General features: G+C 38.7%; 2 protein-coding genes and 1 long non-coding RNA gene across 3 annotated transcripts; all 3 read left to right on the top strand.

Annotated features, from left to right (window-relative positions):
• The first annotated feature begins 17901 nt into the window (after positions 1-17901).
• LOC113018856 (uncharacterized) lies at positions 17902-18697 on the top strand. The gene is made up of 3 exons (XR_003271869.1): positions 17902-17922; positions 18023-18298; positions 18447-18697. It is a non-coding gene; the product is annotated as an uncharacterized LOC113018856 (long non-coding RNA).
• Positions 18698-29860: 11163 nt separating this feature from the next.
• Positions 29861-44862, top strand: LOC113013365 (immunoglobulin superfamily member 1-like; the record flags this gene model as incomplete). The annotated part of the gene is made up of 10 exons (XM_026154212.1): positions 29861-29931; positions 30272-30304; positions 33286-33549; positions 34623-34904; positions 35754-36017; positions 37552-37818; positions 38671-38967; positions 41564-41607; positions 43911-44148; positions 44834-44862. Coding segments are annotated over exons 1-10 (1755 nt in total), but the record flags the coding sequence as incomplete, so codon positions are not given.
• Positions 44863-51695: 6833 nt separating this feature from the next.
• Positions 51696-63504, top strand: LOC113013332 (Fc receptor-like protein 5). The gene is made up of 4 exons (XM_026154159.1): positions 51696-51723; positions 53451-53714; positions 61425-61724; positions 63154-63504. The coding sequence occupies exons 1-4, from the start codon at positions 51696-51698 to the stop codon at positions 63462-63464; spliced, it is 903 nt and encodes a 300-aa protein (XP_026009944.1). The 3' UTR covers positions 63465-63504.
• Positions 63505-72089: the final 8585 nt, after the last annotated feature.

Here is a 72089-nt window from a genome sequence, read left to right as displayed (position 1 = left end):
ATTGTACAGTGGAAACTATCGCTGTAAGGGCAGAATGAAAAGTTCACAGCATGAAACAACAGAGTGGAGTGATTCAGTCACACTGACAGTTTCTGACAGTAAGTCATGTTTGCTTTAAGCTGTTTGAACACTTTGTAAAATGTGTTTCTGTTCATAGACTGAGATTATTATTCTTTGTATAAACTGAGCTCACTGTTCAGAGACTGTACTACATGTTCACTGAGAGAAAATCTTTGTTGAACAGATAAACCCCGTCCTGTCCTCACTGTGTCTCCATCATGGCTGAGTCCTGGAGCCTCAGTAACTCTGAACTGTGAGGTTGAACATCCGTCTGCAGGATGGAGCTTCTACTGGTATAAAGCTGTTCCTGATCTATCAGAGAAATCCTACAGTTATGAGCTGCTACCTGGTGGCAGTGGGACTGCACAGGACTCCTACATCATTCATGGACAGACACACACAGCAGGATATGTGTGCAGAGCTGGAAGAGGAGACCCAGAGTATCACACTGATCACAGTCAACCAAAGTTTGTCTGGTCTGCAGGTCAGTTTGTTTCTCTCTGTCCTTTCAATGAGCTCATGTTAGCTCATCATTTTTATTCAACAACATTTAGACCATTAAAATCTCATCTCCATGACAACCATTGTTGTCTGTGTACATTAAAACTTCCCAAAAGAAGAACTGAACTGAATATTTTCCTTTCTCTCTGTGATCAAACCAAACTGAATTTCTTCGTTTCCTTTTCTTATTTTTCAGTTTTTATTTAATGTGATAACATGAAAAACAAAAGACATCTATGACATTTTAAATGTTTTGATATTTAAACTTATGTTACTGTTTGTACTGATTATTTTTACTTAGTGCACAGACAGGATTTACACAGTTAAGACTCTTTGTTTAGTGCTCAGGTAGGTGTTCAGATAAAAAAGTCAAATATAGTTAATGAAGAAACAAAGATGTCAGCAGGCAGGTTAACAGCTCTGACAAATACAAGAGAAACACTGACTACAGATGGACGCTAGAAGAAGACGTCACAAATAACAGCTGCTGTTATTGTTCATTTAAAATATACTTCAAAGGTTTTTAGTTTTGGTCCTGCTGCTGCAAAATATCTCACTGTAGAAGGAATCTGTGAAACAGACAATATCACAGAATTATGGCAGAAACATTACAGCAAATGACTGAAGTGTGTTCAGAGTGATCTGTATCAGGTGGATGATGCTGAGAGTGATGACTCAAAGCTCATGATGTCACATGACCTGTACCAAGCTCTACATGAGCTGCCAGCAGATAAAGCATGTGGGTTAGATCATCTTAAACATGTCAGTATTCGGCTCCTTTGTTTTCCATTGATTTGACTGTGTGTGTGATTCAGGGCTTGTTGTCAGACTCAGTGTTGTCTCACCAAACAAACACTTTATCATTTTGAACTATTAAATTTGATCTTCAAAACAAAAGCTTCAAACAAATATTTTCACTGTGATATTTTGAATCCTAACATCTGTGAGCTTTGTGTCTTCACTGAATGTTGTTTCCAGATGTTCATTCAGCAGCGTCTCTCACAGTGAGTCCTGACAGAGTGCAACACTTCACCTCTGACTCTGTCTCACTGACCTGTGAGGGAAACTTCACTGAGTGGAGAGTGAGGAAGTTCTCTGATGGCCGTCTGTACTCTTCTAATTGTTGGAGAATGACTGGATCCACATGTAACATCCACACATCAAAGTCAGATACTGGAGTGTACTGGTGTGAGTCTGGATCAGGAGAGTTCAGCAGTGCAGTCAACATCACTGTACAGAGTATGTTATTATACATTTACTTCTTGGATCTGAATGATTTAGACGTCACATGAACATTTGTCTCAGCTTTGCTCTATGTGAAGTAATTCTATGTGGCAACACAAACAAAAATGAGAATTTCAGACAGTTTCAGGCAACGAAGCATCAAAATATTCTTGGATGTTGGTCTAATTTCTCTTCATCCGTTCATAATCCAGTTTGTCATAATTTGCCAACAGTATTTTTTTTTCTCTGTCAGAATAAAACTCAACAAAGCTCAACATCTCTGTCGTCACATTAGATGAACCTTTAATGTCTCAATAGGGAGAAATTTGGGAAACACGTCATGCAAAATAACACAAACAGACAAACATTTACAATTTCTACCTTTAACCATTCAATAATGTCACCGTCAGTAATTTGACTCCTGCAGGAAACATCCCAACTATATTTCCAGTCCTCATAATCACTCAGAAAACCAGGTCTGCATGTAGATCATGAGACAAGACTCACAGCTTTTTCTAAAGGTTTGCACCAGCTGGTCTGACTGAAACAATATGTTTGTTTTTTTGTTTTCACAGATTATTATTATTATTATGATGATGTTCCTATCCTGGTGAGTCCTGTTCATCCTGTGACTGAGGGAGCTTCTGTTAGTCTGAGCTGCAGTTTGAGAACACAAAAAATACTTTCCAATGTGTTTTTCTATCACAATGACAAACTTATTCAAAATGATACCCGAGGGGAGCTGAAGATCTCTGCAGTGTCAAAGTCTGATGAAGGTTTCTACAAGTGTCAGTACTCAGGAAGAGAGTCAGCACAGAGCTGGATGTCAGTTAAAGGTGAGCAGGATCAAAACGTGATGGATTTTAATGGATTTCATGCTTGAGAAATAACATCATATTATCTCTTTTAATGTTTAAATCCATCTGGGTCTATTTAGTCAGAACTTTATAAAACTATTATGTAATATTTCTATATTGTCAGGTTTAATATTGTTGTGATTCAGGACTCAGGTGAAAACAGCAGAGGAAGTAATGAGTGAAAGTTTCTTTATCAAACAGGATAATTCATTTAACACAACAGATTGTGAGCTTCGACTTGGTCAACAGGAACAAAACATAAATGAACCTAAACTTAAGGAGTGAGTCCTACAAAAACATCTTAACTGAGGTGAGAGAGACAGGCCAGAGGAGCGGACATAACAGCGTGAGGGCGGCAGATCTGTGGGAGAGGAGAGAGCAGTTAGGGCAGGAAATCTGAGGGAATGTGACAAGACAGAGAGTGTTCATAAAGTGGCTGCAACAATGCCTTACTTGGAGTCCAGACTAGCTGGGTTTAGTGGATGAAGGCAGAGGTCTGTGGAAACTGCTGAACGATGGGCAGGCAGGCAAGTGAGGAAGAGGCTCCGAGGGGGGCAGCGGTGGTGGTGAATAGGGGGGCAATGATCCAAGGCGGCAGGAGTCTGACTGGAGGTGAATGATGGCATGAAAACGAATCTTGAAGCAGGAAGAAACTGAAACAAGGGGAAAATCTGTTAGCATACAAACCTTATTTTCCTACAAAGGATCCCAGCAGACCTGCCTGGTTACCTCACTGACGAGCTGCAGTCATGTTAACTATCCATTAACATTTGGCTTACAGCCACCGAGGTCTTCAAGGTCAACTTAATGACTAAAAAAAAATCCTTATAACATAGAAACTATGATTCTTACAAAGGTGTTGTGTCTTGTCAACATATAGAAAGTAATGTATAAAGATTTAAAATATCATGTTACGTTTGACCTCTGACCTCACTTTTACATTTCACATGTGCCCTTGTTGTCATGTTGAAAAAATCTGCCTTTGGACTTATTTTTACTGAACTACAAACTTCTCACAGTACAAATAAAACAAAATAAATACACAGAAAATACAATATTGTTTCCTTAAAAGTAAATATTGTCAACAGAGTGAGCTGCCGTAGCAGAGATTTGTGCTCTCAGAGTTCTTCTTTTACACTTTATTAATAATTAATTATTGTTTGTTGTCACAGTAACTGTGTCAGGAGCTGACAGCTCTTCATCTCCTGTGTGGTTGATGGTTGGACTGGTTTGTGGAGTCTCTCTCATTATTATTCTCCTGCTCTTGTTGTATCGCTGCAGACAGTCCAAGTGTAAGAGCCTCTTCTTTTCATGCTGTATTAGAGAGTTTATTTACTACATACACTTTAATTATTCACACATATACATGTATTCTGATCTCATGACACTAAATATCAGTGGAACAATTTATACATGACAAACATGTGTAATAACATTTGTCTCTTTCACAGATTCCTGCTTCACCAGGTTGGTAAAATACTTTTAATTATTATTTTAAAACCCCTGGTAGAACCTGGGACCATTTCGTGGCCTTTGCGTTTTTTAATTCCACGCCATTTCCACTGTGTTTAATGGAGTATAGCCAAATTTTCTAACATGTATTTTTTTCCCATTTTATTTTGAAATTTCAGTCGGAGTTTTTTAAATGAGCTTAAATGGCTGAATAAAAGGCATACATCCACTATCGAACCTCGTGGCCGATTTGTGCCCCATTGAAACCCTTTATAAACGCTATTTTTCACTGCAGGATTTATACCGTTAACATCTGGGTGATGGCTTAGGTTTCGTTTTTGTTTTGGAGAAGAGGCCTTAGAATTGTAATTTTTTTATTTGTCCACCGGGTGGTGCCCTTGCTCCACATTTGACCCGGGGCTGGAAAACAGCGGGCTGCTTAAAGAGACCTGCGGGAAATGACGCCTCTTTTCCGGCGTGCTGCAGCGGCTTCGCCCGCTGATCGGGCGGGACAATTTTCGGCCCCAGGACCGTTTGAGGTTGGATTTTTTTTTTTTAATCAACAGGAAATGACGTATTTGTTGTGACGTGGTACCGGATGTGTGTGTTGGAAAAAGGGGTCCGACGCAACATGCCCCGGTCATCGTCGCGAGTCAACCCGGGAGCATGCACCGATTCCGGGCTAGAGGAGAAGCATTTGCCGCCTGGAGACCATTTTCTGGTCCTGAAAAAAAAAATAAAAGGCGATCGAAATGACTGTTTGTGCCAATCTTTAGTCCATCTAAAGGCCTAATTATAATAACAATCAAATATTACTTCAAATGTTTTTTTGGGAAAATATTTAGTTTTTTAGTTTTTTTTTTAGTTTTTTTGTAATTTAAAGGGTTAAAACAACGAAAATATAATTAAAACTTTATATGAATATTTCAGGGAGAAGTAGTTTTAAAAGACTGACCAATTTAAAGTGAAAAAAAAATTAATATTTAATATTTTTATTGCACTTTTTGGGCGTGGTCGATAGTGTGCATTTTATGAAATGCGCTCCTGGAAAAAAAATAAAAGGCGATCGAAATGACTCTTGGTGCCAATCTTTAGTCCATCTAAAGGCCTAATTATAATAACAATTGAATATTACCTCAAATGTTTTTTTTGGAAAATATTCAAGTTTTTTGTTTTTTGGGGCTAAAAAAACAGGGCGCTCATGTAATAAAACTGGGATTTAAAGGGTTAAAACAATGAAAATATAATTAAAACTTGACATGGATATTTTAAGCAGAAGTAGTTTTAAAAGATTGACTAATTTAAAGTAGAAAAAAATATTGATATATAACATTTTTAGAGCACTTTTGGGGCGGGACCATTTTTGGTCCCGAGGTTCACGAAAGGATGGGATTTTGAGGTTCTACTTAAACAAACATCAGTTACTTTTGAGTTTATTGTGTTTATTTCCTGTTTTAGGTCGATCCAGTCTGAGAGTCACAGTCTGGGCTCCTCCACAAATCATGGAGTCAACCAGAATGAAACTCATGAGTACAACTCTCTTCAACATGGTCAGTATTTAAACCATTTAAATAATATTATCATTATTAATATTGACTTTTATATCTGTCCTCATTAACAGTAACAGTTTTTAGATTAACTTTGTGCTCAGCGGCACAAAATCCATAATGTTATTGTTTCATATCAGAACAGCACAAACAGTAACAACATTATGGGTTCATGGTCCAAAAATATCTCATGGTCTTGGTTTTGACTTAAACAGAATTATTTAAACTCTCCTTTAGGTTTTTATTAAAATTATTAATGTGACCCTGGTTCATCTTTTTTTAGGTACTAATAACCTCTATGAATCTGTTAGCCAAGTGGAAGACAACAGAAATGGTGCAGTATATGTGCAGAAAAGCACAGAGCAGTTACAGATGAAACTTGTTTTTGATTTAATAAAATTAATTCCATGTGAAATGTTTACAATCCTGTAACTAAAATATGAACATTTCAGGATCAGATGAACATCAAGATGTCACATACTCTCTTATTGAACTTAAAAACTTTGAAAAGAAGCGTAAGTACATAAAACATGTGCAATTAAATGTAAATGTAATGCAAAATAAAATAAATAAATATTTTAAAAAATCTAACAGTTAATTATTTTCTCATGATAAATATTCTGATCATCTTCACAGGGAAGCATCATGAACCAGAGCAGAGTGCTGTTTACTCTGAGGTGAAGACGGGAGCTGCAGGTACAGACACAACAGTCTCATTCAGTGTTTGTACTGAAATGTGTCATTTCATTATGTTGCAGCTAATTATAGGTCAACATGGAGTTTAGTTATTCACTTACCAAGCTTAGCTGCTACACATCAGCAGAGTTAATCTGCAGTCATTTAGGGTTTTGGTGGGTTAGTCATTAAATCAGGTGTATTTGTTTAACATGATACTGTGTTGTTGTGTTGTGTTCTACAGACACGCTGTAGAAGTCGAACAGATTTAATGAGTGATTCAGAAACACAGCAGGTCAGAATGTTTGCAAAGAACGAAGAAAACTCAAAACAAACTTCTTCCACAGTTTGAGTTCAGTCTCTTCCTCAGATCACAGGTTAATCTCTAATCTAAGGCCTTTGATCAAAGTCTTTAATCTGGGAGGCAAAAAAAATCCCCTTTCAGCTGGATTTACTGAATCACAGCATCCAGAGCTTCTGAACTAGACCAACGATCACAAACCAAACACCATCAAATAAAACACATAATCTGAGTGTGCTCGATCACTGGAGGCACAGCAGAGCACTGTTTAAGATGGTTGTTTGATACAGGAAAGTATTGGATGTGCCAATAGCATGGAAACATGTGTGTATGTGGAATAGATGTAGGGCATATAAAATATGAGTAAGGGATGAAAGAAGGGAGAGATGCAGACGGGCAGATAAGTATAAATGATGCTGTTTGGGAAGGTTCGAGGTTCTTTTTGTAGTTTGCTAAAGATGAGTAACATCAGCAACATCTGAAGAAAGCACTGTGGAGTCACAGTCAAAAGTTTCAGTTGTCCAATCACTGTGGACTTATGAAGTGAAATTATCATTTTTTTTGTCTCACAAAAGAGTTGGAAGACTTTGTACTTGTGATTAGTTATATTTGGATAAAATTCAGGTGACTGAATCAAGTGATTATTACTAGTTGATTAAGGTTTTGCTTTGCTTCTGCTAATTTGCTTAAATAAAATATCCTGTGTTCAAAATTCTAAATTGTTAACTTTTTTGTAACAGTAAAAGAAACCTGTGACGTATTACATCTCGTCAACGGTTCTTGTTACTCTTAGCACTTAAAGTAGTCTGTTCTTTTCTAAAGTAATAATCTAGTGAAACTACAAAGAGCGAGAATCATTAAGGGGAGCGTAGCATTAATGCTGTTAATGGCTGTGGCTGACAAATCTGCAGTTTAAATCCACCTCTACGTCCAACAGCTCTGTGTCATATATCTGCTGATCAAATGTATCCTGAACTCTGACTTCTCTCCTAGAGGACAGTCTGATGTATGCTGAGGTCAAACGCCCCAAAAAAGACAAAGCCAAGAAGAAAGCAGGTAAACAAAGTCTGCCATCACCTCCAGTGAATGTTGTTCAACATGTTTATCTGGTCTTAAAATCTTCTTTCCACTCACAGGAAAATCAAGTCCTGCAGCTGATGCAGCAGTTTATTCTGAAGTCACATTAGGAAGCTTTCCTGGTAATTATGCTGCCATGCAGGATGAGTTATTCTTCAAGTTATTAAATGGCAAACATCCTGAAACTTGGACATTTGTGTTCTTTGTGTTTGTCTTACAGGTCAGTGAGGAGAGCTGCAGCAGCAAAGCCAAAAAGAAGCATTTTATGAATCCACTGTTGCTCCTCAGCTGCCCAAATATCAGACACGCTCACTTTTTAGTGTTTATGAAGATGATATTGAATAATAATATGATATAGATTCTTTTAGCATAAAGCACACAGAGGTGTGTCCTGTTTCAGATTCATGCTCTTTATATGCAGCTGATATTTTTTATTCATTTTTAAGCTTTAATATAAAATTTTGAATGTATCCTGTTCCAATAGCAAGTGAGAAAAAAGTTTTGAAGTCTGTGATTTTTAATACCTGAAAGCAACAACTTAAAGTCAGCAGAGTCACATTAGTGCTGGTATGAACACCAACAAATACGTTTACTGTCTGAGTTTAAAGATCTGCATCATGCAAAAATGAATTATTTGTTATAAAAACATGAAAAAGCTGAGCTTGATTCATTTGATGTCAGATGCTGTGAATTTTATTTTTTATTTAATTTTATTTTAATATTGTTTGCTGTTCTCACTTTTTCTGGATTTAACGTTTTACTTTTTTTTAAGGTTATATATTTTAAATGTAGAGCACTGCGATCAGCTCTGTTGTTTTAAACATATATGAATAAATTTAACCTTGACTTCACTTTCTCTTATATTTTCATCAGAGTAAAGATTTAAGATTGTTTGTGCTTGATTAGATTTTCTGGTTTGGAAGTGGACCACAGAACTCTTCATGATTGGCTGTTTTAAAGTTTTTATTGAAGCTATATTGTGATGTTACCTTTTATTTTTTCAATAAGACGCGGTGCTCTCCATTTAGAAGTACTCATGTAGGTACACATTATTACTATTTCTTATTATTGAAGAAAGAATAAAGGCCTGGTCATCAAAACAAGTTGGTTAGGTCCCAGTAGACATTTGTGTCCAGAGCTCTGTGAGTTGATGATGCAGGCTTGAGTTTTAAAGATGTTGAGGCATCACTGGCTGCCTTTACATTTGTGCTCGTCCCACATGTGGCTTTCTAGAAGAACAAAACACAGCTGGGTCCAAAAATATCATCAATACAAACTGTGAGGTGCAGCTCTGCTTTCTTTGTCTGTTTGTTTTTAAAATATTATTACTCCTCAATCCAGAAGCAGTGTACACCTGGACAAGTCACAACTGTGTCATATGACTATCAGACAGAGACACACAAGCATTCAGGCTCACATTCACACCTACGACCACTTTAGAATTACCAGTTAATCTAACATGCAGGTCCTTGGGCTGTGGGAGGCAGCTGGAGTTCCCAGAGAGGGGCCACGCAGACCCGGGGAAAACCCAGTCAGGACCTTCTTGCTGTGAGGAGACAGTGCCAACCAGCACACTGCTGCCACCTGCTGGTTTCTTATTGCATTACTCTGGAACAGTAATCCCACGTGTGAAGTTTATCCACACACCTTTTTTGTCCACTAAATGTTACCTGTAAATAATCCCTCACCACTTGAGAGTAACGTCCTCTTTTCAGGTTAAATTGCTGTATAAGTAACATCCATTTCAACATCTTGTTATAATGTAATTATCAAGTCTAGTTGGCTGATTCATTATTTTAGCAGATCTGTAGTTTACAGTCCAAGTTTCATAATTGCTTCTTTTATGTGACCTCATTGTTATGTTGCTCTTTAGGCTGATGTCTTAATTTAATCTGTGATCTTTATTGTTTACAGCCATTGTGCTTTTTTACTGCTATACTGGCCCTTTGTTAACTGAGTCCATTAAAATAATGAGAATAAAACACAGATCAAAATGATGATTGTGGGCTAAAAAGAAAGGAGCCAGTTAAAGTGGTTCATCTGACCAGGACCAGGTGTCTCCTACTATAACCTTCATTCACTGCACATTTCCACAGTCTACTTCATTCTAAAGATTCTGCATGTTTTCCAGACATGTTTCTCCTGGTCATCAGGAAATCACAATATTCAAAGAGTCAGCAGCACATTCAGATCAGATGTCTTTTCTAATCACCTGCATGTCTGGACTTTGGGATGAGCTTGGATGGAGAAAACACTGAAAACATGAACATAACTTTTATGAGCTGATCATTCAACAGCTTAATAATGAATCTGCTGATGATCTGCTTTGACAGGACTGTGATCAATAAGTCGATGTTATAAGTCGAGACGAGTCAAAATGTTTCCAAATGAAAGAAGAATTATAAAAAAGACTTTGGAGCAGTTTAGCATGTGAGCAGTGTTACAACCCAGAAGACTTTACACTTATGTTTGTGGACGGAGATGATGAGTCCTCAGTTTACTGGCATCACTGAACCATCTGGGGTGTAGTGGGCTACAGATGCTGAGGACACTGTCAGAGTAACACTTGATATCCCTTTATTTAAAGTAGCCAATGAAGCACCACAGTACAGGAGTTTTACTTTGTTGTTGTTTTGTAGTACTTCATAATACACTATATAGTTGTTGGTGTTATTTCCCACCATTTACTGTGTAGCTTTGTGAATTTATGGCATTATTGTATTTAACTGTAGTGAAACCCTACACTCAGAGATCCTGGTCTAACTCCAAAGATCTCCTCTGGAACCACAACTGCTGACCAAACTTACAGATTTATACTTTGATTTTTTTACTTGTTTAAGGAAATACTGCACACTGCTGCTACAGGACCAAAACGCTGCATCACAATGGAGGCTGCTGGTACTTGCCTAACATGATAGCTCATGTACCCCAAGCTCACTGTAACTGCATCATGTCTGAATGTTAACAATACAGCAGTGCCCGACTCTTTAAACCTACAATCTCGACCTCAGCTGCTTCTACAGCTTTAAACACAGCACTTTCAGACTCTCAGGGCTCATATCAGTCAGTTTTTACCCTCAATGGGAACAAATCACTGTCAGTGCCTTTACTCTCTGCACCTCAGACTTACAGAAATCAAGAATATTCCCATTCAGTAGCATTTTCATATTCAACACATTTCTCATCTCATCTTTATGCTGTTTGTGCATCTTTAAATGCAACAAGAAATTTAAATCCACTGACTCTTTCAAATTTAGACACTATTTCATGAACACCAACACTCCCACTCTCGCTCTCAGACCCATCCCTCTCTGTGGTTTGGCTCTTTTGACCCTAGTTTTCTTCTTCAGTTTGATTCCCCGCTGTGCCATAATTAGCCTGTAAGGTGGTCCAAAGGAACATAATCCAAGATCATAAACATAAAATGCTTAGTTTGTTCTTATATCCATGTAATCAATCATTTTGTATAAAAGTAATTAAAAGTCAGTCATCTCTCCTTCCTCCAACTTCCTCATCTGCCATTCCCATTAAGTCAGGGCAGGTGGAGCTTATTGACTTGGTAGCTGTCTTGATGGGGCATTCCAGCTGAAACTTCCGACTTCAACATGAACATATCATTGTTCTTTGAGCCAAGTTTCCATTACAACAAACAGAAAGGCGCAGTTTTACTCCTTCGGGAACCTGACAATTGTCTGGAGCTCATCAAGTTTGTTGTGGAGTGATAACACAGGCGAAGATAAATGTGGAAAGAGGTATCTGTTGGTGGTCCTGTCTCATGACGACCGACAGTTTAGAGGTCCGATTCCCTAAAAGGATCTGATTGGATGATCTCTGCCGGAAGATTTGGAGACGAGTCCAAGGTTTCACCAAAAAAAGAGAAATTCGTGGCTATGAGTTTCAACATGTGGCCTAAAAGTATAAAAAGGGAAAGAAAGCCGACACGCTGAGGTGAGTGACTATTACTTCTGTCTCTAAAAAATAAACCACACTCACTGACTTTTACTGCAGCACAAACAAACATGTCTCTTAAAGAAACAGCAACAGTGCACAGAGATGCTCAACCTATCACAGCAAAATAACCTTTAACATTCGTTACACTATTATATGCTGTACAATTCAGACAGCCTAAATATTTCCGGTCTTTCTGATTCGCATTAATTGTAGCAGTTTGACAGATGCTTAAATGTTGTCCGTCGCAGATGTGACAGTGATCTGTGGTGTTTCAGAGCTGGATGAGTGTACTCTCATGTCCTGGACCCTGATATTGTGGTGGCTTATCAGTGACTTTCACTTTCAAAACACACAATAAGAGGGAGAAATCACGGGTGGATGACTCAGAGATATGGGTGCAGTGTTAGTCCATTCCAATAATGATACATGGATTTTGTTGAAATTGAACAGAATTAAAGCTGGTTTAAGGTTTTTAGTTACATTTCTGCACAGAGGAAGAAGCAACTCTCAGCTCTTCACAGTGTCGTCACTTGACTGTTTTAGTCTGTCAGACTTTCGTAAATACCTGCAGCCTCACAAAGCCCACAGGAAAAAAACAAAAACAAGATTGATGTGTATTTATGCACATGGCACAGGAACATGTTCTTCATTAACACACGGACTTGAGGCTAAATAAAATTTGATGTTCTTCTACACATCACCCAGGTCAGCTGTCACAGGTAGTTTTCAGGTTTATGTGGTGGAACAGCTTATAATAATGCAGCTCCTCTCCTGTGGAAACATCATCGTGCTAATTTGGCCGATAGCTTTCAGTCACAAAACTGACTTTGGTGAACCTGGACACGAGCTGCTCATTTTACATTTACGTTACAGTTTAGGTTTCTTGCATGACATATGAAATGTTACTTTTAACGTGACAGCACAATTTGAATTAAGTAAAATGTGAATATTTTATATTCTGTCTGGAGAAACAAAAACAAACAAACCAAAAGGCTTCAGTTGGTCCAACCAGCACCAGCAGTGTGACACATGAGGTGACGCTGGTGAGGTTGAGAGTTAATTCAGTCATATTGTAGGGACACCACAGTGTACTCTGACATATTATTCTTCACATAATTCAATGGTTTATTCTCTTCTATTTTTGCATAGTAGTGTTGTTTTTAGGTTTGCTGCATTTATTTAATTATTCCTGCCCTGTTTACTTTGCTGCTGTAACAAAGTGAATTTCCCATCTCTGGGAATAATAATAGTTTATCTTTTCCGGGCAGCTTACTTTTTGTGGATTTGTACAGTATATACGTTTCATTTATTTATTGAGGTTGACTGGAGGGCTGTAGTCAACATTTTTGCAATTTAAATATAGAAGTATCAATTTAATTGTTCAGGGAGGGGCTGCCATGTACTGTGACCAGTTGGGTGGGAAGAGAGAGAGGAGAAAGTAAACAACATAATGAGTGAAAAAGGTGAGTGGACAAGAAACACCCAGTGCATCATGGGAAGCCTGCAGTAGCCTACACTAAAGGAGGATTCTGGGTCATGTGATCCAGCCCTAACTATAAGCTTTATCAAAAATGAAGGTTTTAAGCCTTTAAGTACCCCCACTGTATATAGTGTGGATTGGTCTCATGGATTTATGGCTGACACACTCTTGCAATATTGTGTGGGAGTTGGGGACAGCGCCTTTGGATTGGCAGACTAGGGTGAGGGTTCTTCTCTTCAGGCAGGGAGACTAGAGAGTGTATTCCAACTTTAGAGGATCACAGCTCGCAGCCTGTCCTCAAAGATCTATGCCAGATTACTGGAGAGGAAGGTCCATCTGTTATTTGAGCATCAGATTCTGTAGGAACAATATTGTTTTCTTCCTGGTTGTTACATGTTGTAAATGTATTTAAATGTTTATTTTTTCAACAAGGTTCAAATCCTCTGGCTTATCTCCATCCAAGAGTGAAGTAAAGGACATACTGTAACATCCACCTCCTTATGGTTAGCGTAACACAGAGTGCTAATTATATCTATATGTGATTTTGCTAATGGTTAATCATGTGTTACAGGTACCAAGTGGCAGCACCTGTAGACAGCTATAAGTGTCCTGCAACCAGGAAAAAAAAGATCAGACAGGGAGACGTGGCATGTCGTTCCTGATTCCTCTACCATGAGTGTCTTTATAATTTAGTATCAAAAGTAGTGTAAAACAGTTTATTGTAGTTATAAAATATCAATATTGGAGAGTAACGGAATACATGTACCATAATACATGAATACATTACATATTTAAAATACAAAATAAGAGTAACTGTATTCTGTTACTGTTAACATTTTAAAAAAATGATTTAATATGAAGGCAATAGGCAGAGTGTTACAGGCATAGCCCTAACGAATATGTAGCCTCATGGGCAGTGTAGTCCGTGCTGCAGGGAGGATGGACTGCCGTACCCATTATGTGCCTGTGACCGCGAGGAGGGGAGAAAAAGGAGAGTCGAAAAGTACGAGTTGTCACTGTCCAGAAACGGGAGCTGGAAGCATGTAAATATAATAATAACCACTGCAGGCAAAAAGAGTGCCTGATGAGCCCAGTTGTAAGTAAGCTATTAAGACTCGACTGTATGTAACCCAGTGTTAATTTGGTTATCTGATATTGTGTGATATTCAGTATATATGTATATACCTATATTGAGTGTTATAAAATGTTCTTCAATGATTTTGAGTTTTTTTTTAATTGCTATTGGTTTGCGGCTGCTTTACGACAGTCGACTGTGGTAGTACATCCTAGCGGGAGGGGCTATGAGCTCAAGTGGCTTGTAGCTGTGCCAGAGAGCAAGCTTGGGTGAGCTAGCGGGGAATATCTCCTTCTGCAGTAGCCTTAAAAAAAAAGACTATTGTTCATTCTCCTGCCAGACGCCTCGCTGCTGTGCTGCCTTACTACTGTGCTGCCTTACTACTGTGCTGCCTTACTGCTGTGCTGCCTTACTGCTGTGCTGCCTTACTGCTGTGCTGCCTTACTGCTGTGCTGCCTTACTACTGTGCTGCCTTACTGCTGTGCTGCCTTACTACTGTGCTGCCTTACTACTGTGCTGCCTTACTACTGTGCTGCCTTACTGCTGTGCTGCCTTACTGCTGTGCTGCCTTACTGCTGTGCTGCCTTACTACTGTGCTGCCTTACTACTGTGCTGCCTTACTGCTGTGCTGCCTTACTGCTGTGCTGCCTTACTGCTGTGCTGCCTTACTACTGTGCTGCCTTACTACTGTGCTGCCTTACTGCTGTGCTGCCTTACTGCTGTGCTGCCTTACTACTGTGCTGCCTTACTACTGTGCTGCCTTACTGCTGTGCTGCCTTACTGCTGTGCTGCCTTACTGCTGTGCTGCCTTACTACTGTGCTGCCTTACTACTGTGCTGCCTTACTGCTGTGCTGCCTTACTACTGTGCTGCCTTACTACTGTGCTGCCTTACTACTGTGCTGCCTTACTACTGTGCTGCCTTACTACTGTGCTGCCTTACTACTGTGCTGCCTTACTACTGTGCTGCCTTACTACTGTGCTGCCTTACTGGTGCCATTAAAGGACAAGCAGCCGCCATCCCTTCATCCATCCGGACCTTGATTATTTGGACCGAAGTACTCACACACACGCCCGCACTCAGTGCCATACACTCTCTTTATTTTGCTGGCCAGCTAATACCATTGTTTTTTTGTTTTGTTTTGTTTGCATTCACAAAGACTATCCAAAGACATTTTAGTTATTGTCAAATAGACACTCTCTGATTACGGACTGAGGAGGTTGTGGTGTTACAACCCCAGGACTGAGAAAAAGGACTCTTTACATAATATATTCACTTGTCTCCTGGTTAGAAGTGACTATTGATGGAAATATTTTTCTTCTTCTTGTCTTTGTTTACATTGTATCCCAGAGAAGTTTTAAGTTGTTCAGGTTGAAACATTTGCACTTAAAGTCGGTTAAGTTTCCTTTGATATATCAGTGTCAAGCTGATGTTTAAGAGGGTATGTTAAGGACAGATGTGCTCCAGTCCATCAATCCTTTAAAGTGCTGGACACCGATGGTAAATTGCCATCAGACCCTAAATAAATTGTCCTCTGCTGTTATCCATATTGCTTCACTCATTCTTTGGTGAGTAGACGTATTGGTTACATGTACACCGTGTTCGTGTTTTCCTCCGAAACAATAAGTTCCGTGGGAGCAGCCTTTCAACGCCTCTCTCTGTCTCTCGCTGGCAAAGTTGACCCACACACCAAAGTAAAGCTATTTTTCGGCTACGAGCCCGACACAGAACCCGACGTATTAGTCAGAGGTCCCTTTACTACGGGTTCGGAGCCACGGACCTTCAGTAACAGTAATAAATCACAGCAATAGTACAATCACGTAGTTGTAAAAAGCATGATAACAAATTAAGTAATCCAAAGTATTCAGAATACGTTACAGAATACATTTCTGGGGCATGTATTCTGTAATCTGCAATGAAATACATTTTAAAAGTAACCTTCCCAACACTGCCAAGGATGTTGTGATCAGGAAGTCACACACACACACACACACACACACACACACACACACACACACACACACACACACAGTGCCTTGTCTTTTGTAACCAAGGGGGTTTTATGGTGGGAGGTGCTTCTTTGAAGGAGTTGGTCTGGAGACAGGTGAGGAGCATTTAGCTTCACAGCCTGGTTCTGACCAAGTCTTTCCTCGTTAGCGAGTAAAAGACCGGTTGAAGATGTTCTGTCTTGTTTTCGTTCTTCATGAGGAATAAGTCTCTAAACTAGCGGGGCCTGTGGAAGCACACACTCAACAGTAGCCACAGCTACACTGACAGAAGCGAGGCTGCCATATCGCGCCATCGGCCCCTCTGGCTGACACCAGAGATCTATTTTAACATCTAAATACACAGACACTATTTTACGTGCTTTAATTTCTTCATACCCAAATTGATGCAACAGGCTCTTTACTTGCCTTAACAAAAATCAGTTGAATCACTTCAGACAATACAGAAATCAGCTCCCAGCTTCAGCTTTTAACTCAAAGAAAGAGATGGAGAGACATCATTCCCATCCTTTAACTGGCCCCCAGGATCATTTAGAATTTAATTCAATTTTTTTGATTACTTTTAAAGAACTTGATCTCTTTGATTTTAGGCATCTCAAAAAGCAAAATATTAGAACTTCTTGAGTTTGTTGTGGATCCTTTAAAATTGTGTGATTCAAGGTTGACCTTGCACTCTTCAAGAGCCCATCTAATTCTGGAAGGAAAAAACAAAACAGAAGGTCAAACAAACAAAATTTATTCAAGTCTTTCATGAATTTATTGGAGCTTCAAAAATAACATATTTTGGTAAAAACAACAACAACAAAAAAAAAAAATAAGTTGCAGTTTCTCTTCATGTTGATTCAAGAAAAAAATCCTATGAAAATCTAAAGTTTTTTGATTTATTTTTCAGTTTATTCACACTGATATGCTTGTTCACCTCAAAGTTCATAAAGTGAAGCAGATGTATTCCAACGAATCTGTTATATTTTTAATATAAATAAAGGTAATTGTACAAAGTGAATACTGATACATTTTACTAAATGTTGTGTTACAGCTTGAACTTATAAATTGTTATGTTGTGACTTTTTTATGTTGCATCTTCAAACTGTTTGTCTGTGAATCAGCTGTTTTGCAGTCGCTCTACTCTCATGTTATAAACAGCAGATTTTATGTTTCTGTTTGTTTCCTAACTGGATCATTCTTATATGAACAGTTCACATTAAGCCCACTGTGACCCTGCAACACATCTAGCCTCAGATACACAGCGGTGAGACAGTCAGATGTGAGATTCAGGGAAGTGAAGGAGCTCAGTGGACGTAATATATGAGGCTTTGCAATTTTGCAAATGCAAATAAGTAAATATTAAAAACATACTGTTGATCAAAACAGTATTTCAGAGTATTTTGTTTAACAGTTTTTTACAGCTTCACCATTAAGGTTTCATGATATTTGATCATTTACATATTTCCACCCGGTCCTTTAAATTGTTCTGATTCAGTCATTTTTACTTTTATGTTCTTGTTCTAAACTAAACTGCAGCGAAACCAAAGGCTGAACTGAGAGCTGATAACACAGCTGTTCCAGTAGGGGGCAGTGTGACCCTGACCTGCTCTGGTTTTTCTATCAAATGGACAAATCAGTGTCTCAGGGGGAGGACTCTACAGCTGCAGAGGAAGAAGAAGTGAAGCAGTTTACTACACAGAGGACAGTCAGCCAGTTTGGATTGACACAACTGGTGAGCTCAAACTTGAACTTACCACAAAGCACTACATCTGATGGTAATTGAACCTTTTGTCATTCATGTGTTTTTATTGTACTTTCTTGAACATTAACAGCCTCAAACAGGCCTGTTGTGACTCTGTATCCAAACTGGTCTGAGATATACAGAGGAGAGACGATCACTGTCAGATGTGAGATCCATGGAGGAGACACTGAGTGGGATTATGAGTGGGAAACAAACAGCATCATAAAACCTCCAAATCAAAATGAATACAGGATTATTTCTGCTTCATCATCCAACAGTGGAAACTATCGCTGTAAGGGCAGAATGAAAAGTTCACAGCGTAAAACAACAGAGTGGAGTGATTCAGTCACACTGACAGTTTCTGACAGTAAGTCATGTTTGCTTTAAGCTGTTTGAACACTTTGTAAAATGTGTTTCTGTTCATATAGACTGAGATTATTATTCTTTGTATAAACTGAGCTCACTGTTCAGAGACTGTACTACATGTTCACTGAGAGAAAATCTTTGTTGAACAGATGAACCCCGTCCTGTCCTCACTGTGTCTCCATCATGGCTGAGTCCTGGAGCCTCAGTAACTCTGAACTGTGAGGTTGAACATCCGTCTGCAGGATGGAGCTTCTACTGGTATAAAGCTGTTCCTGATCTATCAGAGAAATCCTCCAGTTATGAGCTGCTACCTGATGGCAGTGGGACTGCACAGGACTCCTACATCATTCATGGACAGACACACACAGCAGGATATGTGTGCAGAGCTGGAAGAGGAGACCCAGAGTATCACACTGATCACAGTCAACCAAAGTTTGTCTGGTCTGCAGGTCAGTTTGTTTCTCTCTGTCCTTTCAATGAGCTCATGTTAGGTCATCATTTTTATTCACTACCATTTAGACCATTAAAATCTCGTTTCCATGACAACCATTTATGTCTGTATAAATTAAAACTCCCAAAAAGAAGAACTGAACTGAATATTTTCCTTTCTCTCTGTGATCAAACCAAACTGAATTTCCTTGTTTTCTTTTAGATTAGATTAGATTAGATTAGATGAACCTATTAATCCCTCAGGTGGGTTCCTTCCAGAAATTCAGTTTCCAGTCGCACTGTCACGCTGGACGGCGGCCAGCAACTTGAACAGAACCCAAGCGCAGACCGTACGGTTACGGTGTAACCTTGGTTCTCTTAGTGAGGGACTATCTCTCCACCTTGAGGCCACTCGGAGACGCGTTCTGATCAAACGATCACCGGTGTCACGTCTGCACAGCTGTTTTATACGTATGCTGTGGGGCGTAGCCGGGCGTGCCGGAGTGTCTTAAAGAAATATCCACACGTCACGACCAAGGGGGGGTCGTACCCCGTACACATGGATCCATAAGCCTATTTTTTTCTGTTGTTCAATACTGAAGAAATTTAAACTTTATATGCAGAACATTGTAGAATATTTTTAAGGTTATCTGCTATAAAAAGCCAGACCAGGAAAATCTCCTTCATGTTTTTCTGTGTTTTATTCTCAGTTACTTTCACACAAAGGCATCTGCTGTGATGTTCACAATTCTGATGAAGTCAGTACTGATAAATGATCAGAATTATAATATTTCTGACTGTCTGAGGCTAAGTTGAATCGAATCTGGACTTTGAAAACCGGAATCAAATGGATTATAGAAATCAGTGATGATACCCAGCCCTATGAGCAGCCTAGGCACGACAGAAGTGGATGTAGCTGTAATAGGAAAAGAACTATTGCTAACTTTTCTGTTAAGTTAAGGCCTGATCCTTCTGAAATTCATAGCCAGTGCTCTGACACGGTGTCATCAATCTTTGAATGCTGAAAAAGCACAGTGTATCCAGAAAAACACATTATATTATATAAATTATTATAAAATTTGTGTGCGCCTAACTTTTTAAAGTTAGGCGTACCGGTACGCCCATGGCAAAAAGTTAGTCTAGAGCCCTGCCCAGGGTGATATCTAAAACCTTCAGGACACCAGCCGACCCCTGGTTTAGATCAAAGAATATCCATGTGTTAGAATGGGTCAGTCAAAGTTCAGACCTAAATCCCATTGAGCATCTGTGGCAAGAGTTGAACATTGCTGTTCACAGATGCTCTCCATCCAGTCCGTCTGAGCTTGAGCCATTTTGCAACAAAGAGTTGACAAGCATTTCAGTCTCTAGATGTGCAACGCTGGTAAAGACAAACCCTGAAAGACTTGCAGCTGTAAGTGCAGCAAAAGGTGGCTCTACAAAGTATTGACGCAGGGGGTGCTGAAAACAAATGCACGCCACACTTTTCAGATTTTTATTTACATAAATTTTGAAAACGATTTATCATTTTCATACCACTTTACAGTTCTGCACTATTTGTGTTCTATCACATCCCAATAAAAAACATTTAAGTTTGTGGTTTTAAGGTAACAAAATGTGTAAACGTTCAAAGGGTATGAATACTTTTTCAAGTCACTGTCGGTCAGTTTGATTTAGTCGAGTAACAGCATCAACGTACAAAACACACCATTGTTTCAAGTATCCCAGGTGAGGTGTTAATGATTTTTTACTGATACAGAAGAAGATAGAGAAGTGCTTCAGCTTCACATGTTTTGCGTAAAAAATCTGTAAAACACGAAACACGTTACAAATGATAAGATGTGTGTATGTCTGAGACCAGATATTTACATGAAAGTAAAACCAGGTGATTTCCTCCTCCACACAGATACAAAGTCTGTCTGCGCCTTCTAAACAAAGTCTGTAAGGTACAGTTAACTTTACACAATTTCTGTAAAGACTCAAACACACAAAACAGAACTTCACTTTACATCAAGGGGAAACAATACTTTTAAAATATACTTTATTGTTCTTCAACAGGAAGCCGCAGGTGGGACAGGCATGTTGGGCAGCCAGTAACCCCTCACACACGTCCTTATGCTGATATCCAGGCAGGTTTTCAGTGTTTGTAGCTGCTGACTTTTGCAGCAAACATTTCCACAGTCATGTGAGGTCAGAGCTGGATTCTTCCATTCATTCAAACACTGCAGCAGATTATAGAAACCCTTCTTTTCTCAGCTCACAACAGAAGTTCTCCATCATATCGAGACTATCTTTCCACTCCGTTGCATATTCCATATGTACGGGGTGCATGGTCGTGGCGTGTAGACACTTCTTTAAGATGTCATCTCCTGGCATATTGCCCGTGGTTCGCCAGACCTTTGTGTTGAGTCCCTGCTTGGCCTTCAGCGGGCTTGGCCACCAGTCCCCTTCCCAGTCTGCAGAAGGCACAGGGTGTTTTGCAGCTCTGGGGCTGGACCCTTCGGGTGACCTCCCTACCTCGGCCCTACACTTTCAGCAGCTGTGCTGTTGCAGACTGTGTTCCCCTGGGACACAGGCGGCAAGTGAGTGTTTTCCAGCCTGCAGTGCCGGCTCCATGTGAGGGGTATTGCCTACGTGCCGCAGGTTTACGCGGCCAGCAGGGACTCACTCAGTGAGCTGAAACCTCCTGGCTGCCTACAAGTGTCTCGTTCGCGAGTTCACTCTTGCTGCTCCCCTGTCTGTGGACGTGTCCCGTCAGGCTGTGTCCCCTGGCATATCGCCCACGGTTCACCGGTTTAGATAACTTAGATAACTTAAAAATGTTATTATTTGGCTTTTTTCAGTGTTTTACTTGTTCCTGAGTAGATCGGTTTAGCAGAGTTTAAAGTTATAGTTTTCACACAGTGAAATAAACGTCAAACAGAAAACTGATTAAACAGAAGTGTGACATGATCGAGAATTTACTCCAGTGTAGTGTTATATTTTAGGGAGCAAAGAGCAGACGGCTGAGTTTATTAAAATCCACCGACACAATCTGCAAATTTAATTAAAAGTTTAATGAACTATCATCTCGTCTTTTTTATAGTGAGCACATACCTTAAACACTTCAAGCTGTAAGCTAGTGATAGTTATATGAAAGCAGATGCTTCTGGTGCAATAAGCTGTACGTTTTACGTCCAGTGGATGATGATCTGATTAGTCGACTAATCAAAAAAATAATCGGTGACTAGTCGACTATAAAAATAATCATTTGTGACAGTCCTAATAACAACTATGCATTCATAATTTTCCCTATACAGTATTATACTATTATACTAAACAGCAGTAAACTGGTCTGTTTCCTGACATCATCTGATGTTTTTGTAAAATCTTTGGTTGTGTTGTTCTGTTTTTCCGCTGCTCTCTGTAAAATTATAAAAGACAGTTTTGGTAATGAGCTGGATTAGAAACATATGACTGCAACACTTTGAATATGTGTTACAACACACTCCACTCTTTACTGTTTTATCTAATATTTGGAAAAAGAAGAATGTGGCTTTTTTTATTCATAACAACATTTATTTACTGCTTGACTTTGTTTCTGTTTAAATTTTCTTGCCTAATAAATTATATAAATACAGTTTGTTGTCAGTAAAACTGTGAGAAATAAAATCCTTGTTGTTTGAAAGAGTTGACATTTTTGTTCTTTGGTGTTTGTTTTGTTTTTCACGCTTCTAAGCAAATTTAAAGGCAGCATCCTGCAGTAACCATAGCAATTTGTTTTTAAATCGATCTTACTTTCTTTCTTTTTTTTTTAATAAAAGTGTTAAAAGTGTGATTTTTTTTTTTTTTGTTTGTGATTTTTTTTTAAACTTTCTTACTTCAAAATAATCTCTCTTTCAAATTTAATTATTTAGCCTACTTTTGTTTCTGGCCTAAATAAAAACAAAGTAATGTTATAGAGGAAAAGGTTAAAAAAATAAAATAATCAAATATATGTTAACAAATCTCCCAATCTTATCTTGAGTTTAGACCTTTTGCACCAGTTAAGCCTTCGAAACAATCCTCGCCTTAAATCTTGAAGATTTTGGGTTCACCAATTTAGAAATAATCTTACTGCTGATGCAGCAGATGTCAGTGCGCTTAAAACATTTCTTCTGGATCACTTTTGTCTCCTTACAGGATTAAAGACATGAAAAAAGTCTGTGATTGTTTGTATGAGTGAGCATATCACTTCTGAATTATACAATCTACAGGTCACAACACTGATATCACAAACATGCTGATGTTGTAATTTAAATATGTTTGTCTGAAACGGGTCTCTGTTGTAAATGAGACATTGGGTATCAGTTACTGTACTGCAGGCGATGGCAGTTCGGCACTAAAGGGCCACTTTTTTCTCACAAATTTGCCACTTTAATGTCGAAACATTTTCCCTTCTTCTTTTCCTCATAGAAATGATGAATAAAAACACTTATTGGAACAACGGACACACAGATATTTCCACACTGAAACAGTATTACTATTACTTATATGGTTTGCCATGCTAAAAACATTTGTAACCCACAAACCAGCAATAATAGCATTTGTCCACATGGTGTCAGCATCTCTCCTTAACAGAATTGAGATACGTGAAAATGTCTGAAGCCACAAGTTTGAACTTCGGATCTTTGTTGGAAAATAAGGAAATAATCAAAAAGTCACTGAATCTTTTTCTGCAGCTGTGAAAGTTTAAATGGTTTCTTTTCAGTCCTTCAGGCTCAGAGCTGATTTGTGAGGAGAAACGTAGCTTCATTAACACAACAAAACTAAGACAAAGAGGCCAACTACACCTGTGCATGGCCTTTTGTTACCCAAGCACCTCCCAGTAACTCTCCCACTATTCCCAGCACTGCTGAACCTCAGAAATCCCAAACACTACATTATGCTGTTGATTCTTTACTTTGTTGTTGTTTGTGTGTGTATACAGAGGCTTACAAGCTAACCTATACACCTATACAAACTATACTATACTATGTTGAGGTGGTGTGTAAGATCATCTGTAACTAACATTCACTCCCTGACTACTGATTATATGTTTCTCTACTACACCAGAGAATAAGTGATGCAGAAGTGGGCATAAAAAAAGAGAGGGCCACCATCCTGCAGGGAAAGACCTGGAGAAAGACAAAACAACACAACCAGGAAGAGCATCGAGGTGTGAGGAACCTCTGAGGAATGTCTGATAAATGGTTTGGTTCTTATACTGCACTTTTTTATTCTGAGCACTCAAAGCGCGTTACACAACTTGCCCAATTTACCCAAGCACTTTTTTCTATTTACTTGCTTTCTATCACATATTCACACTTCAGCAGATGGATCAGAGAGCAGCTTGGGGTTAGTATCTTCCCCAAGGCTATTTGGCACACAGACTGGAGCGAACCATCAACCTTCCAATCCTGTCCTGTCTGACAGGATTAAATTTATATTAATTTTGTCGCAAAGACACCAGTGACATAAAAAAAATGCAAATGTTTTAATGACCTTTTTCTTAATGTTGGTCCTGGCTTGGCAAAAGAAATTTTAAAAACTGGAAACCCTCCTAAAATTAAAACTATTAATGTAGCAAACTCAATGTTTATGAGGGGAGTAGATGAAGAGGAAATTATTGATGCAGTTACATCCTTTAACTTCAAGAAATGAACTGACTGTGATGGCATTGATATGGACTTAATTAAAGATATTATTGGATGTATTGTGAAACTATTTACCTACATTTGTAATCTGTCATTACAAAGTGGTTTATTTCCTGATATGATGAAAATTGCAAAAGTAGTTCCAATATCGTCCCATTTCTCTACTACTGCAGTTCTCTAAGATACTGGAAAAAATATTTTACAATAGATTGTTTTTGGTGATAAAGTCATATAATGTGCTCTATGAAGAGCAATATTGATTTAGACCCAAAAGGACCACAACACTTGCCTTAATGGAGTTAAGTAATGGAGTAAACACTGTTTTGAAAACAAAGAATATGCTGTCAGAGTTTTTTTTAGATTTAAAGAAAGCATTTGATACAGTTGATCACAACCTTTTACTTAACAAACTATGTACATATGGAATCAGAGGGGTGGCATTATCATGGGTTAACAGTTACTTTAAAAACTGTAAAAATAAATAAATACATAAATAAATGCCATAAATGCCAAAATTGTGTGTGAGGTTCCCCAAGGATCAGTTTTGGGGCCGCTGCTTTTCATATTGTGCATTAATGAGAAATGTGCAATTTCAAACTCTTTGAAAGTAATATTATTTGCAGATGATACAAACTTACTGTGCTGTGGAAGTAACTTGGAGCAACATCTGAATGAACTATAAAATGAATTAAATAATCTGAAGACCTGGTTTGACCTTAATAAATTAACATTGAACCTGAGTAAAACAAAATTCATAATATTTGGGAATCGCACATATTCTACCAATAGTAAACTGACAATAAATAACATTGAATTAGACACTATCTGAAATAAAATTCATCGGTGTGATAATACATCACAAACTATGCTGGATTCACCACATTACTTATATCAAAGGCAAAATATCAAAGTCTCTGGCAATTCTCTACAAGGTTAAGGATCTCATCAATCAAACATCATTATATTATCTATTGTTCTATTATACTGCTGTACATGACATACTGTGGGGAAGTGTGGGGAAAGACGTATAAAACACACACCCATCCAATATAGATTCTGCAAAAAAGAGCAATAAGCATAAGAAATAAAACTAGTTCAAGAGAACCATTAAATCCACTTTTTATCAAATTAAATATTCTCAAATTTAAAGATTTGGTTGACCTCAGAACTGTGCAAACAATGTACAAATCAGCAAATAAATCTTTGCCCCACAAATTCAGAACTTGTTCCATATAAGACCAAATACTCATGAGAGGAATCCTTATGTTCAGCAAGCCAATAGTAAGGACAAATGTAAAATATCACAGCATTACAGTCAGAGGAGTTAGTGTGTGGAACACCTGTACACATGAAATCAAGACAAGTACATCAGTACAAAAATTCACACAATTGCTTAAAAATATAAATTGCATGGATATAGGAAATCTTCCTCTCAGTGACTGAGTTGTCTCATTGTGTCCTCATTCTAATAGATCAAGGCCAGAGTAACCAAAGCTTAACCAAAGTGTTTATTAAGGTGTTTGTCACATAAAATAAGCTCAGAGATTAAGCAGATGTTAAACACAGGATGCTTAGTTTATGTAAAAATGTCGTTTGTTGTTGTTTTGGTTTACATGCTGCAAATGGTTTTATTTGTGTATGTTCATGTGTTAGACTTGTACATAGTTAAAACATGTGTGGATCAAATAATGTTGAATTCTAGCTATGGATCTGTAAGCAATTACATTTGAGATAAGAGGCTAGGAACAGGAAAAGGGCGATCGTGGCTCAAGAGTTGGGTGTTCGTCTTGTAACTGGAAGGTTGCCGGTTCGAGCCCCGGCTCAGACAGTCTCGGTCGTTGTGTCCTTGGGCAAGACACTTCACCTACCACCTACTGGTGATGGCCAGAGGGGCCAATGGCGCAATACGGCAGCCTGGCTTCTGTCAGTCTGCCCCAGGGCAGCTGTGGCTACAACTGTAGCTGACTCCACCAGTGTGTGAATGTGAGAGTGAATGAATAGTGGAATTGTAAAGCGCTTTGAGGGGTCCTGAAAAGTGCTATATAAATGCAAACTATTATTAAAAGTGTAAACTTCATCCTACTCCTTTTCGAGCACACACATTCTGTAGACATAGATATTTACATGAAAACTTGATGATTTTTACGTTTTGTTTTTTCTTTTTTCTCTTGTTATTTCAGTTATATTTAAATGTTTAAAATAAGAAAAATATATATATATTCTTCTAACTCTATCTATAAATTCATCAAACTGCAAACATGACAATACAGAATAATGCCGACACACAGGGAGGCAGCTACAGTGTGCATGAAGGGTTGTTGGTGGTTGCTGTCTGTTCTGCCACAGGCTTATTTTTAATCCACTGAACGGCCTCATATTCGACTGGGCCACATAGAAAAGAGGAAATGCAGCCTGTGGTTTGAAACAACAGTTTTGTGTGTAGCAATCTCTTATTTTAAGCCATCAGTATCCAGCAAACATAAGGTCCTAAAGCACACTGCACTTTGTCCTCTTTATACCCTGATGAGGACAATACTTTAGACCAGCGGTCCCCAACCCCCGGGCCTCGGACCGGTACCGGTCCGTGAGTCGTTTGGTACCGGGCCGCGAGAGTTGAGGCTCAGGTGTGAAATGTATGGTTTTCAGGGTTTTTATCGGTTTTCAGCGTTATTTTGTTATCGTTTTTATCATTTACTCAGTTTTCCTTGGTCTTTTCACGTGTGTTATGAATAAATCTTCTTTTTTTCGGTACCGGTACTAGTTTTATTTTGTTGTATTTATCCACGACACCTTAAAGGCCGGTCCATAAAAATATTGTCGGGCATAAACCGGTCCGTGGCGCAAAAAAGGTTGGGGACCGCTGCTTTAGAATATTAACATGTCAGTAAGATGTAAAGGTTTAATGATTGAGACCATGAACATATGCAGAAAGTGTTTAAACTCTGACCTGTAGCTCAGACTGTGACAGGAAGGATCACTTCTCAAAATGATGGAAAATATTGTGTAAACATTGTTATTTGTATAACTGCAAGTTCACACAGAGCTGCAGTCTTATCTGCACCATCTCTGCACTGAAACAAACCTCAATGATCTTTTGTTGTTTCCTTCATCAGCCTGCAGATTTAAAATGAGGAAGAACATTTACTATAGAAACTGTGCTTTAACTGCTCCATTAACTATTTGCAGGTATTAAAGTAAAAGAAAAAAAAAAGATTACACATCTTTACTGTAACAGTGCCAGAGCTGACAGGTGGGGAGGTCCAGGAAGAAGAAATTAGAAGAACGAAAGAGAAGGAAAGAGAGAGAAAGAGAAAAAAGAGGTAGCGATACAGAAAACAAACAGCACCTGAAAGAGAGCAGAAGGAAGACAGAGACCCCATGAGGAGAGCTTCTGAGAACCAGAGGCAACGGGCAGCCGACCCTCCCAGAGTCCAGGGACCCGTCACAAGCTGAGGACAGGGCCCAGGGCTGTGATCACATGCAAATAATATACAAGGACAAACAATCATCCACATCAAACCACCGCTCTAAAACACTTCAAAAACTCTGGTGTGGATGTGGTGTCTGGTGTGGTTACTTATTCTTGTTATCCAACTTCAGTAAATGTAAAGAGGAAGTGGAAGTTTGGCCCAGTTATAAGTGAACTGTTTAACACAATGAAGCAACATGTGGTTTGTTGCTTTGTGCATTTTCTCAGTAGACTTTTACGATTCAAAGTTACTATGGCAACATGAGTAAAAATAAGGGCAAAAGTCTATCAGGAATAATTATTATAACATTAGATACACAGAAAAAAAACATCCGTCTACAGTCATGTTGTAGGTAATACACCACAGTATCTTCTGATCTATTAGTCTACACATCACTGAATCATTTGGACAGATTAACATTTGTGGAATCACACAGTGTTTAAGTCTCAGTTATTTATTTATGTTGACTGCAAAGTGTAAGTTGAAACTTCTGTGATCTGGAAGACTTTGTGATGACCCACAGGTAAGTCTCTGTGTTCATGTGATCAGTTATCTGTAACTCAGTTTTCTTCGTTTGTTACCATCAAGGCCTGAAACTATCAGCTTCATAATAAAGGTCACCTTTGTTTGGTACTCTGAGTCCTGCTCTGGATATGGGTCTGCTTTTTGAACTGACTCTGAACACAATCACATGATCTGTGTTGGTAACATGTGGTGTTCAACACAAACATCATTATTACAGTGTTTCAATCATTGTTTCACATCAGTTTGTTTTATTTTATTATGTTTACATGTAGTCAGAGGCTGAGGTCAGTGTGCGTCTGCACATACATGTCAAAGCAAGACAAAGAACAGTCTGCATAATAAATGAGTTCCTGCTTTACTTTGAAATGACAACAGATAATAAATATAACTTTGAATTTATCTATGAATTTAATTGTTCTTTAGTTGGTGAAACATAAAAGTCTTTAATCTCACGTCAGCCACACACTGAGTCATTTCCTGTGTTTGGGTCTCCACCAAACTTAAAACCAGAATTTAACCACAAGGTGAAAACTTTCACAGGTCTGAGGTCAAAGGAGCCTTTTCACTATATTACTGCATGATGATGTTTCAGCTAAGAGTCGAATAAAATAAACATATTTTAATGCAGCCTAAAGTAAGAATTTAATTTTAATTCAGCAGTTAAACAATTAAAAGGAGAAAAATGATTGAACCCTTGTATGGTGTTCGGGTCTGTGAGACCCGTGTTCAGTTTTTTTCAAAAGAAAAATTAAACAATTAATTATTTTTTCACGTGTAAATGTGTTGTGTCTTTCCACTGATTATAACTGATTTATTTATAACATTTTATATAAAAGAAAAACGAGAAGCACATTAATTCATAAATGTGATCTATCAAAGGTAAAGGGAAAAAATTAACCATGTTTGCTGTTCATATGTCTTGTAATTGGGATGAAGTAAACATCTGTTGAGTAATTTAACATAAAATTGTTTGATAGTGTTAATTTGGAAAGCCAAAACTCTAGCGGGTCCACCAGACCCATGAACACTGGCTGAGTAACAAAAATACGAACACCACACAAGGGTTAAAAAGGCTTTAGTGAAAATACAGGCACCAAAGTAGAAAAGCTGTTTTGGTATATTCACTCTCAGTGACTCCCAGTCTGCAGAAACCTGCCAGGAGACAAATATTAGTGGATATTGCAGCCAAAAAATCCCCCAAATGGGCAAAAGAAATATCCTGACATGAAGCAACAGAACAGCTTTATATATTATAGAGAAAGGAAACAACACAACAAAAGAAACAAGCTTCTATGTTTGCAGTGGACAGGAAATATAAACATATCAACCAACTGCTGCGGTCAAAGCTACAGGAGCTGTTTGAGTTTTGTGTGTAACGGCAGGAAGCACAGAGAGACCAATCAGAATAAGAGCCTGTAGAAAAACTCTTGTTGTATCTATATTAAACACAACTTCTCCTTTTTCTGCAAACTAAAACTGTTTGATTATCTGAGGATCAGAGTGCAGCAGGCTGGATGTGACGATGGGGCACTCTTTGCTCTGCATGATGGGCTTTTTCTGTAAGTACACGTCTGACATTGTTTGAACGGCAGCGATTAATGAAAATGTTTCTGATCTGTGAGAATTACAGTGAGTCACTGCTTTAACCTGTTTACCTGAGAGCTGGAACAAAGCAGACTTGTGATTCTTTAAGTGTTTAAATGTTTGATACACTGCTGCTTTTTGCATCACTTATAGTTACACACTGTGTTACAACAGTTTGGATTTTTATGATTATTTTATTTTATTGTCAAACAGATTACTGGTTATTACTGTTCATCTTTAAGAAAGTCTTACTTTATATTGTTTTTGATCTTATCAGTTGTATAATGTCTGATGAGGTTTTATTCATTATTTTAGTGCTCAGTACTGTCATCTGTGGAAATGCTGAAGGTAAGAAATGATCTTTTTCTTCCTGTTCATATATGTAGCTGTTATGTCCTATAATGTGCTCAATAATATCCTCCCTGTGTTTACATGTTATCTTCTGCACAGACTCAATGCTTCTATTCAGCCTGTGCAGTTAAACATAAATGGCTTCAGTAAGCGCTCCATGTGGAGACTGTGGCGTTCTTCACAGCTTTTACTGATGTACCATTTGTACCACTTTCAGTCTGTAAAACTGTAACAACAAAGCAGAGCAGGTACATTTAATCTCAGTGTAGATGCACAAATGTCACATGACCAATGCAAGATCATAACATTAACAATAAATGGACAAAGCCTGTCAAGTGACGTAAATACAAATACCACATGCTGACATGTTTTATGCTAACAGGCAAAACAAAGCACTAACAGTTAGCTTACAGTAGTAATGTAACAAACTTCACAGACCCACAAGAAGGACAGAGCACTAATATGTAGAAACAATCCATCATCTGCCCAAACTTACACTTTATCCCATCTCAAGAGCAGCAGATGGAGAACTATCACAGACACGGAGCTCTAGCCATTATTACTTGGCACTTCCGCTATTTAACCACTAGATGGCGGACTTTCACATTAACAGACCAGGAAGAAGTGTATTTGCTGAGCAATACTGTAGAATCATTTACTTACGAGATGAATAAATGTGACCCGTCATATAACAAACTTGAAACAAACTATATTTCAGGAATAACCTGAGGGACAAAATATTGTATATGATACAGCTCACACTCCACTGCATTTTAAAATACTAAAATGATCATATCAAGAGTGCAACCATGTGAGCAGATGTTTCACTCAGCTGCTATGCTTTACATTTACTAGAGTTTGTTTCCTTGAAACTGACTGATTTCCTTTTCATGCGTGTTTATTAGTTAATGCTAACAGATCACAGTTATGATTCACAAGATTGCACTTCTGCTGTGACAGATCCACAAGTGAATTTGGAGAGTTTTCTATAAGTAGAGGGTTCATAAACCCTGCGCTCAGGCTTACAGGCTCAGGCTTTTTCTCACGCTTAGAACAAACCACCAGGTGGCGTATTACTCACTCATTTAAGTGACGTTATTCTGCTGGTGGTGGTTATGTCAATAGAAACCAGGCTCACCTGCTCCCAGACATTTCAAACTATTTACAAAACAATCAGCTGTTCTGCATTCAATAAGATGCCACAAATTATTTGTGCCACTCCAAAAAAATAACTTCTGTCCACTATAAAGGAGAACATCACGGCCTGATACCTGCAGGTCTGACAGCAGCAGGTGTATCACTCCTGTTTTCTACCTGGAGACAGCAGTCGCCTTATTGTTCTCACACACAACACAAAACTATCCACAACACTACACACTAACTACACAAGACAACACTATCTACATGCTCCAAACACGCTAAACGTCACAAATCTCTCACATCTTATAACTCTCTCTCTCTCTCCCTTTTTTCTGCTCTTTCTCTTTCTTTCTCTTTCTCTCTCTGTCACTCCTAAAACTTCCCCCTCTTCCTAAACAATCACATGTCATATTGCCATATCAATTTGTCATTGGTCGACATTGTACATTTTCCCACCAACAGGAACGGGCTGTTTTTTTGTTTTGTTTATTTTTTGCTCATAAGCACAGAGTGCTTGCTAGCGCTGTCCTTAGACAGTAAATGTGACGAAAGTATTCAGGAAAAAAACACAGCATATATATTGTTTATCATGACTCTGGTTTTACGTGGCCTATCAACACAATTTAAAAACTGGTTTATATCACCTTCTTGCTTTGGCATCTTGAAGTGGTCATGTGATTGGCTTACCACGACTACTTTATTCTTCCGCAGTCAAACAGCAGCACTCATGCAATTGTTTTGCCACCTGAGCTTCAGGTGTTGTGGCAAAAAGTGATTGCTGTCTATGGGAGAGCGCAGCTGCTTACGTAGACAGCTACTTGCGTGCAACTGATATAAGATGCCGTAAGCTGAAGACAGCTTCAACCGTCTGTCTGTTACGTCGTTACTTATAATGCCGTTATTGCCATCACTGCTCACATTTGCAGTAGGAAAGAAAACTGCAGCTGGAACATCTGTGTGGCAGATGTTGTGGGTTTCTTCTTCTTCCACTAAAAGGATCACAATAACAACCTCATATTTTTCTAACTTACAAAACTTAAAATCAAGGCCACTCTGAAAGCTGACACCACACCAGCAGGGGGCAGTGTGACTCTGACCTCTGATGGACTGTGCAGACAGAATCTGATTTCAGAAAAAACCCATCTGACAATGAGATCATCTCTTTGAGCTCTAAGTGCAATCTCTATATCTGATAGAGACGTCTACACCTGCAGAGGAAGGAGAAGAAACACAAATTAAAAGCGAATCATTCGTCATTCAGGAAACTGATGAGTTTAGATATTTTTTCCAAGTTTAAAATGGCCTTCTCCGAATTATGGAGTGAATCACTGTTCAAACCAGTACTTAGAAAACTAAATATGTCAAATTAATAATTATTAGGCTCAGTGCGTCCTCAATGAAAACAAAACTTGTTTTTCAAGTCAAATTGTCACTAGAATACAAAATTATGATTCCCATTAACAATAGCAATAAAACCAGGACAAATATTTATAATGATTTTAGATTTCTATAATTCTGTTTATGTTATATTATTTTATTATTTTATTTTATTTTGTTTCTACCAGAGGGTGCTGTGACACCATCAGCGTCTCTATTTCCCAAGGCCTTGTATCAAAACGAGCTTCATGTACTGACTGTGTATTAGCATAAATCTGTGCATAAATCTATCCAGTGAACATTTTATGCACTAATCATTATGTTTTAATGATTGGACACTAATTTAAAAACTGAAGTTGTTTGTACTTTAACAACTGCTGGCTGTTTTGTTGTGACTCTACTCTAATGTCGTGAATTTTTATGTTTCTCTTCTCCTAACTGGATCATTGTTATGTGACCAGTTCCCATTAAGCCCACTGTGACTGTGGAGCCATTCTGGCCTCAGATATACAGCGGTGAGACAGTCACTGTCAGATGTGAGATTCATGGAGGTGAAGCAGCTCAGTGGACGTATGAATGGAGTCCAGACAAGTTAAACACACCTCCAACATCTAATGAACACAAAATTACAGTTACTGAGTCTGACAGTGGAGGATACAGCTGCTTAGGTGCAAGAAACTCCTCCTGGACAGAGTCGAGTGATGTCATCACATTGAGAGTAACAGGTAAGTTGGACACATTTCTCTCATTTTAATTCCAAAAAGATTGCAAAATAATTTCCACAGTACTGTGCGTTTCTTTTTTTAGTTTGATATCTAAAGTCATGCACAACAGCTTTTAATGTTATTATGTTAATATTAAGTAATCACTCAGGGTAAAAACGAGAAAACAAATTGTTTCTTACATGAAAAAAATAAATGCAAATGTAATTGTCCCAGTTTCTTCATGTCTGTGGCTGCAAACACACAGTTTTCACCACTATTTCAAATTTGAATGAGAGCTGACGTCCTGCAGCTAAACTCTCTCCTCGGCTGAACATTTGCTGCCATCAGCTTCTTCTCTGCTGGAAAGTTTCAAGACAATAACAACAAAATAGAATTCAAAAAAATAGAAAATAGAAAACAAATGAAGCAATTTGTTTATCTTATCACGAAATAAATTATTTTGTGATAAGATAAAGACATGTGATCATTTAAAGACACAGACACTCGTTTACATGTTTTTATTTCTTCACACACAGATGACTGAAACAGTCTCTTTACTGGCTTTGGAAAAAATCAGTTGAATAACTGCAGACCGTACAGAACTCAACTATATTACTGTTTTGTCCTCTGTAATGGGCTGAGCCCTGACATGAAATCACAACCAGCCACAGAAACAACTTTTCTATATGGAACCAATGTTTTGATAATTCCACAGATTTATAAACACAACTTTAAGAGCAAAACACAGAGAGCTGTCTACACAAAGAGAGAACACCAACAGTTAACTCTCTTTGTGGAACAGAAAACTCAGTTTCCCTCATTTCAGGATTATTTGTTTGTTTGTTTTCATTCACTCTGGTAGATTCTAAATATCATCAAATTACCTGTGTGTGTTTTTTTAAACAAACCTCCTGAAAGTTGATTTTCAAGGGAAATTTTCACCAGAATGCAAAATTACGACTACCATTAACAAGAGCAAAAAAAAAACCCCAGGACAGCTTTAATGATGATTTGATATTTGTATAATTCTGCTATTGATTTTCAAATCAAACTCACAAGTCAATCTCCTAATCATATATTTTTTATTTAAACAGCTCCTCCTGAGCCCACTGTGACCCTGCAGCCATCCGGGACTCAGATATACAGCGGTGTGATATACAGAGGTGAGACAGTCACTGTCAGATGTGAGATTCATGGAGGTGAAGGAGCTCATTGGACGTATGAATGGAGAGCAGCCAAGTTAAACACACCTCCAACATCCAGAGAATACACAATCAGCAGTGCTACTGAGTCTGATGGTGGAAGATACAGCTGCCGGGGCAAAAGAGACTCGTCCTGGACTGAGTGGAGTGACAACATCACATTGACTGTATTATGTAAGTGGGATTCACTCATTTAAATTTATCTTGCACAATGTTTCATCGAAGAACACAACAAAATACTTTGTCTTTCAACAAACCTCAAGCTTTTGGTTTTTATTTGAATATCTAAATATTAAATCTGATGTACAACAGCTTTTAATGTAATTATAATAATACACAGCAATCACTCACAGTGAAACATCTGGAGATAAAAACATATATAGTAAATTACCTGATTCAATTAGTTTAATACATTTTTTTAATTGTCACGCTCCTGGGTCTTTTGACCCAGTGTTCAGTGGGTTTTCTAAGTTCATTTGGTTATTAGTTTCCCCTTGTGTTTTCAACCCCTGCGTTAAGTCTCCCTTGTCCTTATGTGTTTTGTGTCTGCATGTCTTTTGTTGTCAAGTTCACATTGTCATGTCTGCGTTTCATTATGTTTCCTGTTTTATTTTGAAAAAGGTCCTATGTTCCTGTGTTTAGTGTGTTTAGTTTTGCACTTCCCCTTTGACGTCGTTATGCTCATGTTTCAGCTGTTCGTCCATGTGTTGCCACTTCTCCTGATCACCTCGTGTGTGTATTTAAGTCCTCCGTCTTCCTGATGTGTTCAGCGTTGCGTCCTCCCTCATATATGTCTGTGTGTTGTGTTTGCCATACCTACCAAGTTTATTTTGAATTGCCAACGTTAGTTTAATTTTTCCAGTGTTCAGCAATAAAGCTCCCATTTTGAGTTTCAGCCTGGCCTCTACGTTTGAGTCTGCATTGTGGGTCCTTTCATGCCTCCCTCCACACAGACCGTGACATTTATTGTTGATTTTCAAGTGAAATTATCCATCTGTTAATGATATATTTTTGTTTGACCAGCTCCTTCTAAGCCCACTGTGACCCTGCAGCCATCCTGGACTCAGATATACAGCGGTGAGACAGTCACTGTCAGCTGTGAGATTCAGGGAGGTGAAGGAGCTCAGTGGACGTATGAATGGAGTCCAGACAAGATAAACACACCTTTAACATCCAGTGAATACAGAATCACAGTTACTGAGTCTGATGGTGGAGGATACAGCTGCCGGGGCAGAACAGACAGGTTCTTCACAGAGTGGAGTGACATCATCACACTGACCGTATCATGTAAGCTGGACATATTTCACTCTTTTTAATTTACATTGCATGATGTTTCATCCAATGACACAACAAAATATTTTTAATATCAATACTTTCAATAATATTATTTTTTTTAGATTAATATCCAAATGTATCTGGAAGGCAAAACGATTTCCACATGTGGATTCTATTGCTGCAGTTCCATCAGGTCTTTTTTTTTCTTAGCATTTTTACATTAAATCCTCGAGCTTTCAGGTTTGACCAAAATGTAGTTGAATTATATCAGACGCTGGTCTGCTATTTCAGCCTTTCTCATTACAGCTTTCTTTTGGATTCATGTTCAAGATGACATTTTGAAATTGATGAAAACATAGTAGTTGTAGCACTCTGCCACTTGTCCCTTGCACCACACCCCCAAACACACACAAGTAGAGAGCTTTTGGATTCTGTTCTCACTTTTTATTTCTATTTCCGCACACACACACACACACACACACACACGCTGGAGCCATTTGCTCCATTCTGCTCCACTCTGACTCTCAGTCTCAGTCTGACTCTCCTCCTCCAGACACGTGCAGCTACTAAAATAAGGGAAAAGGTCATTAGTGTGGCTGGGATCAGCTGTTTCTGCCACCCACCCCTGATACTGTCCCCTCAACCTGCTGCTCCACCCCTGTCCTGCAACTGAGCTCCAAACCACACCCACCACAGGTGTTCATGAGTCTCACCTTCAATGACACAAGAAGAACCTCTAATGTAGAACAGCTCCATATGTGGATCAGCTGTTTATGGAACATTAGTGAGAGTTACCTTGATCTGCTGCTGATGAAGTTTTTAGTAAACTTGTGATTTTTGTTGAGCCCACGTGCTTGTTGTTGTAAACAGTTTCCTGTGACATGTTTACATTCCTGATTATCTTTTTAAAAGTTTGTATGAATTGACTGGTTCAGAAAAGTTTGGACTTGGACTATAAAATTACAAACAGATTTTGGCAAAACTACTGTTGTGTTCAGCACAATAGAGTCAGTCTGATCCTGCTCTCCTTATATGTCCTTAGTATTGGACATGTAATGGAGACACATGGTGCATCTTCTTATTTTGCATATGCTTATGACACAAAGATATGCTGTACTTAGACCATGTGACCCTGGCATGTTGAGTTCTCTTAATGACTGATGACTTTGAGGCTCAAACTGAATGTGAGCTAATGTCCTCCAGCTAAACTCGGACAAAGCTTTAAATGTTGTCACTGAATCTCCTTGGCTGAACACATGCTGAACACATGCTGAACACATGCTGCCATCAGCTGCTGCTCTGCTGGAAAATGTCAAGGCAATAACAAAAAAAGTAGAATTTGAAGAAACCTACATTTCAGACTCATATGACATCAGAAATGCATCTCTTTATCTCTTTAAGTAATAATCAACATGTCAGAACTTTTTATTGCAAGTCATATTTCCAACAGGATGCAAAAATATTATTCCCATTAACAAGAGCAAAAAAGGCAGGACAGCGTTAAATTTGTATTTCTATAAGCCTGCTCATGATATATTTTTAACAGCTCCTCCTAAGCCCACTGTGACCCTGCAGCCATCCTGGACTCAGATATACAGCGGTGAGACAGTCACTGTCAGATGTGAGATTCAGGGAGGTGAAGGAGCTCAGTGGACATATCAATGGAGACGAGACCGGTCAAACATACGTGAAAAATCCAATGAATACACAATCAGCGGTGCTACTAAGTATGACAGTGGAGGATACAGCTGCATAGGAAGAAGGGGAAATTTCTACACACAGTGGAGTGACATCATCTCATTATCTGTATCATGTAAGTTGATCACATAACAGGATATTTTAATGTTAATTTATTTCACACATTTTATACAAAATAACAACAAAAGTAGTGTGAATTAATTTTTAATGTAACAGTAATCATTCACAAAAATATATATTCAGTAAATTTGATGAAAAATGAAAAACAGATGTAATGATCCCAGTTTCTTCACCTCAGTTGTTGCACATGCTGAGTTTTGATCACTGCAGCTCAGTGTCATGATGCAGATCTTTTCTTTTAGCATTTTTCTTTTTCTAATTCCTCAAACTTTCCATTTGACTACAATTTGGCCTCATTTTAGGAGAGACTGCTCTGCTACATTAGCCTTTCTCTAACTGCTCGTATGTTTACTCATAGCAGCAGTTTTGTTTTGTTTTTTACTTTATTTATCTTTACACTTTCCAAATTAAACATCACGAGTTTTGGGCAAAATAAGAAATTAATTTTACTCTGAATGAAGATTATTTTCTGTAAAACTGAACTCAGATAAATGTTTTTACAAAGGTTTTGTGTAGTTTTGACTTTGTTGCTACATGAAGACTTTGTATTTCACCATTTATGAAACAATAATCACTTCATGAGAGCAGAGCATTTTCCAGCTTTGAATCCATCACTAGAGGTTTAACAGCATTGTTAGCAAACAAGAGCTAACTGACGACTCACGGATTATATGTTCATAAATGTCTAAATATGTAAATATGAAGATGTAGAAATAAATAAATTGTTGAATATAAAGATCATTAAATTACCTGGTTTAATTTATTTATTAAAAAGTAACTTTTTGATTATTGATTTTGAAGTCAATTTATCATTGTTCTAATGATATATATTTTTTTATTTGAACAGCTCCTCCTAAGCCTGCTGTGTTCCTGCAATCCTCCTGGACTCAGATATACAGCAGTGTGATATACAGCAGTGTGATATACAGCGGTGAGACAGTCACTCTCAGATGTGAGATTCAAGGAGGTGAAGGAGCTCAGTGGACGTATCAATGGAGACGAGACCGGTCAAACATACGTGAAAAATCCAATGAATACAGAATCAGCAGTGCTACTAAGTCTGACAGTGGACGATACAGCTGCCGGGGTAAAAGAGGTTCCTCCTGGACAGAGTGGAGTGATATCACCAAATTAACTGTATCATGTAAGTTGGACATATTTCACCCTTTTTTATTTATATTGCACAAAGTCTCATCAAAAACACAACAAAATACTTTGTCTTTCAATCTTTCACACATTAATTTCTGTAAAACTGAACTGCACGTCTTTGGACTGCAGGAGGAAGCCTTTAGACCCACACAGACACACGGGGGAACATACACACAGTGCACTTAAACAGCTCCTCCTGAGCAGTGTTGCCCCAGAAATGCTTTTTGGCATCGAAAAACAAAATTGCTGAATCCGACATCTCACATGATGAAAACCTTACCTGCTTATGATGAACTCTTTCTGAGCTTTATTAATCATTTGAGACCAAGTTATTTACAAACGTGTTGCTAAAGGTTTACAGAAAAACTTAAGATCACAGTTAAGTAAGCTTATGTTAGGAACAAAAGGACATCTCTTTGTTTGATGGAGATGAAAATTATGAACTTACAGCAGGCTGAATTCAAAGATACCTCACAAATCAAAGTGTAAAAATGATGTGGCTAATCCATTTCGCTGAAATGTCAGTGGAACAACTCCAAATGGTATTCAGTACGGCCGTCACATGCCGGCACTCAGACATTCAAAAGGTCGAATTTCTTGTAAGAAAACAACTTCAGATAATTTATATGTGATTCAAATTCATAACCTGTTTAACTTTTCTTTTGTTGTAGCCCTCTGCAGTTCCAAGAAACAACATTTAGGCTACGTCCGAAAATGCTCTGAGTCCACACTGGCGTTTTCAGTCGTTTTCACAGGGTTGTGCGTCCAACGGCCCAAAATGAACTGAACTTCCAAAGCAGAGCTACCTAGATCACTTAAATTACACAATTGAAAGCATATGTGTATTGTTTGTGTATTTATACACAAGCACTCATATATATTCAAATAATTTAAACAAAAATATTCATTTACCTGTTACTACCACACACCAAATCCGGTCGTTGGTACTTCCTGGCTTGTGTAGCCTCTACGTAACAAAAGCTCAACACTGCGCCCAGCATCCTGGAGACCTTCTGTTGTCTTTTGTACGTGTTTTGAAGTTTGTACGTGTTTTGAAGTTCGTACGTGTTTTGAAGTTCGTACGTGCTTTGTCTGTAGGGGCCACCGTAAATATACTTTTACTTATTCACTCCACATAAAATGTAATAAATAAATCATAATACAAAAACCAACTATTCACATTTCAACTTTTAACTATTTAAATTCTCAGCTTTTTTCCTTTTAAACAAATTTAAAATGAAACAACACAAAACACTGCAAACCACAACACAATTAAATATAAATTAAAATATGAAAACAAAAAGAACATGCATATCCTCTGTCACATAGGCCTGCATGAATAAACTTTCTAAATCCTTTATCATCTGCAACTGAAAATAGTTGTGGATGATTACTATACCTTTCTAATGTGACGTTGTTGTCCCTGGCTCTTTCTCTGTCTCTCCCTCCTGCTCTGTTCCTGTGCTACTGAGAGTGTAACTACCGCCCTTCCCCCCTCTTCCCAGCGCAAACCACAAGGCTCGCCTGCGGAGCAAAGCGGAAAAAAAGTGCCTGAGAGAAAGAAAAAAACACGGCTCCCGGCTCGCGTCGTTCACGTCAAAGTTCCGGCTCTAAGAGTTTACAACATAGGACACATATTCAACAGGTCAATATTGATAGATACTTTATTGATCCCACAAAGGAAATTGTTGTGTTAGAGCAGCATGATAAAAAGTGAAAGTAGTAAAGTCTACTATAAACAACAAAGTTTCACAATAAAATAAAAGTGCCAATGGGGCCTGGTGTGGGGCCTTACACTATGAGACAGCGCAGAAATTTTTATATTTACAGTGAAAAAAATGAATAAAATAAAGTTTGTTAAAAACAGTAAAAGTAAGGCTCATATTGTGTAAGACAGAAATGCAAATTGCATTAATAACTAATATGTTTGGGATTTTATGAAGGGTTATTATACAGCTTTATAGAAAACGGTAGGAATGATGTATTGAAGTGTTCTTTATGGCAGCATGGTTGAATCAGTCAGAGGAGCTCTGGTGCCTCTGAAGTGGGGCCCCCCAGCAGACAACAGTAAAATAGACACACTTGTTACCACAGACTGGTAGAAAATCTCCTACATCTTGCTCCACACATTAAAGGATCTGAGCCTCCTTAGAAACTAAGATCTCAGGTTATTCAGAAGGATAACAGCCAATTGACAACTCTGGATTATATGTTCATAAATGTACAAATATGCAAATGTGAAGATGTAGAAATAAGTAAATAGTGGGATATTTGACTTTTAAAAGTATTTATGCAATGTAAAATCTGAGAAACTGAAGCTGTTTACATGATATTGTGTGTTTATGTGTTGATGTTCAGTCTCACAGTTTAGTTTTGTGCACACCTGGTTGTTTCCAGTCACTCTGCTGGTAGATTCTAAATATCAGTAAATTACCAGGTTTAATCTGTTTGTTTTTATTAAAGTTTTTTTTGTTGATTTTCAGTCAAATTGTCACTGGGATGAAAAAAATGTGATTACCACTAAAACCAGGAAAGCTTCAATTATCATTTTATATTTCTATAAGTCTGATGATGTTATTTTTTATGAACAGCTCCTCCTAAGCCCACTGTGACCCTGCAGCCATCCTGGACTCAGATATACAGAGGTACCACAGTCACTGTCAGATGTGAGATTCAGGGAGGTGAAGGAGCTCAGTGGACGTATGAATGGAGAGGAGGCCAGAAAAACATACGTGGAACATCCAGTGTATATACAATCAACAGTGTTAATGAGTCTGATGGTGGAGGATACAGCTGTCGGGCCACAAGAAGCTCTTCCTGGACAGAGTGGAGTAATAGCACCCCATTGAGAGTAATAAGTAAGTTGGACATATTTCATACATTTTGATTTATACTGCAGTGTTTCATCACCTCAACCAAACACGTTATCTTTCAACAGCACTGTAGGTTTATGTTGTTGGTTAGTATCAAAAGCAGTTTAAAATATTTTTTAATGTCATTATTAAATATTTAATAATCGCTCTGAAAAATATTTTGTTATTTTGATAGAAGAATTCACTCAAAACGTAATAATCCCAGTCTGTCCCATCTTGACCTCATGGCTGCACATGTGGAGTTTATCACTGCAGATCAGTTACTTCCTTTGTTTTTAGCATTTTTACATTAATTCCTCGACGTTTCAGGTTTGGCTACAATATAACCTCATTTTATTAGAGACTGTTCTGCTACATTACAGGTTCCACTTAGATTCTTTCATGTAATTGTTGTTCATGGAATCAATTAATTTTTTTCAAATAAATGAAAAATAAAGGTTGTGATGAGGTCATCATGTGAAACTGGTACAATTCAGTTCATGGAAAATCAGTCAGAGCCACAAGAACCTGTTTGTTATACAATAACTACAAGTGTGACACACTCCAATGTCCCAAATCAGCAACTGCACCAGTTTCACATGATGACCTCATCAGAACTTTTAGAAAACGTTTCTCGCACTGTAATTTCTTCCAGTCTTCTTAATCTGCTGTCAACTCATGAAAAATAATCTGTAACTTTTGGAATCTGAACAAAAGATGATAACTGTGCAAAGTAAATACTGCACACTTTGTAAAAAATGTTGTGTTACAGTTTGAAATTGTTATGTTGTGACTTTGTTTTAAAGTTTAAACTGTTTGTCTGTGAATCATTTGCTTTGCAGTGACTCTACTCTTATGTTATAAACAGCAGAGTTTTCATGTCTCTCTTCTCCTAACTGGATCATTCTTATGTGAACAGTTCCCACTAAGCCCACTGTGACCCTGCAGCCATCCTGGACTCAGATATACAGCGATGAGACAGTCACTGTCAGATGTGAGATTCAGGGAGGTGCAGGAGCTCAGTGGACGTATGAATGGAGACGAGGCCAGTCAAACATACCTGAAACATCCAGTGAATACAGAACCACAGTTCCTGAGTCTGACAGAGGAGGATACAGCTGCCGGGGCACAAAGGACTATTTGTTAACAGAGTGGAGTGATATCATCAGACTGACTGTATCATGTAAGTTGATCACACAACAGGACATTTTAATGTTAATTTATTTTACACATTTCATACAAAAGTACAACAAAATATCAACAAAAGTAAACAAAGTTTTAATGGAGTTATAAACAGTAATCACTCAAAAGAAAAATATATTGAGTAAATCTGATGAAAATGAAATATAAACTGTAATGATCCCAGTTTCTTCACCTCAGTTGTTGCACATGTGGAGTTTTCATCACTGCAGCTCAGTGTCATGATGCAGATCTTTAGTTTTAGCATTTTTCTTTTTCATATTCCTCAAAGTTTCCATTTGACTACAATTTGGCCTCATTTTAGGAGAGACTGCTCTGCTACATTAGCCTTTCTCTAACTGCTGGTATGTTTACTCATAGCAGTATTTATTTTTTTTTTTACTTTATTTATCTTTACATTTTCCAAATTAAACATCTTGAATTTGGTGCAAAATAAGAATTTAATTTTATTCTGAATGAAGATTATTTTCTGTAAAACTGAACTCAGATAAAGGTTTTTACAAAGGTTTTGTGTAGTTTTGACTTTGTTGCTACATGAATACTTTGTATTTCACCATTTATGAACTAATAATCACTTTATGAGAGCAGAGCATTTTCCAGCTTTGAATCCATTGCTGGAAGTTTAACAGCATTGTTAGCAAACAAGAGCTAACTGATGACTCATGGATTATATGTTCCTAAATGTCTAAATATGTAAATATGAAGATGTAGAAATACGTAAATTGTTAAATATAAAGATCATTAAATTACCTGGTTTAATTTATTTATTAAAAAAAAAAGAACCTTTTGATTTTCAAGCCAAATATCAGTCTGCTAATGATATATATATATTTTTTGAACAGCTCCTCCTAAGCCCACTGTGACCCTGCAGCCATCCTGGACTCAGATATACAGCAGTGTGATATACAGCGGTGAGACAGTCACTGTCAGATGTGAGATTCAGGGAGGTGAAGGAGCTCAGTGGACGTATGAATGGAGACCAGCCAAGTTAAACACACCTCCAACATCCAATGAATACAGAATCAGCAGCGCTGCTGATTTTGACAGTGGAGGATACAGCTGCCGGGGTAAAAGAAGTTCCTCCTGGACAAAGTGGAGTGATGTCACCAAATTAACTGTATTATGTAAGTTGGACATATTCAGTAGGTTTGATGAAAAATGAAATACAAACCTAATGATCCCAGTTTCTTCACCTCAGTTGTTGCACATGTGGAGTTTTCATCACTGCAGCTCAGTGTCATGATGCAGTTCTTTTCTTTTAGCATTTAGCAAGTTTCGATTTGACTACAATTTGGCCTCATTTTAGGAGAGACTGCTCTGCTACGTTAGCCTTTCTCTAACTGCTGGTATGTTTACTCATAGCAGCAGTTTTGTTTTTTACTTTATTTATCTTTAATTTGCCAAATTAAACATCTTGAATTTGGGGCAAAATAAGAATGTAATTTTTTTCCAGTCTAGTTTCGGTCAATATTTGACTATAAAAATTGTTTATACAATGTAAAATCTGAGAAACTGAAGTTGTTTACATGATATTGTGTGTTTATGTGTTGCTGTTCAGTCTCACAGTTTAGTTTTGTGCACACCTGGTTGTTTTCAGTCACTCTGCTGGCAGAGTCTAAATATCAGCAAATTACCAGGTTTAATCTGTTTGTTTTTATTAACATTTTTAATGTTGATTTTCAGTCAAATTGACACTGCGATGAAAAAAAAATGTGATTACCACGAACAAGAGCAATAAAACCAAGACAGCTTTAATGATCATTTCATATTTCTATAAGTCTGATGATGTTATATTTTTTATTTGAACAGCTCCTCCTAAGCCCACTGTGACCCTGCAGCCTCAGATATACAGCGGTGATACAGTCACTGTCAGATGTGAGATTCAGGGAGGTGAAGGAGCTCAGTGGACGTATGAATGGAGACAAGGCCAGAAAAACATACATGAAACGTCCAATGAATACAGAATCAACAGAGTTACTGAGTCTGATGTTGGAGGATACAGCTGCCGGTCCACAAGAAGCTCTTCCTGGACAGAGTGGAGTAATAGCGCCCCATTGAGAGTAATAAGTAAGTTGGACATATTTCACATATTTTAATTTATACTGCACAATGTTTCATCAACTCAACCAAACACTTTGTCTTTCAACAGCACTGTAGGTTTATTTTGTTGTTTCGGATAAAAAGCAGTTTAAAATATCTTTTAGTGTCATTATAAAGATATTTAATAATCACTCTGAAAAAGATTTTGTTAGTTTGATGAAAAAAAATCAGTCCAAATGTAATAATCCCAGTCACTCCCATCTTGACCTCATGGCTGCACATGTGGAGTTTATCACTGCAGATCAGTTACTTCCTTTGTTTTTAGCATTTTTACATTAATTCCTCGACGTTTCAGGTTTGGCTACAATATAACCTCATTTTATTAGAGACTGTTCTGCTACATTACAGGTTACACTTAGATTCTTTCATGTAATTATTGTTAATGGCATTCAGTTATTTTAATTAATGAAAAATAAAGGTGTTCATGAGTGTCATAATATCTTTAATGATACGACAGCTAGGAGAACCTCCAGTGCAGAACAGATGCATTAGGGCATCAGTGGTTTAAGGTTCAGTTCATGAAAAATCTGTTAGAACCACTTGAAACCTGTTTGTTATACAATAACTACAAGTGTGACACACGCCAATGTCCCAAATCAGCAACTGCACCAGTTTCATCAGAACTTTTAGAAAACGTTTCTCGCACTATAATTTCTTCCAGTCTTCTTAATCTGCTGTCAACTCATGAAAAATAATCTGTAACTTTTGGAATCTGAACAAAAGATGATAACTGTGCAAAGTAAATACTGCAGACTTTGTAAAAAATGTTGTGTTACAGTTTGAAATTGTTATGATGTGACTTTGTTTTAAAGTTTAAACTGTTTGTCTGTGAATCATTTGCTTTGCAGTGACTCTACTCTTATGTTATAAAAAGCCATGTTTTTATGTTTCTCTTCTTCTAACTGGATCATTCTTATGTGAACAGTTCCCACTAAGCCCACTGTGACCCTGCAGCCATCCTGGACTCAGATATACAGCGGTGAGACAGTCACTGTCAGATGTGAGATTCAGGGACGTGAAGGAGCTCAGTGGACGTATGAATGGAGACAAAGCCAGAAAAACATACCTGAAACATCCAGTGAATACAGAATCACAGTTACTGAATCTGATGGTGAAGGATACAGCTGCCGGGGCAGAAGGGACTATTTGTTAACAGAGTGGAGTGATATCATCAGACTGACTGTATCATGTAAGTTTCATCCACATCATCTGCTATCAAAATAAGTGAAATCACTTGTTTTGCAGCTTTGTAGCGGTTTCTTTTGTGCTGTTAAGTAAAATATTTTTCTTTTATTCTGATAACAAAAAACTGTAAAAAGCAGCTTTTTATTCACAGTGAAGAGAACAAAACATATCAGAGTAACGTCTCTGCTGTGCAGCTCTAATACATGAAGTGCAGAACAAATGCTGAACCTGTTTCAGCTGCTCCACCACATCCACTAAGAACAACAGTAACATCCAATATTTTCTCTTCTGCATTTGTCTTATTTTTATTTTTTACCTGTTGCACCAACATATGATGCAGTTACTTCAGTTGTTTTTAACATGTTACCTCTTTTAAATTAATCTTAGAGGCTTTAGTTAAAGAGTCTGCTCTCATCAGAAACACACACTGCATCTTTTTCACTTAATGAACTCTGAACTGCAGACAACAATATGGCCTCATTTTATAGAGATTGACAGACCACGTGACTTTCACCCATTGCTTTGTGGGTACCCGTGGCAACAAAATCAAAACACTGCATCAAGCACTAGTATTTCCAGCACCGGTAATCATTAATTCTGCGGTTTTAATCCCTACTTGCATTTTATTTGCCCCAAAAACAGTTATGCACAAAACGACAGACAACACGGCAGGTCCGTACAAAGACAGACTTGACGAAAAGGCAAAAAAAAAAAAGGACAAGGAAAAAAAATCAAAGGAGTAAAAGGGTCAGACCCATACGAGCATACAGAGTGAAGTAAGGACGTTAGCGTGCTGCCCAACTTTCATCACGCACATTTTATTATTATATGGTCCTAAGTTTTAGCGCATACACTCACAAGATGTTTATTAACTTCAGCTCCCTGCAACAAGCCCAGGTCCAGTTTACTTTGGTGATTTGGACTATTCCATTTCACAGCTGTTGTTAAATTATTTCCCTCTATCTCCTGTACAGGCAAACGCAAACTATTTGTCGTTTCAGGTTGTAGTATTACACAACATTTTCGGATCTAATAGAAAAAAAATGAGTTTTTTGTAATTCATTCAATTTATTGTCTTTATTTATAACTGGTATTATTGTTTCATTCTATTATAGAATCTTACAAGAAAGATGCAAAATTGTATTCCATCATGCTTTATTAGCTGCTTCGCTGACAAACAAATCAACAATGCAAAAAAAAAAAAAACACAACATACTGGAAAACAGTTATTCATCACTTGATTGCTTCAATACAACCCTTGGGCACATATATGCGGGACATTTCGTGGCTGTTTTGATATCGCTCTCTCTCTTAACCGATCAAATCTCGCTGTGGTAGCAGCTTTAAACTCGGTATGACCAGGTTGATAGAAGGTGCCCAGTCTGGATCGCATTCCTGCATTTTGTAGACTGGTTTTCCTACAAAACACAACAAACATTAGCCCGCAAAGCCACAGTGAACAAAGCAGCGTAGCGCAACTAATTCAATTCAAATCAATATAAGACTTATTTGTAAACTACATCAACAATTATGTTATGATAAATTACGTAATAACTACAACAGAAGACCTACCTTTGTGGAAATGCTTGGAGCAGACTAACATGTGAGCTGAAGTCTTCCTGGACGTTATATTTGGTCTTCGAATGGCTGAAATCCAGGCCATCTGTCGCCTCTTTGTTGCATCGGAAACATGGCTGGAACAATTTCTCTTCCACGACGTAATCCGATAAAAAACTATCTCTTTACCCGTCGGCTTCTCGTGGCTGTCATGCGTCACTATACGGCTAAGCTACTCACGCAGAGAAGAACGGCTGCTGCTGCCATCATCATCCATCATCATTTCTGCTACACTGGCAGGGCTACGGGCCAGGACTCTCCTCTTCGGGTTCTTGGGGGATGTTGCTAGCTCCGGGTCCGATAACAGGCACCACACCCGCAGTAGATGTGCTGCTTGGTGTGAGGTCTTGCAGCAAGCTATCAAATATGGTGCATTTCTCGGCTTTTAAAAAAACGCTACGCTTCGCCAGGTGTTTCATCAGATTCGAGGTGTTACCTCCTTTGCACAGTATCAGCTTAAAGCACTTGTTGCAGGCTGCTGAGTTTGCATCTTTTGCTGTGAAGTACAGCCAGACTTTTGACTGCTTCGCCTTGGGCATTTTTAATCTGTAGCTCTGCTCTAAAAGAACGAACATACCTGGGCCCGCCTTCTATCCTTGGAAAGGAAAAATGACTGGCTAGAGTCCAAAGTGTATGACATCTTACGAATAAAAAGCACCAAAATAAAGCACCGAAATGTGCGCTGCTTTTCGATCTGATTACTACTGTTTATGTCAGAACCGATACCGGTACCGATCCCTAGTCCTTAGATGGCACCGCTCGGTCCTTGCAGCAGATTTCTACCAAAAAGATCGGCTGCAGGCTGTTTTTTTAAAGAAAAGAAAAAACAGCCTGCACACAAATCTGCGGAGCAATCACTTCTCTTGTAATAAAGCACATATTTCTACCGACTAATCTTCCCTGTATCCCATTTGTACAAATTTTAAAAAGTAAAATCAAATTCCTCAAAGTGTCTTTACATATCATACATCTATACAGTTCTTACTGGCCAATAACAATACATATATTATACATTTTAGTGCAAATCAAGTGAACCATGAAAAGTGTCTCATGCAAGCGCATTAGCCCAGGGAGCACATGTGGGTATGCTAGCATACTTCTCACAGGGCTAACACAGCTAAGAAATCCTTAACAGCTTCTGCAATCACATTTCCAACAAAACATCATATCCTGACCGATTTTATAACTTTGAAACCGGACTGTGAATCACAATTCAATTTGCATAATTTGAGACTCACCAGGATATTCTTCACACCAGGCACGTGCAGAGGGGGGGGGGGGCTAGAGGGGCTTGAGCACCCGCCCCTTTCCTGATGGGTGCCCAAAGTGCCCTTTTGATAAGGCAACTTTTTATAAAGAAATTATTATTATTTTTTATGTGTGTGTGGGTGCGGAGTCCTGTCTGTGCCCTTCAACAATAATATTTAACTATTAATCACAGTTTTGCTAAATAAAAGGATCTGGCTTGCATCAGTCACATGATCACATTTAACCAATGGTCGCCCTTGACGGCAGAACGCGCTGGTTACGAGCCGGGAACGAGCTCACAAAGAGCACGCGCATTTTTAGCGGTCCGGAGCTGTAGGAGAAACACAAGTTAACTCAGAGACACAGACTGATGCGATACAACCAGTAAGTAGGTGTACAGCGTACACTGTAGTGTATAGCACCCAGGAGTATTAGCTTATCACGTACACGTTGGTAAGCTGTCTTGTTGCAACTGACGAACTGAAACAAACGAGCGTGCTGTGTGTGCAACAGCGCGACAAACATTACCTGTCCTTTTATTAACTGCACAAGTAGTGCTGGTCATAGCTGCTGGCTACCTGTGTAAGGCTGTCATGGGTCTGTAGCTCTGTCACCGTTTTAGGGAACATATTTAGTTTTAAAGTAAGTTTCCGGGCTTTTCCTGCCTTTCTGGAGGGATTATATTTCACTAAAAAACGATCTAATATGCATGTCCACATAATTATGCATTATTATAATTATAATATATTTAAAAACACACGTTGTATTTTAAAGAACATACATTAAGAAGCAGATTATATTAAATTTATACTTTAAATAAGACAAAATTTGGATTTTACAGCAGTAAAATGATTGTATCTCTACAGTTTAAAAATGTAATAAGCTTTGCCCCTGCACAGAGTGGATAGTGAAACAAATGGAATCATCATAATGACATTATTTCATATTTATTACTTCCCCCTCCTCATTGCTTTATTATTGTAGCTCTAGTAATAAATAATAATGTAATGGATTCTGGATCAGCACCATGATGCCCATAGTATATACAGTATTCTGAAGAAGGTCTAAAATGCCACTGTGTGTGCATGTGTGTGTTTTATTTAGATGTATTTTTAAAAAAAATATTACTCATGATATAACATTGTCCAGACATGGCTGGTAAGGACATGAGGAGGAAACAGTAGGAGCTGTGTGAGGCTACTAAAGGCAGGGCTATAACATTTTTCTGTCATCATTTTATTATAGATTAAGTGCAAGAGTTGTTAGGTGTGGATAATTAGATTATAGTTTATTGCAATAGCAAGTTGTGCCTTGTTCTCACATAGACAGCAAGTGGAGAGTGATATATGAAATGATGGGAAGGAAGGAAGAAGAGAAGCAAAGAGTGATTCACAGGCAGAGCCTAAATTATTTCTCACAGTTTTTTGTTGCCTTATGGTTCCAAGCGCTGCCACCAATCTTTGCATTTTGTTATTATCTCATGACACTTGTTTAATCAGCTACCATCTCTCCTGTGGACTTTTTAATGTCTACAGTCTCAGATCAACACAGCCCTGCCCTTCCCATATTAGATTCTTGATGAATGTGTGTTGTTGTTATTCAGCCTGGTTCAATGTGCCCCTTTTTAACTTTGAGCACCCGCCCCTTTAAAGCTCTCTGCACGTCCCTGCTTCACACAATACATTAACTCTGTAGCTCAACAGGATTGAAAGTTCCACAACAGCTTTGTGCATCTACAAAACAAAATCACTGCTCAAAACAAAGTTTCATGGAGCTCTTTTACCCATTAAACATAGTGCAATATACAGAGAGATGTACCTTGCTCCAGACAATATGGAGCACATATAATGCACACCTAGAGCAGAGCTGCGGTGCATTCAAGGTACATAGGAAAACTTATACTTAACAAAAAGTAAAACTTAAAAAAAAAAAACATTTACAATAAAAATAACCATGGGTTACATAGACATTTACAGATAACTAGGACCAGAGTCTTTGTTCTCACCAGCAGTTTATACCTAGCTGCCCTAAAATAACAGATCAGGGTGAACTTTGAACTTGTTTTTGGGAAACAGAAGGCACGGAAATATACAAACAGTTTCCAGTTTACATTAATTTATGCATCCAAAAACCAGAGTAAAATAAATTTAAGTAAAACAAATATAAATAAATGTCTCTCTCTCTGTCCAGTTCAAGTTAGTTTGACTCTTATCTGTGTGAACTACAAGTTAACCTGTGTTAGCGCCTTCAGGGTTAACCAGCTTTCTTTCAGCTGCTCTTCAAACTCTGATCAATATGAGCCGACTCAGTTTACTCACTAGACCTGCAGAGTGGCTGTTTAGGAATAATCATCAAACAATTATGTTATGATAAATTACGTAATAACTACAACAGAAGACCTACCTTTGTGGAAATGCTTGGAGCAGACTAACATGTGAGCTGAAGTCTTCCTGGACGTTATATTTGGTCTTCGAATGGCTGAAATCCAGGCCATCTGTCGCCTCTTTGTTGCATCGGAAACATGGCTGGAACAATTTCTCTTCCACGACGTAATCCGATAAAAAACTATCTCTTTACCCGTCGGCTTCTCGTGGCTGTCATGCGTCACTATACGGCTAAGCTACTCACGCAGAGAAGAACGGCTGCTGCTGCCATCATCATCCATCATCATTTCTGCTACACTGGCAGGGCTACGGGCCAGGACTCTCCTCTTCGGGTTCTTGGGGGATGTTGCTAGCTCCGGGTCCGATAACAGGCACCACACCCGCAGTAGATGTGCTGCTTGGTGTGAGGTCTTGCAGCAAGCTATCAAATATGGTGCATTTCTCGGCTTTTAAAAAAACGCTACGCTTCGCCAGGTGTTTCATCAGATTCGAGGTGTTACCTCCTTTGCACAGTACAGCTTAAAGCACTTGTTGCAGGCTGCTGAGTTTGCATCTTTTGCTGTGAAGTACAGCCAGACTTTTGACTGCTTCGCCTTGGGCATTTTTAATCTGTAGCTCTGCTCTAAAAGAACGAACATACCTGGGCCCGCCTTCTATCCTTGGAAAGGAAAAATGACTGGCTAGAGTCCAAAGTGTATGACATCTTACGAATAAAAAGCACCAAAATAAAGCACCGAAATGTGCGCTGCTTTTCGATCTGATTACTACTGTTTATGTCAGAACCGATACCGGTACCGATCCCTAGTCCTTAGATGGCACCGCTCGGTCCTTGCAGCAGATTTCTACCAAAAAGATCGGCTGCAGGCTGTTTTTTTAAAGAAAAGAAAAAACAGCCTGCACACAAATCTGCGGAGCAATCACTTCTCTTGTAATAAGCACATATTTCTACCGACTAATCTTCCCTGTATCCCATTTGTACAAATTTTAAAAAGTAAAATCAAATTCCTCAAAGGTCTTTACATATCATACATCTATACAGTCTTTACTGGCCAATAACAATACATATATTATACATTTTAGTGCAAATCAAGTAACCATGAAAAGTGTCTCATGCAAGCGCATTAGCCCAGGGAGCACATGTGGGGTATGCTAGCATACTTCTCACAGGTCTTGACCTCATGGCTGCACATGTGGAGTTTATCACTGCAGATCAGTTACTTCCTTTGTTTTTAGCATTTTTACATTAATTCCTCGACGTTTCAGGTTTGGCTACAATATAACCTCATTTTATTAGAGACTGTTCTGCTACATTACAGGTTACACTTAGATTCTTTCATGTAATTATTGTTAATGGCATTCAGTTATTTTAATTAATGAAAAATAAAGGTGTTCATGAGTGTCATAATATCTTTAATGATACGACAGCTAGGAGAACCTCCAGTGCAGAACAGATGCATTAGGGCATCAGTGGTTTAAGGTTCAGTTCATGAAAAATCTGTTAGAACCACTTGAAACCTGTTTGTTATACAATAACTACAAGTGTGACACACGCCAATGTCCCAAATCAGCAACTGCACCAGTTTCATCAGAACTTTTAGAAAACGTTTCTCGCACTATAATTTCTTCCAGTCTTCTTAATCTGCTGTCAACTCATGAAAAATAATCTGTAACTTTGGAATCTGAACAAAAGATGATAACTGTGCAAAGTAAATACTGCAGACTTTGTAAAAAATGTTGTGTTACAGTTTGAAATTGTTATGATGTGACTTTGTTTTAAAGTTTAAACTGTTTGTCTGTGAATCATTTGCTTTGCAGTGACTCTACTCTTATGTTATAAAAAGCCATGTTTTTATGTTTCTCTTCTTCTAACTGGATCATTCTTATGTGAACAGTTCCCACTAAGCCCACTGTGACCCTGCAGCCATCCTGGACTCAGATATACAGCGGTGAGACAGTCACTGTCAGATGTGAGATTCAGGGACGTGAAGGAGCTCAGTGGACGTATGAATGGAGACAAAGCCAGAAAAACATACCTGAAACATCCAGTGAATACAGAATCACAGTTACTGAATCTGATGGTGAAGGATACAGCTGCCGGGGCAGAAGGGACTATTTGTTAACAGAGTGGAGTGATATCATCAGACTGACTGTATCATGTAAGTTTCATCCACATCATCTGCTATCAAAATAAGTGAAATCACTTGTTTTGCAGCTTTGTAGCGGTTTCTTTTGTGCTGTTAAGTAAAATATTTTTCTTTTATTCTGATAACAAAAAACTGTAAAAAGCAGCTTTTTATTCACAGTGAAGAGAACAAAACATATCAGAGTAACGTCTCTGCTGTGCAGCTCTAATACATGAAGTGCAGAACAAATGCTGAACCTGTTTCAGCTGCTCCACCACATCCACTAAGAACAACAGTAACATCCAATATTTTCTCTTCTGCATTTGTCTTATTTTTATTTTTTACCTGTTGCACCAACATATGATGCAGTTACTTCAGTTGTTTTTAACATGTTACCTCTTTTAAATTAATCTTAGAGGCTTTAGTTAAAGAGTCTGCTCTCATCAGAAACACACACTGCATCTTTTTCACTTAATGAACTCTGAACTGCAGACAACAATATGGCCTCATTTTATAGAGATTGACAGACCACGTGACTTTCACCCATTGCTTTGTGGGTACCCGTGGCAACAAAATCAAAACACTGCATCAAGCACTAGTATTTCCAGCACCGGTAATCATTAATTCTGCGGTTTTAATCCCTACTTGCATTTTATTTGCCCCAAAAACAGTTATGCACAAAACGACAGACAACACGGCAGGTCCGTACAAAGACAGACTTGACGAAAAGGCAAAAAAAAAAAAGGACAAGGAAAAAAAATCAAAGGAGTAAAAGGGTCAGACCCATACGAGCATACAGAGTGAAGTAAGGACGTTAGCGTGCTGCCCAACTTTCATCACGCACATTTTATTATTATATGGTCCTAAGTTTTAGCGCATACACTCACAAGATGTTTATTAACTTCAGCTCCCTGCAACAAGCCCAGGTCCAGTTTACTTTGGTGATTTGGACTATTCCATTTCACAGCTGTTGTTAAATTATTTTCCTCTATCTCCTGTACAGGCAAACGCAAACTATTTGTTGTTTCAGGTTGTAGTATTACACAACATTTTCGGATCTAATAGAAAAAAAATGAGTTTTTTGTAATTCATTCAATTTATTGTCTTTATTATAACTGGTATTATTGTTTCATTCTATTATAGAATCTTACAAGAAAGATGCAAAATTGTATTCCATCATGCTTTATTAGCTGCTTCGCTGACAAACAAATCAACAATGCAAAAAAAAAAAAACACAACATACTGGAAAACAGTTATTCATCACTTGATTGCTTCAATACAACCCTTGGGCACATATATGCGGGACATTTCGTGGCTGTTTTGATATCGCTCTCTCTCTTAACCGATCAAATCTCGCTGTGGTAGCAGCTTTAAACTCGGTATGACCAGGTTGATAGAAGGTGCCCAGTCTGGATCGCATTCCTGCATTTTGTAGACTGGTTTTCCTACAAAACACAACAAACATTAGCCCGCAAAGCCACAGTGAACAAAGCAGCGTAGCGCAACTAATTCAATTCAAATCAATATAAGACTTATTTGTAAACTACATCAACAATTATGTTATGATAAATTACGTAATAACTACAACAGAAGACCTACCTTTGTGGAAATGCTTGGAGCAGACTAACATGTGAGCTGAAGTCTTCCTGGACGTTATATTTGGTCTTCGAATGGCTGAAATCCAGGCCATCTGTCGCCTCTTTGTTGCATCGGAAACATGGCTGGAACAATTTCTCTTCCACGACGTAATCCGATAAAAAACTATCTCTTTACCCGTCGGCTTCTCGTGGCTGTCATGCGTCACTATACGGCTAAGCTACTCACGCAGAGAAGAACGGCTGCTGCTGCCATCATCATCCATCATCATTTCTGCTACACTGGCAGGGCTACGGGCCAGGACTCTCCTCTTCGGGTTCTTGGGGGATGTTGCTAGCTCCGGGTCCGATAACAGGCACCACACCCGCAGTAGATGTGCTGCTTGGTGTGAGGTCTTGCAGCAAGCTATCAAATATGGTGCATTTCTCGGCTTTTAAAAAAACGCTACGCTTCGCCAGGTGTTTCATCAGATTCGAGGTGTTACCTCCTTTGCACAGTATCAGCTTAAAGCACTTGTTGCAGGCTGCTGAGTTTGCATCTTTTGCTGTGAAGTACAGCCAGACTTTTGACTGCTTCGCCTTGGGCATTTTAATCTGTAGCTCTGCTCTAAAAGAACGAACATACCTGGGCCCGCCTTCTATCCTTGGAAAGGAAAAATGACTGGCTAGAGTCCAAAGTGTATGACATCTTACGAATAAAAAGCACCAAAATAAAGCACCGAAATGTGCGCTGCTTTTCGATCTGATTACTACTGTTTATGTCAGAACCGATACCGGTACCGATCCCTAGTCCTTAGATGGCACCGCTCGGTCCTTGCAGCAGATTTCTACCAAAAAGATCGGCTGCAGGCTGTTTTTTTAAAGAAAAGAAAAAACAGCCTGCACACAAATCTGCGGAGCAATCACTTCTCTTGTAATAAAGCACATATTTCTACCGACTAATCTTCCCTGTATCCCATTTGTACAAATTTTAAAAAGTAAAATCAAATTCCTCAAAGTGTCTTTACATATCATACATCTATACAGTTCTTACTGGCCAATAACAATACATATATTATACATTTTAGTGCAAATCAAGTGAACCATGAAAAGTGTCTCATGCAAGCGCATTAGCCCAGGGAGCACATGTGGGTATGCTAGCATACTTCTCACAGGGCTAACACAGCTAAGAAATCCTTAACAGCTTCTGCAATCACATTTCCAACAAAACATCATATCCTGACCGATTTTATAACTTTGAAACCGGACTGTGAATCACAATTCAATTTGCATAATTTGAGACTCACCAGGATATTCTTCACACCAGGCACGTGCAGAGGGGGGGGGGGGCTAGAGGGGCTTGAGCACCCGCCCCTTTCCTGATGGGTGCCCAAAGTGCCCTTTTGATAAGGCAACTTTTTATAAAGAAATTATTATTATTTTTTATGTGTGTGTGGGTGCGGAGTCCTGTCTGTGCCCTTCAACAATAATATTTAACTATTAATCACAGTTTTGCTAAATAAAAGGATCTGGCTTGCATCAGTCACATGATCACATTTAACCAATGGTCGCCCTTGACGGCAGAACGCGCTGGTTACGAGCCGGGAACGAGCTCACAAAGAGCACGCGCATTTTTAGCGGTCCGGAGCTGTAGGAGAAACACAAGTTAACTCAGAGACACAGACTGATGCGATACAACCAGTAAGTAGGTGTACAGCGTACACTGTAGTGTATAGCACCCAGGAGTATTAGCTTATCACGTACACGTTGGTAAGCTGTCTTGTTGCAACTGACGAACTGAAACAAACGAGCGTGCTGTGTGTGCAACAGCGCGACAAACATTACCTGTCCTTTTATTAACTGCACAAGTAGTGCTGGTCATAGCTGCTGGCTACCTGTGTAAGGCTGTCATGGGTCTGTAGCTCTGTCACCGTTTTAGGGAACATATTTAGTTTTAAAGTAAGTTTCCGGGCTTTTCCTGCCTTTCTGGAGGGATTATATTTCACTAAAAAACGATCTAATATGCATGTCCACATAATTATGCATTATTATAATTATAATATATTTAAAAACACACGTTGTATTTTAAAGAACATACATTAAGAAGCAGATTATATTAAATTTATACTTTAAATAAGACAAAATTTGGATTTTACAGCAGTAAAATGATTGTATCTCTACAGTTTAAAAATGTAATAAGCTTTGCCCCTGCACAGAGTGGATAGTGAAACAAATGGAATCATCATAATGACATTATTTCATATTTATTACTTCCCCCTCCTCATTGCTTTATTATTGTAGCTCTAGTAATAAATAATAATGTATGGATTCTGGATCAGCACCATGATGCCCATAGTATATACAGTATTCTGAAGAAGGTCTAAAATGCCACTGTGTGTGCATGTGTGTGTTTTATTTAGATGTATTTTTAAAAAAAATATTACTCTTGATATAACATTGTCCAGACATGCCTGGTAAGGACATGAGGAGGAAACAGTAGGAGCTGTGTGAGGCTACTAAAGGCAGGGCTATAACATTTTTCTGTCATCATTTTATTATAGATTAAGTGCAAGAGTTGTTAGGTGTGGATAATTAGATTATAGTTTATTGCAATAGCAAGTTGTGCCTTGTTCTCACATAGACAGCAAGTGGAGAGTGATATATGAAATGATGGGAAGGAAGGAAGAAGAGAAGCAAAGAGTGATTCACAGGCAGAGCCTAAATTATTTCTCACAGTTTTTTGTTGCCTTATGGTTCCAAGCGCTGTCACCAATCTTTGCATTTTGTTATTATCTCTTGACACTTGTTTAATCAGCTACCATCTCTCCTGTGGACTTTTTAATGTCTACAGTCTCAGATCAACACAGCCCTGCCCTTCCCATATTAGATTCTTGATGAATGTGTGTTGTTGTTATTCAGCCTGGTTCAATGTGCCCCTTTTTAACTTTGAGCACCCGCCCCTTTAAAGCTCTCTGCACAGCCCTGCTTCACACAATACATTAACTCTGTAGCTCAACAGGATTGAAAGTTCCACAACAGCTTTGTGCATCTACAAAACAAAATCACTGCTCAAAACAAAGTTTCATGGAGCTCTTTTACCCATTAAACATAGTGCAATATACAGAGAGATGTACCTTGCTCCAGACAATATGGAGCACATATAATGCACACCTAGAGCAGAGCTGCGGTGCATTCAAGGTACATAGGAAAACTTATACTTAACAAAAAGTAAAACTTAAAAAAAAAACCATTTACAATAAAAATAACCATGGGTTACATAGACATTTACAGATAACTAGGACCAGAGTCTTTGTTCTCACCAGCAGTTTATACCTAGCTGCCCTAAAATAACAGATCAGGGTGAACTTTGAACTTGTTTTTGGGAAACAGAAGGCACGGAAATATACAAACAGTTTCCAGTTTACATTAATTTATGCATCCAAAAACCAGAGTAAAATAAATTTAAGTAAAACAACAATATAAATAAATGTCTCTCTCTCTGTCCAGTTCAAGTTAGTTTGACTCTTATCTGTGTGAACTACAAGTTAACCTGTGTTAGCGCCTTCAGGGTTAACCAGCTTTCTTTCAGCTGCTCTTCAAACTCTGATCAATATGAGCCGACTCAGTTTACTCACTAGACCTGCAGAGTGGCTGTTTAGGAATAATCAGTAACACAGTGAGTTACCAGTACAACACCAACACAATCAATGGAATTACAACACTGAAAGCACAAAATCAGCTGTCCACAGATTTACAGAGAAACCTTTCACAGTCACAGTCTGGTGTGGAATCAGTTCTTGGATTAAATCCTCTGTGTGTCGCAGTAACAGGGATTATGGTGGAGTCGTGTCACAGTTTAGAAGTGTGAGTCAGTTTCTCTGGAATATCAGTTGATCCATCAGGAATCCAGGGGTTTTGTTAAGGTCTTAAGGTCGGGGGCTCTAATCCACTGAACGGCTACCCTGAGGTACTCCTGAGCAAGGTACCATCCCTACACACTGCTCCCCGGGCGGCCAGTGGCTGCTAACTGCTTCACTGAGTGAATGGGTTAAATGCAGAGAGGAGTTTCCCCATGGGGATCAATAAAGTATACATTATTATTAGGAACAGAAGATTTCAGTGGAAGTTCAGATCTCCTAGAGGTGGATCATTAAGGTTCAGCAGTATCAGGTTTCAACGCCAAGATCTGCACTCGGCTAATTAACCTGGCCTGTTGTGCAACATAAACACTGAGGTCTTATTCCAGCATTCCTAACAGCTCAGCTGGAAATCACATCCAAACTGCTCCCTGTAATGTCAGCGTGCTTATTAATGTGGCCTAAAGACATCTGTGCACATCGACAGGAAATGTCAGCTTCCACAGCAAAAGAATATAAAACACACTTACTAGGTCTCATCTTAGCTATCAGAGGCTTCAACATCAGATTTAGTAAAGAACAAGCACATAGCATGCTAACTGACACCAAAGACAACCAACTGTGACTCACCAAATCCTCATTTAAACTGCATCAAACAGATTTTATCCACCAGGACTGAAGTTGGACACCATCACTGTCAAAGACTGGAAGTAAAAATGCATCTGTTTATTAGAGATGGCACGATACCACTTTTTTATGTCCGATACCGATATCATAAATTTGGATATCTGCCGATACCGATATGAATCCGATATAGTGTTTTTTAATCAACAAAACTGTTTTTTAAATATCTTGCTGCATTTTGTATAAGTTCATACTCAAGTTTAAAACAACAACTACACTAAAGCTATTCTGTTATACCTGTATCCAAAAAAAAATATTTCATAGTTCAGCAATACTGATCAATCTAATAAACTTAAACCTACACCATCCTCCCTATTCTGGTATTTTAAAGAGTACTTAGTGTAAATATTAAGCAATCTAACTAATAGGGTTCCAACTCCCAGCAACAACAAAAATAAATAAATAAAAAATAGGGAACCACCCCTCACGCTCCACCTCATGATGCTTAATCGACGTAATCAACCTTAATTTGATGCAGTGTGGGAAAAAAAATGCACAGAAATCAATTATTTTTCAAGAAATATTAAATAGATTCAACATCTTTCTTCAACAAAATTGCAGACTGCACAGATGGTACCTTCCCAAAGGAAAAAGTACTATAGCTTACTAGGGTATATATATATATATATTAGACTTAATAGTTACTATATACAGTAATGGACTTCTATTCATTTTGCATCAAATTAAAACTTCGGCTGTCAGATAATTATTTATTAAAAGCTAGACATTTTAAATGAGAATAAGAAAGAAAAGTATGTCTTTGTGCCCCCTTTTCCCTGTTAATGCCCTATCGGCCCCCCTGGCTAAACTTTGCTAGATCCGCCCCTGCACAGTTACCAGCCGTCAGCTACGTAGAAAAAGATCCTCGAGTAGAAAGTAATATTAAATACATTCTAACAACAGCTTATCAAGCTTAAACGTGCTGCTGTTGTTCAGCCGCTGGTTTCCTCTTTCTGGTGCAAAGTGGGCCAAAAGCAAACAAGAGAGACGTACTCCCGACAGAAAAGCCGATCAGCTGATCGTTAAGCAGTTTCATGATTGAAGTAGCAGCAAGAAGAGGCAGTCGTTTGTTAAGCTTAACGCAGGAATGCTTTACAAACATTCAGAGATGGACTTACACACTTGCTTTACTTCTCTCGGGGATAACTTTGTCGGAGATGAAATGCCGGGTTGCTAGCGAAGCTCCAAATGCTATCCAGACCACCGACAGGTCCCGCATGCCACAGCCACTCTATCACGTGATGCATACTGCTCCGACTGCTAACGTTCTGGGGTGAGTTACGGCGTGTTGCAAGTTTTGTGAGGTGCTTTCGTGATATTTAATGGATCGGATTACATTTTTTATTTTTCTCCGATATCCGATCCAGTAATTTAGGTCAGTATCGGACCGATACCGATACGTAATATCGGATCGGTCCATCTCTACTGTTTATAACTTGCTCTCTTGTTGAATCTCTTCCCCTCACTCAGGTTTCTCCTGCTTGCTGTCATATTTTCTTTAAGCTGTTTGAACACTTTGTAAAATGTGTTTCTGTTCATAGACTGAGATTATTATTCTTTGTATAAACTGAGCTCACTGTTCAGAGACTGTACTACATGTTCACTGAGAGAAAATCTTTGTTGAACAGATGAACCCCGTCCTGTCCTCACTGTGTCTCCATCATGGCTGAGTCCTGGAGCCTCAGTAACTCTGAACTGTGAGGTTGAACATCCGTCTGCAGGATGGAGCTTCTACTGGTATAAAGCTGTTCCTGATCTATCAGAGAAATCCTCCAGTTATGAGCTGCTACCTGATGGCAATAGGACTGCAAACAACTCCTACATCATTCATGGACAGACACACACAGCAGGATATGTGTGCAGAGCTGGAAGAGGAGACCCAGAGTATCACACTGATCACAGTCAACCAAAGTTTGTCTGGTCTGCAGGTCAGTTTGTTTCTCTCTGTCCTTTCAATAAGCTCATGTTAGGTGATCATTTTTATTCAACAACATTTAGACCATTAAAATCTCATCTCCATGACAACCATTTATGCCTGTGTACATTAAAACTCCCCAAAAGAAGTACTGAACTGAATATTTTCCGTTCTCTCTGTGATCAAACCAAACTGAATTTCTTTGTTTCCTTTTCTTATTTTTCAGTTTTTATTTAATGAGATAACATGAAAAACAAAAGACATCTATGAGATTTTAAATGTTTTGATATTTAAACTCATGTTTCTGTTTGTACTGATTATTTTTTCTTAGTGCACAGACAGGATTTACAAAGTTAAGAATCTTTGTTTAGTGCTCAGGTAGGTGTTCAGATAAAAAAGTCAAATATAGTTAATAAAGAAACAAAGATGTCAGCAGGCAGGTTAACAGCTCTGACAAATACAAGAGAAGCACTGACTACAGATGGACGCTAGAAGAAGACGTCACAAATAACAGCTGCTGTTATTGTTCATTTAAAATATACTTCAAAGGTTTTTAGTTTTGGTCCTGCTGCTGCAAAATATCTCACTGTAGAAGGAATCTGTGAAACAGACAATATCACAGAATTATGACAGAAACATTACAGCAAATGACTGAAGTGTGTTCAGAGTGATCTGTATCAGGTGGATGATGCTGAGAGTGATGACTCAAAGCTCATGATGTCACATGACGTGTACCAAGCTCTACATGAGCTGCCAGCAGATAAAGCATGTGGGTTAGATCATCTTAAACATGTCAGCATTCGGCTCCTTTGTTTTCCATTGATTTGACTGTCTGTGTGATTCAGGGCTTGTTGTCAGTGTTGTCTGTTCTATTAGTGCTGATCAGGGTTAAAGCTAAAGTCCCGTGAATGATTTGCCTTTAACCTGAGCCAGTATGATTTGGAAACTTGTAGAAAGAATTCTGCTGACAGATTAAGCTCCAACGCCCCAGCTTAAAAGTTATGTAACCCATGATGTCACGCCTTTTATGCAAATATCACCATGTGTAATATCCACAGAAAATCTAATCTAAATGCTTAAATAATCCATTTCTACAACCACCGAACACAGCAAAAATGCGTGATGATTCAAAGAGCAGTTACATAAATGCCAAACAAACAAAACCGATCCAAAAATTCTCCAGACTCCATGTAATGATATAAACAAAGGCTAATTAGCTTCTGCAGCTTTTTGCTGCACACTTAGTTTCACCACGCGCGAACCAAGATTCACTGAACCAGCCGCAAAAGAAGACCGCAAAAACGCTTCTGTTAGTCTGAGTCAAAGAGGGGATCAAAAATCATGAGAATCCTGGTTTACTGGTGTACCAGTCTAAAGTAAAATGGGGTGATAGCAGTCCTAACATCTGTGAGCTTTGTCTGTTCACTGCATGTTGTTTCCAGATGTTCATTCAGCAGCGTCTCTCACAGTGAGTCCTGACAGAGTGCAACACTTCACCTTTGACTCTGTCTCACTGACCTGTGAGGGAAACTTCACTGAGTGGAGAGTGAGGAAGTTCTCTGAGGACGGCCGACTCTCTGACTGTAGGAGAATGACTGGATCCACATGTGACATCAAAGCATCAAAGTCACATACTGGAGTGTACTGGTGTGAGTCTGAATCAGGAGAGTTCAGCAGTGCAGTCAACATCACTGTACAGAGTATGTTATTATACATTTACTTCTTGGATCTGAATGATTTAGACGTCACATGAACATTTGTCCCAGCTTTGCTGTATGTGAAGTAATTCTATGTGGCAACACAAACAAAAATGAGACAATTTTAGACAAAAAAGCATCAAAATATTCTTTGTTGTTGGTCTCATTTCACTCGATCTTTTCATGCTTTTCAAACATCACGTTTGTAAAAACTTGCACACAGTAATTTTATATTTTCTCTGTCAGAATAAAACTCTAAAGAGCTCAACATCTCTGTTATCACATTAGATGAACTTTTATTGTCTCCATTATTTAAATAACACAACTATACAAATGTTTACAATTTGTATATTTGACTCCTGCAGGGAAAATAAAGGGAGCATCCCAACTATATATCCAGCCCCCTTAATCAAATTTTGAATTTGGGATCTGAGCTTGACAGAAAGTTTGCAAAACCATGTAGCGATAACATAACAGATTCAACAATCTCCCTATAAAATGTAACATGATGCATTTATTTACTCCATGGACCCTCAGCCTTCTAAAAAATGCAAGTGGTGACTACATGAATGATCCACATGATGAACCCACTGTAACTGAACATCTAAACATGAAATATCCGGTTGTTCAGTGATGACGCGACGAATCCTACTTCCGGGTCTAAAGTAGCTTTTGTGTTGTTAACATGTTTAATGTTATGTATTTTCTTCTATTTGATCTCAAAAAGCTCCTAAAACAGTCAGTGATCACTGTTGACCTCCCTCGGCTTTTATTACCGCTAATCATTTATTTAAGCTCAGTTTTTAAAACCTTAGGATGTAACTACAGCCCAGCCCATGCAGCAGTATATGAATGACTAACCTCGTATTGTGGATGGATTATCTCAGTTGTTCTCCTGGCTGAAGTTTGGTCCTTTTACAGCATCCTGCCATGCGATTACATTTGTTCCCGACCACCGAGAACACTCACGTTAACTTTTATCGAGTGGAAAAAAAGTTAGCTTGTTTATGTTATGCTAACATAGCTGTGTCGCTAGCGGTCACGTAGCACATCATTATATACCAGCTAGCCCAACTTCAGTAACCCTACAAACGTCACTGCTGTTTAGTTTTCTGTCTTCATTTATGCTGGAAGTGATAGCAGAGCTGTACGTTTTAATTTGTTTCCAAAACCCCGCAGTCAGGACATGCTATATTGTATTTAGATAGAAGCTAGCGAGCTAACTCCCTGCTAACTTCTAACTCCGTTAAATGTCATAAATTCCATTTTCATGGATGCCTGGATGTTAAACTCAATTGTTAAACCTGGTAGAGCAGAACGCTGATCATTTTATTAAAGATGAAAGACTTTAGACAGTTTTTCAACTCTCAGTAATGCCATAGTGATCGTTTGATATATGGACCTGCAGCGGAGTTTAGACCCAGACACGGCTAGTGACGTCAGACTGAACAACCGGATTGTCTCTAGTTCAATATTGTCTCCAGTCATTAAAACCAGGCTGAGATCTCCGAAAGGAAAATCTCAGAAAATCTCTCTGAAGCCAGGTCAGCATGTAGATCATGAGACACGACTCACAGCTTTTTCTAAAAGTTTTGCACCAGCTGGTCTGACTGAAACAATATGTTTGTTTTTTTGTTTTCACAGATTATTATTATTATGATGATGTTCCTATCCTGGTGAGTCCTGTTCATCCTGTGACTGAGGGAGCTTCTGTTAGTCTGAGCTGCAGTTTGAGAACACAAAAAATACTTTCCAATGTGTTTTTCTATCACAATGACAAACTGATTCAAAATGATACCCGAGGGGAGCTGAAGATCTCTGCACTGTCAAAGTCTGATGAAGGTTTCTACAAGTGTCAGTACTCAGGAAGAGAGTCAGCACAGAGCTGGATGTCAGTTAAAGGTGAGCAGGATCAAAACATTTGATGGATTTTTATAAATGAGTTTCATGCTTGAGAAGGAACATTAGATTGTCTGTTTAAAGGCTCGAAGTCACCTGGATCTATTTTGTAAGAACTTTATAAAACTATTATATAATATCTCTATATTGTCAGGTTTAATATTGTTGTGATTCAGGACTCAAGTGTGAGACTCAGGTGAAAACAGCAGAGGATGTAATGAGTCAAAGTTTACTCAAACAAAGGATAAATAATTTAACACAACAGATTGTGAGCTTTGACTTGGTCAACAAGAACAAGACATAAATAAACCTAAACTTAATGAGTGAGTCCTACAAAAACATCTTAACTGAGGTGAGAGAGACAGGCCAGAGGAGCGGACATAACAGCGTGAGGGCGGCAGATCTGTGGGAGAGGAGAGAGCAGTTAGGGCAGGAAATCTGAGGGAATGTGACAAGACAGAGAGTGTTCATAAAGTGGCTGCAACAATGCCTTACTTGGAGTCCAGACTAGCTGGGTTTAGTGGATGAAGGCAGAGGTCTGTGGAAACTGCTGAACGATGGGCAGGCAGGCAAGTGAGGAAGAGGCTCTGAGGGGGGCAGCAGTGGTGGTGAATAGGGGGGTAATGATCCAAGGTGGCAGGCGTCTGACTGGAGGTGAATGATGGCATGAAAATGAATCTTGAAGCAGGAAGAAACTGAAACAAGGGGAAAATCTGTTAGCATACAAACCTTATTTTCCTAGAAAGGATCCTCGGAGACCTGCCTGGTTACCTCACTGAAATATTCATTATTATTTGTTGTTACAGTAACTGTGTCAGGAGCTGACAGCTCTTCATCTCCTGTGTGGTTGATGGTTGGACTGGTTTGTGGAGTCTCTCTCATTATTATTCTCCTGCTCTTGTTGTATCGCTGCAGACAGTCCAAGTGTAAGAGCCTCTTCTTTTCATGCTGTATTAGAGAGTTTATTTACTACATACACTTTAATTATTCACACATATACATGTATTCTGATCTCATGACACAAAATATCAGTGGAACAATTTATACATGACAAACATGTGTAATAACATTTGTCTCTTTCACAGATTCCTGCTTCACCAGGTTGGTAAAATACTTTTTATTATTATTTTAAACAAACATCAGTTACTTTTGAGTTTATTGTGTTTATTTCATGTTTTAGGTCGATCCAGTCTGAGAGTCACAGTCTGGGCTCCTCCACAAATCATGGAGTCAACCAGAATGAAACTCATGTGTACGACTCTGTTCATCCTGGTCAGTATTTAATCCATCTTTATTATCATTATTAATATTGACTTTCAAAATCAGTCTTAATTAACAGGAACAGTTTTTAGGCTCATTTTGTGCTCAGCAGCTTTTCAAAGAACGTTCGTCAAAATCTAGTTGGACAAACATCCAAACAGCCAGCTGACACATGAACATAAAATGAGAAATAAACAGGATTTTACAACCTGATTGTGTCTTTAAGTCGACTGAAAGAATCCAATGTTGTTGTTTAATATCATAACAACACAAACAGTAACAACATGGTTTGAAAATATGTCATAGTCCTGGTTTTGACTTAAACATAATTATTTAATCTTTAGTTTTTTATTCAATGATTAATTTGACCCTGGCTCGTCTTTTTTTAGGTACCAATCACATCTATGACTCAGTTACGCCGGTTGAAGACAACAGAAATGGTGCAGTATATTTGTTGAAAAACACAGAGAATTTAGAGAAGAAACTTGTTTTTGATTTAATGAAACTAATTCCATGTGAAATGTTTACAATCCTGTAACTAAAATATGAACATTTCAGGATCAGATGAACATCAAGATGTCACATACGCTCTTATTGAACTTAAAAACTTTGAAAAGAAGCGTAAGTACATAAAACATGTGCAGTTTAAAATTAATAAATGTAAATGTAATGTAAAAACACAATAAATAAACATTTTAAAAAATTTGACAGTTAATTATTTCCTTATGTCCAACAATCTGATCATCTTCACAGGGAAGCATCATAAACCAGAGCAGAGTGCTGTTTACTCTGAGGTGAAGACGGGAGCTGCAGGTACAGACACATCAGTCTCATTCAGTGTTTGTGTGCTTGTGTAGCCACTAGGTAACAAAAGCTCAACACTGCGCCTAGCATCCTGGAGTACTTCTGTTGTCTTTTGTACGTGTTTTGGAGTTTTTACGTGTTTTGAAGTTTATACGTGCTGCTTTGTCTGTAGGGGCCACCGTAAATATACTTTTATTTATTCACTCCACAGAAAATGTAATAAATAAATCATATAATACAAAAATCAACTATTCACATTTCAACTTTTAACTGTTTAAATTTTCAGCTTTTTCCTTTTAAAGCAGGGGTGTCAAACTCAATTGCACAGGGGGCCAAAACTCAAGGCACACTTTAGGTTGCGGGCCAAACAAGATAAACATTTATTGAACACACTAAAACAATGTTTTTAAACATAAATATGAATAAAAACAGACAGGAACATTATTCCAGATTAAATAAACTTAAAAATAATAAACTTTAAATTTAAATATTTTGCTCTTCATGAAAATATATCCTGTCAAAATTATGCAAGTTAGAAATATGAACATGCTGCCAAAAACCCCAGAAAAAATAAATGAAAGCATACACAAGGTTGGAGCCGCATGTAGACGGAGGAATGGAACTAATAAACTGTGCGGGCCATTCAGTGTCGTACTTTCCCTGAGTGTATCATTACACTGCAGCTCCATCTGAATCTGCACAGGTGCAGTTCAGCAAAGTCCGCTGACTTGGTTCAACATTACTTGGCAACAGGGAAAGTGAGGCAGGTTGCACTGGTGCATTTGTGACAGCTTCACTTGAAATGCCTTCACCGCATCATACATGCCATGTCCATGAACTGACAGATTTCCTTGCTGAGCTCAAAAACTCTATTGAGAATTTTTATCCCAACTCAGCCAACAGACCTCTCTATGATGAGAAATCTCGGCAAACTCTGAATCTATTTCACACGTAAAAGACTGAAATTGACGGTGATTTAAACTTTTAGCTCAGATAAAATGTACGGTCTGCGTTACGGTGATCATTACATGCTCCATTTTTAGGACTTTACCACACAGCCTTTCCTGGTGTGTGATGCAGTGATATGCTGTTAACTCACCAGTACAGTTCTCCTCCTGCATCTTTACTTGCATCCTGCTGACTAGTCCGCTTTTTTCACCGCACAACACCTGCGCTCCATCTGTTGTAAGTCCAACAAGTTTGTCCCAGGGCAGTTTCATGTCGGTTACACTTTGACATACGTTTTAAAAAATGTCTTTTCCTGTCGTCGTCTCGTGCATCGATTTAATGTTCAATATTTCCTCTCCACGGATGAAGATGGTCAGCTGTGCAATGTCCATCATTGTGGTGTGATCTGTTTAAGTATAACCTGTTTTATTGTGAAAGGGGGGTTCTGAAACAGGAAGTAGAATAATAAAGGTCGGAGTTTGAGTGCTCTACAAGGTGTCGCTTGAATCCTTGCCTAAAACCACGACATGGTGTCAGAAGTGGAATTGCAGTAAGAGCCTTGTCATCGGGGAGTGACAGCAAGCGGCTTTGGGAGCGGTAAAGAGTTTTTCTCCAGACGATAAGATGTCGGACGAAGAAGCAGGAGCTAGCGCAACAGCTACACAGCCTCGCATGTCACGGCCCCACCAGCAAGCTAACGGCGGCTATAATGCTAACGCCAACTTACCCCCGAATGCCACATTCACCATCCAGCCTCCTGAGCTGTTTGATTTCTCAAAGCCACAGCAATGGGAAAAGTGGATAAGGAGGTTTGAAAGATTTCGACTTGGAAGCAACCTGCACCTTAGCTCAGAGGCTAACCAGGAAAACACACTCATCTACTGCATGGGGGATGAAGCAGATGATATCCTCCGAGGGCAAGCTTTATCGGACATACAAAGGCAGCAGTACCAAGCAGTAAGAGACACTTTGGATACGTACTAAATCTGTTAAATCTGTGCATGTGATAGAAACAGAGAAAAGTGATGATACACCCGTGTTCCTTGGTTCTGTAGACGCAGGTTCAGACCCTTGGTATGCAGACCTTACTATCAGAAACCACGAAGTTAGATTTAAGATAGACACAGGAGCTGACGTCTCTGTTATCCCAGCCCAGATGTATTACTGCATAAACCAAAATGAGATACAGAGAAACAATTTGCAAAGGCGAACAGGAAATACAGGAGCATGTGTACATTATCAAAGATTTGCACATAGCACTGTTAAGCAGGCCAGCAAGTGTCAAGCTGAACCTTGTGTGTAGAGCTGACAGTATTGACTTGAATGTGTTGAATGAGAACTACCCAAAGCTGTGTCAGGGATTAGGTTTAATGCAACAACCTTATACGATTAAGTTAAAACCCAATGCTGTGCCTTTTTCCCTGGCCACACCAAGACGGGTCCCCACCCCATTGCTAGGAAAGGTGAAACGGGAACTGGAAAGAATGGAGTCCATGGGAGTAATCAGGAGAGTTGACGAACCAACAGAATGGTGTGCAGGTATGGTCCCAGTGCCAACAAAAAACGACTCTGTGCGTATTTGTGTTGACCTCACCCACCTCAATGAAGCAGTGTGCAGAGAAAAGTACATCCTGCCTTCGGTTGAACAGACACTTGGATCCCTGGCGGGAGCAAAAGTCTTCAGTAAGTTAGACGCAAAAAGAGGCTTCTGGCAGGTTCCATTGTCACCAGAGTCAGCACACTACACAACATTCATTACACCCTTTGGGCGCTTCCACTTTAACAGACTTCCCTTCGGAATAGCGTCAGCCCCAGAACATTTTCAGCATAGAATGTCAGTGATCCTTAATGGGCTGCCAGGTGTGGTTTGTCACATGGATGACATCCTCATTTGGGGACAGGATCAGCAGGAGCACAACGCCAGGCTGCACACAGTGCTCAATAAACTCCAAGAGGCCGGTGTCACACTAAACCTGGAGAAATGTGACCTGAGCAAACAGGAAGTGAAGTTCCTCGGACATGTTTTGTCTGCAGAGGGAGTACAGCCAGACCCAGACAAAATTAGAGTGATCACAGCAATGAAAGAGCCATCAAACGTCAGTGAAGTGCGCAGCTTTCTCGGGATGGTTAACCAATTAGGCAAATTCATCCCAGGACTGGCCGAAAGAGACAAGCCCCTAAGAGACCTGCTCTCGAAGAAAAATCAGTGGGTTTGTATGGGCTCAAAATGTGGTCATAAATATTTTGTACTTGTAAATCGGTTTTGTACTTGTAAAAAAGATTTGTATGTGTAAAGAAAAATTGTGCATGCGTAAAAAAGATTTGTGCGTGTGTAAAAAAGATTTGTGCGTGTGTAAAAAAGATTTGTGCGTGTGTAAAAAAGATTTGTGTGTGGACTTAGCCCAAAAAAACCCTGCAAGTTACAAGTACGAATTTTGACGCTATTTTTCTTCCTTTCATCTGATTGGTGAATGTCATGTCAATCACAAATGTAACAATCCAATCAGAGAACAGATGGGTTTGGCTGTCGGAGGGGCGCTTTTTTGAACTGCAGGTCCTTGAAGGGTAATCTCTATATAAATATCCGATAGCAGTTAGGTCCCCTTACTTTCAGCAGCTGTTGAAAGGATAAAGTTGTGGTATATCAGTGGTTAAAAATACCATTATTACTTTAGGATTAGTTTAACACAGGGGTGCTCAATACGTCGATCGCGATCGACCAGTCGATCGCAAAGGTAGTATTGGTAGATCGCATGGCATTAAAAAAATAGATGCCAGCCTATCATCCATCCCGTCACTTGATTGATACAGGGAAGCCAGTCAGATGACATCAGATTTTTTCTGACGCTTAGGTCGCTGCGCATGCGCAAACAGCGGCGCGAAGTGTAGTAAAACTGACAAGCTAGTCAGCGAGTTAACTCCAATTTTTAGCTCTCGGTTTTTTCTCTTAAACCTGGCCGTCAGCAGCTACTGTCCGGACTATGCATCCCTGGCTGATTCAATTCAATGCAAGTCATCAGAGTAAACTCAGGTAATGACAAAAAATTTACATAGTTAATTGTGTTGTGAAATATTGGATATTGCGGTTATGCATGTATATACATTGTAGATATAAAGAATCCTCAATATATTTATAAATAAGTATATGTTTTGGATTTTTGTAGTGGGTAGATCATTTTGACTTGGTCATTTTATAAGTAGCTCACATGCGGAAAAAGTGTGAGCACCCCTGGTTTAACACAACGTCAGGGCTGACCCGGGACCATTGCTGTGAGTCACAGTGCGCAGCATAAAAGTCCTTTCACATCGGACGCAGGATGTGCTGCTAATGCTAACTGCTAACTAAAAGCAAAGGATCCAGAATTTGTTGCTGGCTGCTGAGCTCTGTGGGCTTTTGCAGCAGCTCTACCTGTACTAGATGCACCTGCTCCTTGTCGTTTTTATCGCTGACTTTATGTGAACTACAAGAGTTTCTGGCTAAGTCCACACACAAATCTTTTTTACGCACGCACAAATCTTTTTTACACATACAAATCTTTTTTACAAGTACAAAATATTTATGACCACATTTTGAGCCCATAGGTTTGGAGCTGCGCACAGCAAAAAGCATTCAATCAGCTAAAAGGTGATCTGACGTCAACTCCCATTCTTGCACTCTATGACCCAAACAAAGAGTTAAAACTGTCCGCAGATGCTTCCTCCTATGGACTGGGAGCAGTCCTATTTCAAAAAGAGGGAGAGCAATGGAGACCTGTTGCATATGCGTCTCG

The sequence above is a fragment of the Astatotilapia calliptera genome, chromosome 3 (genome assembly GCF_900246225.1).
Source record: "Astatotilapia calliptera chromosome 3, fAstCal1.2, whole genome shotgun sequence".
NCBI lineage: Eukaryota > Metazoa > Chordata > Actinopteri > Cichliformes > Cichlidae > Astatotilapia > Astatotilapia calliptera.
Note: the sequence above shows the minus strand (reverse complement) of the source record. Positions and strands in the feature narration are given on the sequence as shown.

What these genes read in the sequence shown, in the direction of transcription:
- LOC113013332 (XM_026154159.1), top strand. Translation starts at nt 51,696, where the DNA reads ATGGCTGGAACAATTTCTCTTCCACGAC. An exon ending in AACAATTTCTCTTCCACGAC is followed by an intron (nt 51,724 to 53,450) that starts GTAATCCGATAA and finishes TTATGTGAACAG; the next exon opens with TTCCCACTAAGCCCACTGTG. An exon ending in AAAGTTTGTCTGGTCTGCAG is followed by an intron (nt 61,725 to 63,153) that starts GTCAGTTTGTTT and finishes TGTTGTTTCCAG; the next exon opens with ATGTTCATTCAGCAGCGTCT.